Source organism: Mytilus galloprovincialis, chromosome 14, assembly GCF_965363235.1.
Source record: "Mytilus galloprovincialis chromosome 14, xbMytGall1.hap1.1, whole genome shotgun sequence".
Classification (NCBI taxonomy): Eukaryota; Metazoa; Mollusca; class Bivalvia; order Mytilida; family Mytilidae; genus Mytilus; species Mytilus galloprovincialis.
This window is the reverse complement of record NC_134851.1, coordinates 39,781,289-39,853,377: the sequence shown is the minus strand read 5'-3', so window position 1 is coordinate 39,853,377 and position 72,089 is coordinate 39,781,289. Positions and strand designations below refer to the sequence as shown.

At 33.6% G+C, this 72,089-nt stretch overlaps 1 protein-coding gene and 2 long non-coding RNA genes across 3 annotated transcripts; all 3 read right to left on the bottom strand.

Moving 5' to 3' along the window:
* Positions 1-7,436: 7,436 nt before the first annotated feature.
* On the bottom strand, positions 7,437-17,457 carry LOC143059111 (uncharacterized). Its single transcript, XR_012973387.1, has 4 exons — positions 17,356-17,457; positions 16,072-16,179; positions 14,331-14,423; positions 7,437-8,416 (listed from the first exon to the last, which is right to left on the bottom strand). It is a non-coding gene; the product is annotated as an uncharacterized LOC143059111 (long non-coding RNA).
* Positions 17,458-38,390: 20,933 nt separating this feature from the next.
* LOC143059273 (glyoxal reductase-like) lies at positions 38,391-49,488 on the bottom strand. Its single transcript, XM_076232754.1, has 7 exons — positions 49,313-49,488; positions 48,580-48,708; positions 47,171-47,278; positions 43,789-44,007; positions 42,300-42,447; positions 41,525-41,608; positions 38,391-38,471 (listed from the first exon to the last, which is right to left on the bottom strand). The coding sequence occupies exons 1-6, from the start codon at positions 49,465-49,467 to the stop codon at positions 41,543-41,545; spliced, it is 825 nt and encodes a 274-aa protein (XP_076088869.1). The 5' UTR covers positions 49,468-49,488; the 3' UTR covers positions 38,391-38,471; positions 41,525-41,542.
* Positions 49,489-55,140: 5,652 nt separating this feature from the next.
* Positions 55,141-63,012, bottom strand: LOC143059693 (uncharacterized). Its single transcript, XR_012973560.1, has 3 exons — positions 62,825-63,012; positions 55,429-62,606; positions 55,141-55,210 (listed from the first exon to the last, which is right to left on the bottom strand). It is a non-coding gene; the product is annotated as an uncharacterized LOC143059693 (long non-coding RNA).
* Between the last annotated feature and the right edge of the window lie 9,077 nt (positions 63,013-72,089).

The window sequence follows — 72,089 nt, the reverse complement described above, 5'->3', positions numbered from 1 at the left end:
AAAACGACAAACGAAGAAGTGATGGGACTTTATTGACCTTAGCATTTTTTCTGATATCTTATCCGACCTAGTCGTATATTTTCAAACTTGAATGATGAAAAAATCCAACTTGTAGGCGAGTGACTTATTTCAAAAAGACGATTAGTTAACGACTTTAATACACCCACCTAACACACGGCTGTATTATATATCATTCGAAAGCTGTTAATCTGTACTTTCTGTTTTGCCCGGTCGTAAAAAAATCGTACGGTGCAATTTTTGTTAAATCATGGTCAAAGGTCATGAAAAAACATTCTAATTTTTGCGATTACTAAATAAAACGCCATTTTCTAATTCTTGTACCATAAAATTTTCCAAAAGATCATATGAACTTTATGGAACATGATACATAATTTCCAAATCAAACAAAAAATAAGAGATTCGATGCGCAAAATTTCCCGAAAATTGCAATTTATCACAAATCCTAAAAAAAATAAAAATTATCCAAAAAGCAAAATATATCTTGGGGAATCGATATTTGTATGCTAAAAAATAGATAAATGTATATGTTTTAGGTCAAGGAATATTTATTTTGTAATTTTAAGATGCAATTATTAATTAATGTTCATGGAACAGCCTTCTATTGAAGTGTTTGCAGTTGCCCAAAAATCTGCCATCTGCAAATAGCGATCATTTTGTTAATCTATGTTAAAATAGCACATCGCTAATTGTGAATATCGGGGAGAAGAATGATTTTCCATAATAAAAAAAAGGGGTATTTAAAGTAAGAAAAGAATATTTGTGAGGTAATTGAGGTTAAAATATGTTTTTTACGAAGTCAAACTTTTTTACTTTTTGTAATCATGTTTAAATGCAAACATTTCTTTGCGACTAAATCGTAGGCAACATTGCAATAAGTAATCTTGTTTAGAAACACTTGGTCATCTAAAGCGGGATGTAAACGAGCTAAATAAAATGCGGCTGCTTCTTGTTTAGTTTAAAATCGTGTTATAGTAAGTCATATTAAATGTGTTTAGAAGTTTAATCGCTTTAATTATTTGAATAAAAGATGCTTTGAGCATTTTCTACATAAGCTTTAAAAATACCAATGCATGTCATTGTGTATGTAAAACACTATAAGCAGTTGTGAAATAACAAAATGAAAAAGTTAAATACCCTTCCTGACCTCATAAGATCATTCGCTGTTTTAGGAGTGTTCGTTTTCATGGTATGCTGTGTTTTTTGGACTGTTGTTCGTCTCTTGGACTTTAATTTTATTTTGTTCATGGTTTTAATTAACTTTATTTGATTCATGGTTTGAGATGTTGATTGTCCCTTTGGTATTATTTTACTTTAAAGACATTAACTTGCAGTAATGAAAATCGGCCAAAAAATCACCTCAAAGTAAAGTGAAGAAGATTAACGCAATAAGACAAATATCCGCGAAAATAACTTAATTTGCTCACGGTGATATATATATAGAACAAAATCGTTATCATGATACATTTAGCTACACTGATCTATAATTTTGAAACCTTTTACTACTTGAATAGTGACGAAATATATCAAAGGGACATCAAACTCATAATTAAAAACAAACTGACAAAGCCGGGTAAAAAACGAACAAGACAAGCAACAGTATACAAAACACAACATATAAAACTACAGATTGAGTTACACAAACCCCTAAAAAAAAATTGAGTGAACTCAGGGGCTCCCAAAGGGTAGGCAGATCATGTTCCACATGTGACACCCGTCTTAGTTTAAACATATTTATTTATAGTGGATTGGGAAACAAGTTTTGCAACTTAAATTAATCGCTTTCCACTTTGCGGGTGCGAGTGCTGCCTTGTAGCGGCATTAGCCTGCTCTTATTTGAAATCTACAAAGGTGTGTTTAACGTGCAAGAGATATTGCTCTCTTTTAACGCAGGTCAGCCATTTACCGTCCCCTTTCGACGGACTTTCATCGTTTCCTCAAGACCATACTCACAAATGGTGTCAAGGAAGAGCCGAAAATTCAGTCCCTGAAATTTTCATCACGGAACGGGAATCGAACCAGGAACCTTAAGTTTGTGTTAGTAGTCCGATGCACTGACCACTACACCACAGCTCTCTTTTACCTGTCTTGTGGCTCATCTATTGCCTAACTCGGTGCCAAGCCTTATTCGGCTGTTGACATTCACGGCAGAAATGACGGCAATTTGGTTACGTCGATGGAACTTATCAGTCGTTATCTGGCGAAACAGATATCTCATAATTGTCAACCAACTCGTAGTGGCGTCCATGAAATTTTCAAAGTGATGATTTCAACTTTGCATTTGAACTCTGGTTTAAAACATGTTTAAACCACCATTTTTCTTCAAATGTCCTGTACCAAGTCAGGCATATGGCATTTGGTATCGAATAATCTGTTTCTTTGTATGTTGACGTTTGTTTTTGTAGCAGTTCTGTGTTTCTGTTATATCGTTGTGTTCCTCTTATAGTTGATGCGTTTTCCTAGTTTTTGCTTTGTGACCCGGATTTATTTCAGTTACTAGTAACTCGATTGATGACTATTGAATAGCGGTATACTATAGTTGCCTTTATGCCTTTATTTCAGAGGAGTTGAGGCTCAATGAAATCGGTCTCATCCTTTAGTAGTATAGTTATATAGATATGCAGGCGTTGCTATAATGTTGTTACATAGAAATGAAAAGTTTATAATTTGGTAGTAAGGGGTGCTTTTATGGGTTGTTTTATGCTCATCTCTTTTGTCGTAAAACTTGTTCTCAACCAACCCTCATCATCGATTTCAAGATACGTGATAGAGTAAACTATATCTGTTGAGTCTTTTATTTTCAATTTCAATGGAAAATACGAGTCCAACATTGTCACAAATTTTGCACTTTTCAGTGAGATGACATCATCTATATAATGGAAAGTGAAGTTTCAAGATAATGATAGCTTCTGTTCAGTCGTCATCAGAAACTCTTGCATGAAGTCATCCTCGTATGAAAAATGAACTAGTCATTCAAACTATTCAGAAAGTTTAGTTGTAACTAGAATCGTTGCGTATTGATGGATATTTTTTCTTCAAAATTATTCTTATTTGATGAATTAATGCATGTAAACAATGAACAACGCAATTTAAGCAATCAAGTAATCAAGTTTTATAATGTGTTTACTAGTTTTTGAAATTCTTTGAAATTTCAATTTTCATCAATTTATTTTCTATTTATTTTGGTCTAAAGTTTCAATTCACATTAAATAAATAAAATGTCTTTTCACTACATCAATATTTATAATGAAGCTTCGCAACAAACAATTATAAAAGTCGAAATATGTTTATTTCAGTCTGGTAGTTACAATGCAGATTGCAATCTCTTAGTTTCACCCTCTTTATTTCAAGCAATAAGATGATTCGCGCACATATTTTTTTACTCTAAATCTTTCAGATTCTTAAGAATTTGTTTATTAAATCTTATAATGACCACATACAATGTTTAAATAGGAAGAAATGCTTAAAAACTGTTTTTTCGCAGATGGCGGTATTTTGGGCAACTGTATGCGTTGTTATGATTTGCTGTTTAATTAGAAGTAAGCATAATTTTAGGGAATTTTATGATGTCAAAAACTTCTTTGATAGTCATTACAGGGTTTTTCTTAGTTTTAATTGATAAGCATTTGCACCAGAAAGAAAAAATTGGGTTTTCACACATTTTGTTAACTTTTACTCGAATTGCAGGAAACATGTGCTCTCTGTCAAAAACACGCTTTAAATATTAAAAAATGCATTTGAATAATGACTGTTAATCTCTCTGCTAAAAGTTTAAATTGTTTGCATATGTGAATTTAGTATATAAAAGTCATATTATGCAATCAGGCTGAAATCTTAGAAAATATGCACTTATTCGTCCTTGGCCTTTGATCTTGATTTGACGGAAATTGCACCGTACGATTTTTTTACGACCGGGCAAAACAGATAGTACAGATGGGTAGCTTTCACATGATATATAATTTAGCCGTGTGTTAGGTAGGTGCATTAAAAATTTAATTTTATGGTTAAAGTCACTCACCTATTGGTTGATGATTACTTTCTGGCGCGTGCTTGATTCATAATGTTGGTAATAACTAAATGTACACATGCCGGTTTAATTCTCATTTTCAGACCAATACTATTTTTTTTATATATTTGTGTTAACTATTATAGGTTTTAGACTTGGCATATATATTTTTTTAGTTGTATCAGATAATAACAAGTTACGGAATAATCATGTAGGTATATAGTGTAATAATAACCAGCCATGCACCTAGCCCCTGGTGCCTGGTGCCTGGTGCCCGACTTCATGTAGAGATAGGAAAAATGGATGGTGCATGGGCTATTTGACCAGTCATAGGTATATAGCTAGCCACATGCACCACATACTCTTGACAACACTATAATGAGGAACATCATTTCATCGTTACGCAAATATTTTAAGTATTGATATAGTCCACAAGACCGGTGATTGTATTCATAACTGATCAAACTTCATGTCATTGCAATTGTAATTGATAGTCTTAACTTAAAAAAATTTCGATGTAAAATCAATATCATAGTGACATTAAAGAGGTAAAAACAAACACTATGAATTATAAACATATGCATTCTTATTTGTTGTTCCCATTGACTGTCTCAGTATCTAAGATACTCCTTACACTTGTACTGAGATTAAAGTTTATCTCAAATACATGTTTTAACTACAAATAATATCCCTTATACATTTTATATCTAAATCAGATTTTAACGGAGGTTAAATAAACATCAAACACAGAGAACTGCTTTCAGGCGATTGAAACAATTGCAGCTTAATTTTATTCCTTACTACCAATGAAATATATAGCATAATTGTATACTAGTACTATTTATAGTCATTAAGACAGTTGAGTTAAATTTCACAATCATTGCTTTCATCAAGCTCAAATCAATTCACAAGTTTCTATTTTACATTCTTAATTCTAAGTGTAGGTCATCAATATCACTGCAGATAATAGTGAAATATTATAAATATCAAAACCAACAAATCTCATCAACCTCCATTATTTCACAATGATTTGATTTTTTAATTTCCTCGACGATGACCACTAGTCTTCATTCGTGTGACATACAGTTAGTAATTATATTATGGTGTCCTGGTGTGCTGTCGCTAATCCATGAGAGGTGTACGTTGATATTCTGGGGTTTACTTGTTATTATCTACTATTGTATTATTTATTTATGTATTTTTCTGTCCTTAGAGTCTTCGTTCGTTTTTTTGTACTGGATTCCTGTTACATGATGTTGTCATTTTAGTGGTATTTTTAACATTGCCACTAGAGCAAGAGGTTTTGTTATCCATAAAACAAGGTCCAACCCATCATTTTGTATTTAAAATCTCCTCTACCAAGTGCAGAATTTGACAGTTGTTATCAAATATTCCGTTTCTTAGTACGTTTGCGTTTGTTTTTGTTGCAGTTCAGTGTTGCTGTTATTCCGTTGTTTTAGTTGATGTATTTTCCTCGGGTTTGATTTCTGACCCAAATCTGTTTTCGCTTCATCGATTTATAACAGCGGTAGTCTAGTGTAGAATATTATTCCATATATTTATAAATATAAGAGATTTGTCACCGTGGTAAAGCCTGAAGCTTTAAAAATAAACAATCCGAACAATACCCGGAGCACATACGTTTTCAAATTTGGTACGTGATGTTTGATTAAAACTATTTTAAAAGTCAAAGCTCTAAGCTTTTTGACATTAATAAATAGATGAATGCAATATATTAGAATGTGAGCTGTGTTATAAACGTTTTTATGGTATGACAGCCTCAGTAGGACATTATAAGGTATGGAGCTGGCATGTCAGTAAATGCTACTAGTCTTCTGTCAAATTATGTTTTATTTTCATTTTTGCTTAGTTTAATTTGTTATCCATTCTGACATCGAACTCGGATTTCCTTTAAAATGAGTTTTACGGTGCGTATGGCTGTGTGTTTGTTATTCGCTACATGAGCTAGAGGTATAGGAAAGGATTGAGAGCTCACAAAACATGTTTAACCCCCACCACCCTGCATTTTGCGCCTGTCCCAAGTAAGGAGCCTCTGTCCGTTGTTATTCTTCTATGTTAAGTATGATGTCCATTTTCACTTAACTAGTACACATTTTTTTCAAGAGCCGGCTGAAGTCCACTTCCGGGTTCGGAATATCTTGCTGTGTTGAAGAACCATAGGTGTCATTCGGTTGTTTTTTACTCTCTTGTTAGGTTGTTGTCTTTTTGACACATTCCCTTTTTCCATTCTCAATTTTCTGTTTAGGAAAACGCGAGTTAAAAGTCAGATATAAAATATAAAAACAAAGAGATGTGATATGATTGCTAATAAGGCAACTATTCACCGGAGTTCAAATATGAAGTGTATGTAACTAATCATCTGTAACCATAAGTCTTTTAATAATGACAAAACCCCATACTGTAAAAACGTCTATAAAAGGCCCGACATAAAAAGTGTGAAACAACCCAAACAAAAAAACTAACAGCTTAATTATACATAACAAAACAATTTACACAAAGGCAATCATTAGTCGAGACTTGAACAAGCGAAAACCACTAAATCACCGACTTTCGACTTGGGACAGGCACATACAGAATGTTGCAGGGTTAAACATACATGTGAGCGCTCAACCCTTTCCTAAGCGGGGGACAGTGGTATAACAGTACAATACAAGAACAAACTGCAAAAATTAGTTGCTATTAGATTAAATCAAAAGACCGGTATGACACGAACGCAAAAATTATAACAAGACAATAGACACAAAGCACCGAAATGACAGTATTTACAATTACTGGAAGTTTGTTCAAAGCTTATAACAACTCATACTGAAATAAAAGGTGTTCTCCAAGACTAAAGTATCAATCCTTACACGACGGATTTATTAAAAAAAGGAGAACAAAAAACCCAGCCTGACCATTATATACAATGAACGTTTTTGAAAAGTGGTGGTCCGAAGGTCTTCCCCATTCTAATTTAGCTATAGAAATAATAGTAAGGTTCCGAAGATTTGTTCAAGGAACACTAGAGAAAAATGACTTTGAGAATTTTCCGATATTTTTTTGGACTTTTTTTTGTCACCCGACATTCCGTTATACATGTTATCCTAATTAGAAGTTTGAAAAAAATGTTAATGATATCGATATTATCACAGTTGACTCATTATTATTGATTGTCATATTGTAACTGGAAAGGAAATTTTACATTGTGTTTGGAATTTGAATTCGTGGCTGAACCCAATCACGAAAACCACAAAAATTAGAACCCTACGAATAAAAATGACTTTCACAATAATTAACATTTCTCGATACATCTAGTACTGATAAACACAATTCATTCACACTGTCTTCAAACTAACATCAACGTGTCAGTGAGGAAAATAATCATTTAACCCTGCAATCATGATTAATACGATTAATGTACATGACATTTATTTTTTTAAATAATTATATATTACGACACACAATTTTAAGAAAGATTTGTTGTCCCTTTGTCCTTCATCAGATTCAATTTCTTTTTCATCAGATTCAAATTCACGCAGTAATCTTTCAGCATTGTCACGATTACTTTGCGTCGTTTCAATTTTATAAAGTATTAAGAACTGATTCAGGATCTCCAGCTTTATATTTCTATCCTTTTCATTTTTCAATAGCTTAATCCAACACATTGCTTGACTCAAATTTAGTTTAAATTCCTTTTCCATAATTTCACTGAATGGTCTCGTCTCGTTGTTGTCATCTTCTGATTTTGTGGAGCCATGACAAGTCGAATTTACCTCGGACCATGTTTCCTGCTCATTGCCATCTTGTAATATGCATTTTAACGGCTGAATTACTAGGTAAGCCTGTTGTAGCCGTTTTTCACCTGACAGTTTATTTTGAATAACGCAATATCTTAATTTCAATGAGATGATTAGTTGATTGATCTGTTCTGCATCTCTCAGCCATTTATCAAATTTATCCTTATAAGATACTTCATCATATCTTAGCAGTTCATCAACTTTTGTAAAAATTATAAATGTTCTTCGCGTAAGATGTTGCCCAATTCCATTATCTTTAAATAAACTTTTTAGCGTGTCAGTATATCCGGTTGGAATTCTACCAATTCCAATTGTGAGTCCAAATACGACTTTCCGGCACTCTAAATCGATTAAAGAATTGTAGATATCCACAAATTCATTTAAGCTTTCAAAACTTTGTATATCTCTAACATTTACATGTAAATCGCCGAAGACGGAGTTCACCTCCTGATGTAATTCCGGACCGAAATTTTGCAGTTCGGCTTTAAAATCTCGTTTACCAATAAGTGTATTGCTGGTTTCACTTTTACCACTACCAGGGAATCCAATAAGCACCAACACGGCACTTTTACAATCAGCGTTACTTTCATCGTGGCTATAAAGAAAAACAACTACAACTATAATTATTTCATGATATATCAAATCTTTCACAAAATTTGTCTTCTAGCTCCAGATAAAAAAATGTTAATGTGCGTAATATATGAAACTAGAAATACCAACATATCTGATGCCTCTTCTTAAGAATATTTAGATCGTATCTTAATTTCTCTGATATGAATCTGTAACAACTTTTGCGAAAGTGGATCTATGATGAAACTGATCACAAGATTATCAAGAATATTAGGAATATCAAGAGTATCTAGCAATTTTAAAACAAACTGTGAAAGAATGGCTCTTCCCTCTCTTAGATCGAGTACATTGACAGAGGCCTTCCGATAGGATTCGACCTCTCTGATTCTAAAATAATAGACAAACATGGTTTCTTCGTCATTCTAATATATAAATATATAAAAAGGAAAACAGGAATTACCAAATGTATTTGGCATAGGGAAAGACCACTGTAACAATCAATCAAATTGATTCCTTCGCAAAAATAGGCATACACAAATAGATAAACATCACATTTCTGACTTGGTACCGGAACGAAATTTTGTGGGACCTGATGAGCTTTAAGGATGTTTTAAGGTAGGGTAAGGTAAAAATTAAGAAATTAAGAAATTAAAATTGATACTATAAGCTGGTAGAGCATCAATTAAGGATAAAGATAAGCCAAAAGTATTGATAGGTCATGGACCTCCTTTTAAAGATATTTGAGATTTAAAATATGGCGGGAAAAGGCTGACTCGGAATTTTACCTTATTTTGGCATTGGTAATATTTGGGTCTCAAAACAAAATAAAAAAAATCAAGAATCATTTTATCTTAATATTAAAAGGCAAAAAAGAAGCCTGAAAAAACGTGTGTTTTCATTTGACACTTAGTCTTGAAGCATATTGATAACGCCAACGACCCCTTGCTTAGTTGCAGAAGACAGCAACATCAGTTCTTGAATTATGCATACGCCTTGTAAATGCGACAGTAAAACCCATGTTTGAAATAGTTTAAACTTCAAATACAATACCGTTATCACCTCGTTTGTATACTTGAGGCCTTCTGTTTACTGATCGTACTAAAATATAGTAGTATATTCTATAAACTCTTATTTTTACTATGTTGTTAACATTGTCAGAAGACGGTTTTAACAGCATTTCACAAGGACGTGATTAATGATGTTTTTACTTGCATTTCTGTAAAGGTAGTGAATGAATATCAAAATTGAAAACGATACAGAGAAGATCACTCGGAAAAAAGTTTGAACTTAATAAAGTGTTGAGGTTTAACACTGTTCTGCAAATTATATGACACAAGTATCTTGAAATCATAAATTGCAGTTATAAATCACAACAAACCAATGAAAGTTTGAAATAGAATATATATGTGTCAGACTCAGATCGACATCCGGTCTCTAATTGACGTCGTTTTTTTAAATCGACGTAAGAATCTGACGTCACATTATCAAATCGACCTACAATATTTTATACATTTCTCGACGTCCAATGTTACGTCATGTATTGCTAAAACGACGTATGTTTGATTAATGAACTTACACTTATACATGTACATGTTTTGTAGGGTTCAAGATTATTACAACTAAATTTTCAAACATTTATAATACATACTTTTCATATAGATTTTTTTAAACCTGAAGTAGGTAACATAAAATTGAGAATAAACATGCATATTAATATTTATCTTGATGAAAAAGTAAGTCCAATCGACCTACATTGTAGTATATTGTTTCCTATTCCTATTAATAAATGAGATGCATGCAAGTGTAAATCAATGAGAAAAACAACTCAACGACAAAGAAAACCAATAGACATCCAGAGGGCATTAGTCTATCTTCAACAATACAAAAAAATACAAAGAAGTTATGCAAATGGTTGTGAAAGTATTACGATTCGGTCTTTGTTTACACCTGCATTTAAGCATATACTCAAGAAATTGACATTATGTTTTTATGTTGTGCTGTTACACCACTGTTCTAGGTTAGCGGAGGGTTACGTGCCTATACACATGTTTAACCCCGCCACATTCTTAATTTGCCTGTTGTACAATGGGTTACATTGTATGTTGTACAGTGGGTTACATTGTAAGTTGGTCAGACACGCGAATCAATGAATGTGTTTGTAGATAGATGTTTTTGTGTTCTGTTAAATTGTTCCTTTAAAAATTGTTACACGATGATGACTGCTGTACCCATATTTTGACTATTTTATTTATTATGTCTGTTTAGTTCACGAATCATTGTAAATATAACGGAATTTAACATGTTTAATGAGACTGTCATCAAAGTGAGAGGGTTAGCGTTAAAAAACCAGGTTTAATCCACCATTTTCAACATTTGAAAATGCCTGTACCACGTCAGGAATATGACAGTTCTTGTCCATTCGTTTTTTATGTGTTTTGTTATTTGATTTTGCCATGTGATTATGGACTTTCCGATTAGATTTTACTCTAAGTTCAGTATTTTTGTGATCTTACTTTTTATGTCTGTCATATTTGTTTTCTCAATAGTTTCGTTATAAATAAGACCGCTAGTTTTCTAATTTTAAATGTTTATATTATTCCTGTCGTGGTCTTTTATAGCCGACTTTACGGAAGTTTTTTTTTATCATTGTTTTAAGCTGTACAGTTGCCTATAATAAGGCTATAATTGCTTACATTCACTTTACTTGAACTCTGGTGGATAGTATTAGTTGTATCATTGGTAATCATATCACATCTTCTTAATTTTAATTGATAATCAACCTTTTTACATACCAGTAGGTAAAAAATAAAAAAAAAAATAGATAAATAGATTTTATGTGTCACAAATAATATGTTTTAAAGTCTTAAGGTTTCTGCTGATATCGGTTCAGTTCAATTTTGTATCGTGTGTTCAAAACGGACGTCGATTAGATATGACAGGCATAACATTGGCCGTCGATTTGAGGATATTTTATTGTGACGTCAGATTTGGACATCGATTTGAGGAGCGGACGTCGATAAGAGACCGGACGTCAATCTGAGTCTTACACATGTACTCGACTCTACTATTTTTTATTGAACCAGTTTGAATTGGTCTGAATTTTAATAGATTTTACTCGACAAAGATTGACGTCCAATCTCTTATCGACGTCCGCTCCTTGAGTATATGTTTAAAACTGCAGGTGTAAACAAAGACCAAATCGTAATACTTTCACAACCATTTGCCTTACCTCTTTATATTTTGTGTATTGTTAAATATGTTACACTTTCCTTCAAATCTTGTATAAATCAAGCTACAAAAATGAGTATATGTTTAACTGCAGGTGTAAACAAAGACCGAATCGTAATACTTTCACAACCATTTGCCTTACTTCTTTATTTTTTGTGTATTGGTAAATATGTTACACTTTCCCTCAAATCATGTAAAGATTAAGCTACAAAAATATGTTTTTGTCATGCATACGATTTCACCTTGAGAGATGCACACGTCTGATGAAGCTAATTTGTTTAGCGAAATATTGCGTATTTCTATTTAAAATCTAAAAGATCTTTTTAATGTATTAACTTAGCGTGTTTAAGTTAGTCTTAGACATTTATGTATATATATATATATATATATATTTATAGATATATAAGTACGTCTGAGTCAGTGACAACTCTACAACAGATTTATCCATCGGATCACCAGCAATGATAGTGATACATGGCTGTGTACATTATGTATATACATGTATATATAAGAAAATTGTTAAAAGATAATAACGGTTTCAATTCATCAGTTTTACTATTACTTTCACTGCTTTCACAGATCTTCAGGTAATGTGACTTGTATATAAAACAATTGATTGACGTTAACAATTAATAGCATGACGTTAACAAATACAAGAGAGACTACTAATGTCAGTTTAAGTTTTTAAAATTAGATTATTAAAAACAAATTCACTTACAACCAATAAAAATATCAAGGACAATTTAACCCACGAGGAGAAAACAGCTTTACAAAATTTAAAATCAGATAAATCAATAATTATAAAAGAAGCGGATAAAGGTAATGCAGTTGTAATCATGGACCGTGAGTATAACAGAGATGATATTTTAAATATGTTATAAGATAAAATGACTTATGAGGTGACAGATAAAAAATTTGACAGACAAACAAGTTCAATGATTAAAAAATTATTAAAGAAGAAGGATTCAAAGAAACATAAGACGGAACTGTATGAAGAAGAGATAGATTAAATTTGCGTAGACAATAAATGGGAGCTTTTGCCCCTCTTATATTTAGAATTATGCGTAAAGTGATATTACTCATGAACTATACATATTAAGGAACTAGTGTCTTTTGATTTGAGATCCTTAGTCTATGACCTTAAAATTGAGGTCAAGATCAAAGGTTAATTGGACGTTCTATATTTTTACCCTTGTTCCAAATACATATTTAGACATCATTAATAAACTCATCATAGATACCAGGACTAAATTTTATATATACGCCAGACGCGCGTTTCGTCTACAAAAGACTCATCAGTGACGCTCGAATCCAAAAAAGTTAAAAAAAAAAAAAAAGCCAAATAAAGTGCGAAGTTGAAGAGCATTGAGATCCAAAATTCCTAAAAGTGTTGCCAAATACAGCTAAGGTAATCTATGCCTGAGGTAGAAAAGCCTTAGTATTTAAAAAAAATCAGAATTTTGTAAACGGTTAATTTATAGATATAACAATATCAATGATAATTCATGTCAGCACAAAAAGTGCTGACCACTGGGCTTGTGATACCCTCGGGGAAATAAATCTCCACCAGCAGTGGCATCGACCCAGTGGTTGTAAAAAAACTCATCATAGATACCAGGACAAAACTTGATATATATACGCCAGACACGCGTTTCGTTTACAAAAGACTCATCAGTGACGCTCGAATCCAAAAAAGTTTTAAAAAAAAGTCCTAGGAACTGACATATCAACTGAATTTTTAATATTTTCACATCAAAATATGTTGTAAGTGGTGGAAAGACCATCAATAGTTCTCTGAACAATTGTTTTTTATACGCTCGTCAAAATTTTGACGGGACGTATTATGGTATACAAATGTCCTGCGTCCGTCCGTCCGTCCGTCCGTCCGTCCGTCCGTCTGTCCGTCCGTCTGCCCGTCCGTCTGCCCGTCCGTCCGTCTGTCCGTCCGTCTGCCCGTCCGTCTGTCTGTCCGTCTGTCCGTCCGTGTGTACGTCTTTCGGTTTGGTCTTGTTCTCTCACGGGTACAATTCTTGCAAGATTTTTATAAAACTTATACTATAGATTAATATCAGGAATATCTCGGAAAGGCATACTTAAAAACGTTCGGGGTTGAAGTCTTGTAACGTTTAACCCCCAAAAAAACACACAAAAAAAAAAGTTTCTTGAAGTCATGCATTTTTAAGATCTACCACAAAAGTATTTCGTCAAGTACTTTTAGTAAAAATGTGTTATTCTAACATCTTTTGGTGCTGTAAATTTTAAATGATAATATATTGACCTATAGCCTAAATATATGAAATAAATAGAATCTGAAGCGATATGGTGTATCGAATAAATTTTTTATACGTTTACAAGACAAAATCGTCAACTCGAATACGTCTGATCATAATTAGTTGTACTCGACGTCCTTCCCCGTTTCGATGCAATTATTGCCCATTTGGGGTATTGTTACCAAACAAAACATCTCCGGTGGCAGAGATGCAAATTGATGCATTAAAAATATAAATCAAGGCATAGTCATAAAAAAAAATTGAAAGCCCATAGGAACAGATGTAACTAATTCAAATGAACTAATGTTGCCTTGTTTATCTTTTTTGAACAAAGAGCTATAATTGTTTTGTTTGATTTCGACTGGGTTTCAGCCTTTAAACTGTTAAGGAAAAAGATTCACAACTTAACTTTTTGAAGAAGTCAAAGTTTATTCGTCTTACCTTTCTAGAAGTTTTCGTTCTCGTATCAGATTAGTTTTTGATACATCCATTTCCTTGGTCAGTCTAGCAACTGATGTTTCGTGCTGTTTCTTTCTGTACATAAACGATATCAAAACACAGAATATTTATATGTGTTGCATAGAATGTCACAATATTGAATCAACCACTCACTCATATAAGAAGGCAAAACGTTTTTACAGTTTTGTCTTAACAATGATTTAAAGGCCATACTTTTATCTCCGGTTACAATATTCATCATTGGATTTAAAATCGTTGTATGTATAATATGTATATGGTTATTTGTAACTTTCAGTTTATAAGAATAAAGTATTTGACACTTTTTCATTCGGTAATATATTAAACAATCAAATAAATACCATCAACACTGTCAATTTCCTTAATTCAAGAAAATGTACTGTTAGAACTGCAGTTTTATAAAAAAAAAAAAAAGTCAAATGTATATATAAGCTTGTGCCTGAAAAATGAATTGTCGATTGAATTGAGGACTTATATATACGTAATCTTTTGTCCGACAATTCAAAAGTTTTTAATGAATTATTCTTCCGTATATATTAACTGTACTATAAATGAAAAAAAAATGAGCATAAAATGGTCAAACTGATATAACTTTGGAATGTTACCATTATAGAAACATAATTTCTGTCTTAATTTATGAGCCTGTAACTAAGTAGTGGCTAGGTCTTAGGCCATAAAGGTTTCACTTTTAAATACAGCAGTTTCTCAAATCACGCCTCTTTTTGGAGAGATATATCATATTTATAAATATTTTTTTTAAGTACTAGTACTGTTCCCAGATATGATCTCTATGTTTCATCTCAAAAAGACATCGAAGCTCGGTGGTTTTCCCCACGCACTCCGGCTTCCTTTACCAATACAAATTAGCCATGAAATAGCTCAAAAGGTGTGCTTAAAAGTGGCGTTAAATTACACAAAAAAGAAAATCAAATAAAAAATTTAACTTTGGAATGTTACCATTATAAAAACATGATTTCTGTCCTAATGTAGGAGCCTGTAACTGAGTGGTTGTTAGGTATCAAATTTGTCTTTTGTTCATTGCTTTGTACATGTATCAATCCGTTATTTCTTGTTAGACACGGTTCACTTTTTCATTTGGGACACCTCATAGCTGACTACAGGGTATGAGTTTTGATCATTGTTGAAGGGCTACAGTAACCTATATTTTTATAATTCTTTTTCAGTATGTCTCTTGTGGAGAATTGTCTGGTTGGCAATCCAACCACTCCTTCATATTTTTACAGAAGCTATAAACAAGATAAATGTGTTACTTTTTGTATACGAAGGTGTCATGATAAAAGACGTATGAATTCAAAAGAACTGTTGCATTTAAATTTTTTAGCAGACAGTATTGTATGATGGATAGTTTTGATACTTTTCCGGGGAATATTTAATGCAAGTTTAGTTTCAACTGACATTTTTTCGACCACTTACTATCCTTTAATGACTATGGTGCACTTATCACCATGAAGTGCTTCTTTGTTAACACATTTACTGAAATTATGATGTAATTCACCTTTTATGTAGAAAGCTTATAACATTTTATATTTATCAGACAGTCAGTTCGACTAGGACAATAAATGCAAAAAAATTTCACATTTTTTCTGTGATAATCTACTTTTCTGTATATTCAGTTAGCACACGTGAAAAACGTTTTTTTACAGGTTATACCCATTCCATCCAGTCTCATGAATGTATGACTTACAATGCGACTTCTCTGGTGTATTTTTCTTTTATATCTGTTTTCAGCTTGTTTATCTCGTCCAAAAGTTCAATTTCTTTTTTCTCCTTAAGTTGTAATTCTCGATATAATCTAAACATGTTAAATGAAATAAAATTATTTAACATTTTACAGCGATATAATACTATTACTTTAACTATTAATCCCTTATTTTATTTATTGATTAGTTCAGTGTATGACGGGTATTAATATGTCTTTTGATTGAACTAAGCCATTCCAAATGATATTTTACAGTATGTCTTTCTATGATTTCAGATAAGGGTGAGGTTTGGTACCATTAAAACGTTTGAACCCGCTGCAATTTATGCACCTGTCCTAAGTCAAGAATCTGATTTCAGTAGTTTGTTGATGTGGTTGTTAGTGTTTCTTGTTTCTAGTCTTTTATGTAGATCATACGATTGGTTTTCCCGTTTGAATGGTTTTACATTAGTAATTTTTTGGGGCCTTAAAAGTTTATAGCTTGCTGTTCGGTGTGAGCCAAGGTTCCGTGTTGAGGACAGTACTTTGACCTATAATGGTTTACTTAAATTGTGACATGGATAGAGAGTTGTCTCATTGGCACTCATACCACATCTTCTTATACCTTAAAACATATATAGACGAAAAGAACGTTTAAAATAAGACAAAACTCCATGATCATTTAATAAAGAGGAAATCTAATAAAACAGACAAAATATTACGTAAGACCGTCTAAACCACAGGCTTTTGTTATTTATTGATGTGAACGAAATAAATTCGACTAAAACAACACTAAAATCAAATTTTTGGGATAAAAAATCCTTAGTATTTCGAAATAAAAAAAAAAGTTTTGCAAACAGTTAATTTATAATTATGGCGATTTCAATGATAAATTATGTCAATACAGAAAAACTGATTACTCTGCTGGTGAAACCGGCCTCGTGGGAAAACCACACTGAGCAGTAAATGGAGGAAAGTATTTAAGGCATCATATGAAAACCAAGACAAATATATATCGACAGTTGCATTGTCACAAAACCATTTTTTACAATCGGAAACTCTATAGGAATGAAGTTATTGGTTATGTCCGCGCCAGTATAAAAATATTTGTGTTGTTATTATATTTGTACTCTGCTATTCATTTTCAGAATTGTGGGAACCAACTTTGTTCCTCTTCTTGCCGACATACTAGTACTCGTTAATTCATTTGTGGTAGACCTTATATTTTAGTATATCTTTCTGTCATTAAAAATTAACAATTGTTTTAGAGATCATGTTAGTAGAACTTACTTTGATAGGTTATCTACCTGTTCTTGTTTTATTTTCAGTTTTTCTTTTAGTACATTCATCTCATCTGTAAGTCTGACATCTGTTGTTTCTTTCTCTTTCTGTCTATCATAAACGATACAAATACACACATTATGTATCCATGTTGCTTACCTTGAATGAATTACACATGTAAGATAACCGGTTTCCCCATTGTTAAATTTGATGTATATCTGTTTGTGCTTCTTTGTTACATATTTTTGTATTTATAGTGATTAAGATTATAACAAAAGGTTGACTGCTGTACCCCTATGTTTGACATTTTTACCTATTGTGTCTGTTTGTTTTGTTCACGCATCGATGTCAATATAATGGAATTTGATGCGACTTTTATGGTAGTGAGAGGGGTAGCTAGCTATGAAACCAAGTTCAATACACCATTTTGTAAGAAAATGCCTGTATCGAGTCAGGAATATGACAGTTGTCATCCATCGTTTGTTATGCTTTAGCTTTTTATTTTGACATTTGATTAGGGACTTTCCTTTTTGAATTTTCCTCGAAGTTCAGTATTTTTGTGATTTTACTTTGGACATTTCTTTATAATGAGCAATTTATAAAACAATCCAACATTGGTAAGTTCTTAAACTCAAGAAAATGCACGATAAAAACTACAGTTTAAAAATATATAAATATATATACTTAAATATTATATGCGCTAACTGTATCGGATTTATTAATTTTAAAGTATTCAAGAACTTATTTGAAATCAAAATATGAGTAAAAATTAATTACTTTGTGTCATGCAAATTGTTTTACACTTATTTGTCACTTCTAGGCTTTTTATAACGTACTTTGTGACATTGTTATGCTATTTGTAGACATTTACTGTAAATTGCCAAATTTAAGAATTGTATTTGAAAGACAAAAGGTTGAAGAACCTGTTGCATTCCAAACTTTTACTTACAATACAAATTCTCGTTGATTTTTGTCTTTAATCTCTGTTTTCAGCTTGTTAATCTCTTCCAAAAGTATAGTTTCTTTTTTCTGCTTTAGTTTTAATTCTTGAGATAATCTAATAATACAAAATGTGAAGAACATAGACATATTCAAAATGAATGTATACAAAAAAATATCCACAGAAATGTAATAAAAATTCCACAACTGCTTGAAGTTTGACAATTTAAAGAAGCGGAGAAATCACTGTTTGTGGGTTGATTTACCTGCTTTTTGAAGAAATAAGTCTAAGCATTGTGTAAAATGAATAAAATAACCAAAAAGTGCATGTTAACACTTTATAAACTCTTTGCTACATACAAATCACACTTATATACAGAATATTTACCTTTAAGGCATATACAATTTGTTCAAACCATTCTACAATTATTAAGGATATTGTTTACACAGGTAAGAGGTCTCGAACATCGGACAGTTTGTTTCAAACAAAATAAACGAGGTTAGGTTTACAAAATATGTTATATTAAAGGGTCTTCCAAATGCTCAACGAAACCTCTTTCTCGACTATTCCCATCTATATATGTTATTGCAAAACGAGATCAACAAACACAATGTGTTAAAATGGGTTAAAGAGATCAGATCAATGATGCAACGTAGAAACCAACAGTTAAAAAAACTGTTACGATGTTCTACATAAGTGATGGATCAAGGTTTTTCATACAAATTCCACCAAAGTCAAAATTAAAAATCAATAATTTAGATTGTGTACAAAAAGATAATATGTTTATTATTATTATTATTATTATTATTATTATTATTATTATTATTATTATTATTATTATTATTATCATAATTATTATTATTATTATTATTATTATTAAAAAAAAAAGGTTTATTTTCTATTGTCTTAGATTTTGTGCAATAATGCAAACACATTGAGATCTTATTGTTTATGGAATTTAGCTACTACCTTATCCGAAATATATTTTGCAAGAAATTGTCAATCTTGGTAATTATACGACAGATGCAGCAGCTCGATTCATTGTAATTAATGAAGATTCGTAAACCAAACACACTTAGGATTATTTACATCCGACAAACTCAGTTTTCGACGAAGTCACATTTATCTGTTTATCAATTACTATAATACAACCTCGTCGCAATTTTGACATATGATTGCGTTATTCATTTTATAAAGTATACAGAACATCGGACAGTTTGTTTCAAACAAAATAAACGAGGTTAGGTTTACAAAATATGTTATATTAAAGGGTCTTCCAAATGCTCAACGAAACCTCTTTCTCGACTATTCCCATCTATATATGTTATTGCAAAACGAGATCAACAAACACAATGTGTTAAAATGGGTTAAAGAGATCAGATCAATGATGCAACGTAGAAACCAACAGTTAAAAAAACTGTTACGATGTTCTACATAAGTGATGGATCAAGGTTTTTCATACAAATTCCACCAAAGTCAAAATTAAAAATCAATAATTTAGATTGTGTACAAAAAGATAATATGTTTATTATTATTATTATTATTATTATTATTATTATTATTATTATTATTATTATTATCATAATTATTATTATTATTATTATTATTATTATTAAAAAAAAAAGGTTTATTTTCTATTGTCTTAGATTTTGTGCAATAATGCAAACACATTGAGATCTTATTGTTTATGGAATTTAGCTACTACCTTATCCGAAATATATTTTGCAAGAAATTGTCAATCTTGGTAATTATACGACAGATGCAGCAGCTCGATTCATTGTAATTAATGAAGATTCGTAAACCAAACACACTTAGGATTATTTACATCCGACAAACTCAGTTTTCGACGAAGTCACATTTATCTGTTTATCAATTACTATAATACAACCTCGTCGCAATTTTGACATATGATTGCGTTATTCATTTTATAAAGTATACAGATTATTTTATGTCACTAATGTTGAATAAAAGAGGGACGAAAGATACCAAGGGGACAGTCAAACTCACATTGCACTTATTTCTTAATTCTAATTATGGAAAACAAAAACTGTTATTACATATCAATGTTTTAATATGTTAATCTCCAACATATAGACTTGGTCTCGCTAACATGTTTAACCCCGACACATTCTGTATGAAGAGCCTATAAATCAGTGGTTGTCGGTTTTTTTGTGTTACATATTTGTTTTTCGTTAATTATTTTGTACATGAATAAGTCCGTTTGTTTCTCGTTTGAATTGTTTTACATTGTCATTTCGTGGCCTTATATAGCTGACTATGCGCTATGGGCTTCGCTCATTGTTGAAGGCCATACGGTGACCTATAATTGTCAACTTCTGTGTCATTTGGTCTCTTATGGAGACTTGACTGTCTCATTGGCAATCATACCACATCTTCTTATTTTATATAGATAAAAGGAACAAGAGTGCACACGCTGAAATGTCTCGCCTTCTTTACTTATCATTGATATTATGTTGATAGTCCTAAGTATAAAGCTTTATTAAAGACTGTCACATAAACTTAACATTAACCAAGATAACAAAACAAAGACCAATGAACCATGAAAATGAGTTCAAGGTCAGATGAACCATGCCCGGCAGACATGTACAGCTAACAATGCTTCCATACAACAAATATAGTTGACCTATTACTTATAGTTTAAAAAAAATAGACCAAAACACAAAAACTTAACACTGAGCAATGAACCATGAAAATGAGGTCAAGGTCAAATAAAACCTGCGCGACTGACATATAGATCATAAAATATTTCCATACACCAAATATAGTTGACCTATGGCATATAGTATTAGATAAAAAGACCAAAACTCAAAAACGTAACTTTGACCACTGAACCATGAAAATGAGGTCAAGGTCAGATGACATCTGCCCGCTAGACGTGTACACCTTACAATCATTCCATACAACAAATATAGAAGATCTATTGCATAAAGTATGAGAAAAACAGACCAAAACACAAAAATCTAACTATAACCACTGAACCATGAAAATGAGGTCAAGGTCAGATGACATCTGCCAGTTGGACATGTACACCTTACAGTCCTTCCATACACCGAATATACTAGCCCTATTGCTTATAGTATCTGAGATATGGACTTGACCACCAAAACTTAACCTTGTTCACTGATCCATGAAATGAGGTCAAGGTCAAGTGAAAACTGTCTGACGGGCATGAGGACCTTGCAAGGTACGCACATACCAAATATAGTTATCCAATTAGTTATAATAAGAGAGAATTTAACATTACAAAAAATATTAACTTTTTTTTCAAGTGGTCACTGAACCATGAAAATGAGGTCAAGGACATTGGACATGTGACTGACGGAAAGTTCGTAACATGAGGCATCTATATACAAAGTATGAAGCATCCAGGTCTTCTACCTTCTAAAATATAAAGCTTTTAAGAAGTTAGCTAACGCCGCCGCCGTAGCCGCCGCCGCCGCCGGATCACTATCCCTATGTCGAGCTTTCTGCAACAAAAGTTGCAGGCTCGACAAAAATTAGAAAAAAAAACATCTTCTTTGTATAGGATGTTTGATTTATGTTCATCAAGTATTCAAAACTGTTTAAAAATTGTCCAACTCTAGCTATGGAGACTTACTTCGACAGGTTATTTATTTCTTCTTGTTTTCCTTTCAGTTTCTCGTTAAGTGTATCCATCTCTTCTTTAAGAACGTCAACTGTTGTTTTTAGTTCTTTCAATCTATATATAATCGACATCAATGTATTAATAAAACTATAGTTTGTTGGATGTTCAAATCCTATTAATCGATTGTGAATGTGCAAATTGAGGTAGCAAACAAAAAAAGAAGACTTAAGAAATAAGAAAATAAGTTATCGTCAACGTGTTGTTTCAGTGCCTCTATTATTAATTAATCAATTACCAAGATGTTCATATATCTAGATTAATATGTTGCTCCAACTCAAATACCGACAAACAAGGCTACACATTTCTAAAGTGTCGTCTTAACAACGGGTTCAAAGACTAAAGTGTATCTTTTTTGTTTAATATATATGTGTAATTGGTTTATTCTGTTCAAATCATGACTAAGGTCTGTTAAAAAACAAACTTTATTCAGAATAAACTAGCAAATGAAAAATCACTGTTTTTGCTCTGTTGCTGTAAAAAAAAAGCAATTATAAAAAGTTAGAATAATTAAGGTTTTTTTTGCAGTAAATGTGCTATGTCGCAGAAAAATACAACAAAACGTCGGAAAAATGCGTATCGCCATCGCGTTGTAAGCCATAAAATGTCGATATTTTTACGTTCTTCAAAACCAACTATAACAAATTGGTTTGTAACCGGTAAACGAAGTCAGTGACCATATGATTATAGTATCAAAATAGAAATGTATATATCTATACAAAATTTTACTTATTTCTAAAGAATTCAATTAGTTATGATTCAGAAAATAAAGTGAGTTCATATTTTCTTTCGATTTTTTATGAAAGTTCAACAAGCGAGTTGTATACCAAAATCCAATCTTATCTTGACCTTAAGTAATTTCATTTAATGAAAACAATGGGATGACCATGAAGCGCGGAAATTTGGATTGCAACTTGCAATAAATTGGTATATTAGATATTATCAAAACACATACAACGGGAAATTTGATTAAAACGGATTTTTATATTTTCAATCAATTATGTATTAATGGGTTTTTAGACGTGTATACTATCGGGTAGAGTCTTTCTAGAGGAAGACATCCTACAGTTTGTTGACGATTATTATTGCTTTTTGCAGAAACAGGTATTTGTTTATACGTTACTAGTATTCAACAGAAAAGGACTTTTAGATGAAGAATGTTCATTCGAGATTACAAGGGGAAATGTCATCTGATTATAAATGAATAATGAATCATTGATAACATACCCCATTTGAAACTGTTGATCAATTCCGTCAATAACAGCTCTTCTAAATGTGTCCTGATTGAAACCTGGCATTTGTCTTTGGCTAGCCAAAGGTTGCTCACTTTCCTCATTCATGATTTGATATTCTTTTTTCAGACCTATCCATTCCAGAAAGAATAAATTGTCATGTGGTTCTTGTAATAGATTTTCAAACTTCAGCAATCTGTCAGAGGATTCGTTGTGAAGACGTTGAAAGAAAACGCGAGTGCCTTTTAAATTGTGTGTCTCGGTATCACGAAAGTCAAACGCAGTATTTAGTTCAATTTGTTTATAATGCTCAACGATCTGATAAATCTCCTCTGACGTTTTCTCAACAACCTCGATGTAAGAATGACAACCAGATTGTATGAGTAACGAATGATCGCCATCAATAGTTTCTAATGTCTTTTTTATTTCTTCAACTTTCGTTTTCAACTTGTTTATTATCTCATCCACATCCTGACGACAGATATTAGTAATCTTACTAATTTCCATTGTTGTATGTCCATTATGAGAACTTGTTATGCATTCCTTGCATATCAAACAGTCACAATTACTACAATAATAAAGAAACTCTTTCTTATGGGAATCACAAACGGGCACCGGTTTGTAAATATGATTTCCGGCCTTATGAATATCTACAACATTGTGATCCCGACAGACAGGTACCCTATCATGAATATCCTTTTTACATTGAGAACACAAAAACTGTTTGTCCTCATAACAATATAAAGTTGCTGGTTTGTCACAAAGCGCACAACTTTTTGATGGAGTTTGAGCCATGGTGATAAAATATGAAAATTGAATTCCTACCAAGCAAAAGGAAATGTTATCTTGGAATGTTAAAAATTATTTTATCTGTTCAATCGATAAGAATTGAACAGATATTTGAATAATAAGTGTGTTTATCTTTTGACAACAAACGTATTTTATCAAGTATGACATGTATAAACGTAATGCAAATTCATATCTGTAGGAAGATTTAAACCCCTAAAAAAACCAATGAATTAGCAATTCACTCGGAGTTAAAACAATGCACATGGTAAAACAATGTCGTCCTTTCGTGTTATTTTATTAAAGAATTTTCTTGTGGTATAGATCCTAGGTACGTATGTTGTGCATCAGTTTATTTACTTTTCAAGTTTTTTTTTTTGTACTGCTATTGTCGTATGCACCTTTTTTTTAAAATCTAATTTGTACTTGATCAGGCAAATGAGAATATGTCATTATGTTAAACTGTACTGCACTACAGATTACATCTACTTTCAACAAACAGATACTTTTTATGCCTGCAACTATGTTAAATTTATTCGCATGTTCGTTTGAAATATCTAGTTTTATTAGTTATTATGTTTAATAGTCATGTATTTTTACACATTGAAGCTCCTGTTTTATCGGTAAAATGTGTTTATACATTTAATCCGCTAAACCCCAATTATTGACAAATTAATCAATAATGTTTGTTTGGGTTGCTCATAGATTTTTACCTTCAACCCGGATAGATTGAAACTACTAACCAGTTTTTACCTACCAATTATTCGAAAATGCCTCTACCAAGTCAGAAACATGACAGTTGTTATCTCTTCGTTTCGTTGGTAGATATAATTAAGCATTTTGTTTTGTCAGTTTTATCAGCTATATAATACTTCCCTTTTTTAATTTACCATGGACTATGGTATTTTGTTACAACAGTTTTGATCTGTCAGCTCTGAAAAAAGAGGACAACTATTCTTATTCTTATACCTATAGTGTTCATAATCTATACAGATAACTTGTGCTACTTTTCAAGAGGACTTTGCTCATGTGGTTCGCGTGTAAAACTACTTTTATTAGGTTTTTTTTCAGTTCCAGTATTTGACATTGTTCACTTTCTTTATTTCGTTGTTGTCCCTTAGCTTGTTTCCATTTCAAAATATAAACTTCTCTCTAGTATTTTGAAAAAAGAATTAACATGTACCGATGTATTCTCCATAAAACGAAATAGTGAGTATAACTTCTGGGTTCCACCAGTAAAGAGTCAACAAAAAGATACATTTTGTCCTAATGTCATACAAGATTGGAATATTTTGCCAAATTCTGTTAAAAGAATTAAAGAAAATAAAGGAATTCAAAATTCTTGTTAAAGAGTACTTGACCAAAAATCATAATGCGACTTCATCAGACTCCTTTTTATATTAAAGAACTTATTTTTTATTTGAATTATTTTTAATTCTAATTATTTTTAAATGAAGTTTTTATGTCATATCAATTTGTGTGTTATCATTTTTTGTATGTCGAAAGCCGTTTATGTGAAGAGAACCAATTGGAAACAAGCTGTAAATATAACTCAACATGCAGACATCTTATACGTTCAGGTATTTCACATCCAATCTTTTATGGTAATATTCTTTACAAAGCACAAAAATATCAGTATTCACCTCAAAAGCGTACAAAACCTTTAAACAGACTTATAAGAAAGGAATATATAGTTACGATACTGTTTTCAGGTCATTAAAGATTGCATATTTTGGCTTTAATATTGATTCACTTATAAGGTCTTTGCATCTGAACTAAACACATCTATTAATCAAAGCGCGAAAGCGCTGTAAAGTCAGTTAATTACAGGTTGTGTGTATTTCTAGTCCAGTTTTATCATTATCTTCCATAGAACAGAGGTGGTTTGTAGTATTTAAGATTTGGAGTTCTCTTGTACCTAGTTCACCTATATCTATAGTCTACTGTTTACAGTATATTTTCTGTACCTCGCCATGAAATGCATTTTTAAGACATAAGAACTTTTCCTTTTTAATGTAAATAAAACTATTTTTAATTATTGATTATATACACATATTCAATTACTCCTATCCTATGAAAAATAATTCACAAACATCAAGTAACATAATGGTAAATGTACATAGTAACATGTCAACTCTTTTGAAGACAGAACTTTTTTAAAATTCTCCCTCCAAGCAAAATTGTTTTTCAGTATAAACATGATAAAGTTATTTACCGGTATTAATGACCTTGAGACTCTCAAGAGCCTGTGTCGCTCACCTTGGACGGTCTATGTGCATATTAAACACAACGGACACATATAAAATGACAAAATTGTGTTTTTGGTGATGGGGATGTGTTTGTAGATCTTTCTTTACTGAAAATTCTTGGTGCTACAATTATCTCTATCTATAATAAACATGGCCCAGTATTTACAGTTGAAATATTTTTTAAAAATTATCAAAAAATACAAACATTTATGAAAATTGTTAAAAATTGACTGTAAAGGGCAATAACTCTTTAAGGGGTCAACTTAAAATTTTGGTCATATTGACTTATTTGTAGATCTTACTTTGCAGAACATTATTGCTGTTTATAGTTTATCTATCTATAATAATATTTAAGATAATAACCAAACTCTGCAAAATTTCCTTCAAATTACTAATTTGGGGACAGCAATCCATCAATGGGTTGTCAGATTTGTCTGAAAATTCCTGTGCAGATAGATCTTCACTGAAGAGACAATTTCACCCTATGTCAGATTTGCTCTAAATGCTTTCCGTGTCTTTAAACCAGTAAGATCGGAACCTTTACATGAGGAAAAGAGGAAATTCCTCCCTGTTCACTTTACCAATAGAGGAATTGATGCAATCAACATCAGCAACGTTCTACATCACAAGGAGGTAACATCAAAAATTCCTATTTATTTTCAAAATCAGTCTGTTCCTATTGTATCCTACAGTTACACCAAAACCATTACACCCAAAATATTTAACTATAAACAAGCATTACAGAACCTTTATGTAGAACAATACCTAAAAAAACCTCTGACATGTGACTGTTCCCACTCGCCTTACAATTACAGTCCCTCTGGCCATGTTATTACTGGGGATCTAAACATAATTCAACATGAAAATCTCCGAAAGGTGATTTCTCGTGGTCCCAAGTTTAGAGAACCCCTACACATCAATTGGAACCATAACTTCAAAATAATTATGGATTCAATTGAGAAATATGCCAGAGCATGGGCTAAACGAGAAGAAGTTCAACTGGACACATTGTCTGAATGGGTCAAAACAATCAGGTCTCCGATAAAACGTCGCATTCATAAGTTGAAAAACTGTGTGAATGATCGACCCAAGTCCATTTTTAGTGACAAAGAGGCTGTAAAATGTCTACCATCTCTTCAAGATAAGTATGTTGTTGTTCCTGCGGACAAAGCTTCAAATAATATTGTCTTTGTATGTAAATCGTATTACTACGAGTGTCTTATAAAAGAATTAGGAATAAATGAGCACTCTGGTAATCCCACATACAAAAACATATCATTTGACAAGGATGAGATTTTAGCGAATAATAAGTCCTTCATGGCTTCTATGAACATTACATTGAACAACAAATCGGAAGACTTACCTTGTTTGTATTGGATACCTAAACTTCACAAAATTCCGTACAAGCAACGGTACATTGCTGGCTCATCTGCTTGTTCTACTAAAGAATTGTCCATTAAATTGACTAAAATTCTGTCCGCAGTTAAAATACGGATTTTTTTTGTGTTATTAAATTTGCTGTTACAAAATGTTAAAAAATATTATAAATTAAGGAATGTATCTCCCTCATGCAAAGCTCTAATTCCTTTCACGGATTTGGCTATACTTTTTTGGACCTTTTGGATTATAGCTCTACATTTTTTATAAAAGCTTTGGATTTTACATATTTTGGCCACGAGCATCACTGAAGAGACATTATTTGTCGAAATGCGCATCTGGTGCAGAAAAATTGGTACCGTTAATGTTATTACTACCACTGGGTCGATGCCTCTGCTGGTGGACTGTTAGTCTCCGAGGGTATCACCAGCCCAGTAGCCAGTACTGCGGTACTGGCATGAAAATACGAATTTTTTTGTGTTATTAAATTTGCTGTTACAAAATGTTAAAAAATATTATAAATTAAGGAATGTATCTCCCTCATGCAAAGCTCTAATTCCTTTCACGGATTTGGCTATACTTTTTTGGACCTTTTGGATTATAGCTCTACATCTTTTATAAAAGCTTTGGATTTTACATATTTTGGCCACGAGCATCACTGAAGAGACATTATTTGTCGAAATGCGCATCTGGTGCAGAAAAATTGGTACCGTTAATGTTATTACTACCACTGGGTCGATGCCTCTGCTGGTAGACTGTTAGTCCCCGAGGGTATCACCAGCCCAGTAGCCAGTACTGCGGTACTGGCATGAAAATACGGATTTTTTTGTGTTATTAAATTTGCTGTTACAAAATGTTAAAAAATATTATAAATTAAGGAATGTATCTCCCTCATGCAAAGCTCTAATTCCTTTCACGGATTTGGCTATACTTTTTTGGACCTTTTGGATTATAGCTCTACATCTTTTATAAAAGCTTTGGATTTTACATATTTTGGCCACGAGCATCACTGAAGAGACATTATTTGTCGAAATGCGCATCTGGTGCAGAAAAATTGGTACCGTTAATGTTATTACTACCACTGGGTCGATGCCTCTGCTGGTGGACTGTTAGTCCCCGAGGGTATCACCAGCCCAGTAGCCAGTACTGCGGTACTGGCATGAAAATACGGATTTTTTTGTGTTATTAAATTTGCTGTTACAAAATGTTAAAAAATATTATAAATTAAGGAATGTATCTCCCTCATGCAAAGCTCTAATTCCTTTCACGGATTTGGGTATACTTTTTTGGACCTTTTGGATTATAGCTCTACATCTTTTATAAAAGCTTTGGATTTTACATATTTTGGCCACGAGCATCACTGAAGAGACATTATTTGTCGAAATGCGCATCTGGTGCAGAAAAATTGGTACCGTTAATGTTATTAAAGAGGGACTTCAGATATACTGTGAAACTGTTTACTCACGCAGTGGTATTAATCATATGTGAATTCTTAAAAACTCTAAAGAACTTCTGGATAATTTTAAATCTCGATCTTTTTCTGAAATTAGTTCTATTAAAACTTTTGATTTTTCAACCTTGTGTACAACCATTCCCCATGTGAAATTGAAAAACCGTCTAAACGAAATAATCCACAATGCTTTTCATCATAAAAATGGTAGCATACGCTATAAATGTATCACGTTGGGATACCATAAGGCATATTTTGTTAATAAGGAACAAAAGGGTAAAACATACTACACAGAGGAACAAGTGATCAGTATGCTAGAGTTTCTTATTGACAATATATTTGTTGAATTTGGAGGTAGACTTTTTTTAACAAATTGTCGGCATTCCTATGGGAACCAATTGTGCGCCTCTCCTTGCCGATCTCTTCTTATTTTCATATGAATCGGAGTTCCTTCAGACACTTGTTAAAAACAAGAAGATCAAAGAAGCCAGGTCATTTAATTTCACTTTCAGATATACTGATGATGTTCTTTCCATTAACAATCCGAACTTTTCTGATTGGGTTCCATTAATATACCCACCAGAACTAGAAATTAAAGAGACCACAGACACGGCTTCCTCCGCCTCATTTTTAGACTCATACCTCGAATTTGACATACACAGTCATCTCAGTACCAGAATCTATGACAATTAAACGAGACGATTTCAATTTTGAAATTATCAATTTCCCCCACCTTAGTAGTAATATACCAACTTCACCTGCATATGGAATATACATTTCCCAACTTATTAGGTATTCAAGAGCTTGCAGCTCCTATTCAGACTTTGTAAAACGTCACCAGTGTCTGAGCAGAAAGTTGATGAACCAGGGGTATTTCAAAGAACGTCTCGTCCTTTTTCTAAAAAAAGTTCATCGGAAGATACCCAGAACTTGTTGATAAATATTCCGTATCAACTTCACAAATTATACAAGATGGTCTTGAAGTATAGATTTTGCGTACTGACGTTGGTTATCATCTTAATAACGCGTTAATAACGCGTAATAGTATTATTTTATTAGTCTTTATTAATATTACTTGTAAATTTTTGAGATATTCTTTTGAATTGACTCTGTGGTTATATAAAAACATCATGCTTTGAACGATAAAATTATTTCATTTACTTAAATTACTCTTACTTATGGATTTTGACATACTATGAATGACAAAATTATTTCATTCAATAAAATACTTTACATTTCTGTTGAGTCTGTTTTTTATTTTATACATTTGACGTGATACTATACGTATGTATCCCGTCATACTTTGAACCACACCTTATTTATTTATTATTATTACATTTACTGTTGAGTCTGTTGTTTGTATTATCAACTTTACGTGACTATGCATGTATGTATACCTTCATACTTTGAACGACCAAATTATTTTTATGTCTACCTGTGCGAATTTCAAACTTCAAACGCGCAATTTTACACCAGTAATGAAAACCATCTATTCTTTACGGGTAGACTTTATATAGATAAACTAAGTGGTATAAGAAAAGCATAATGAGTATAATAAATTTGATGTATGCCTTTTTGTGCTTCTTCGTTACATTTGTTGTTTTTATAGTGATGCAAATATGTTTATTTTGTTCATACTTTTAACGACAAAATTATTTTTATGTCTACCTGTACGAATTTCAAACGCGCATTTTTACACCAGCAATGAAAACCTTCTTTCTTTTACGGGTAGACTTTTTATATACATAAATTAATTGGTACAAGAAGAGCAAAATGAGTATGTTAAATTTGATGAATGCCTTTTTGTGATTCTTCGTTACATTTGTTGTTTTTATAATGATATTAAGATGATTACACAATATTGACTGCTGTACCCCTATTTTTGACATTTTTACTCTTTGAGTATGTTTGTTTTGTTCATACATCGTTGACAATGTAATGGAATTTGATGCGACTGTCATACAATTGAGAGGTTTAGCTAGCTATAAAACCAGGTTCAATCCACCATTTTCTACATTAGAAAATGCCTGTGTACCAAGTCAGGAATATGACAGTTGTTATCCATTCGTCTGATGTGTTTGGACTTTTGATTTTGGATTTTCCTTTTTGAATTTTTTGAGTTCGGTATTTTTGTGTTTTTACTTTTTGGTTTCAGAGTTATAAGCCAAAATCTACATTTGACCTGTATGTTCTATTTTTGGCCATAGTGGCCATCCGGATCAAACCACACATTTTTTAAATTAGATACCGCAATGATGATTTTGGCTAAGTTTGGTTAAATTTGGCACAGTAGTTTCAGATAAGATTTTTTGTTAAAGTTTATGGACGACGAAACCAAGTGATGAGTCAGGTCAGGTGAGCTAAAAAGGAGTTTTAAATCAAGGTAACAATGACATCTGATGGCCATAATAGCTGTCTCATTCATGTCATTAGCATTTTAACCACTTCCCATATTTGCTTTTAAGACAATAGAAGAAAATTATTCAATGCAAAAACAAAACTTACTTGTAAATATGAAATTCTCTTTACAGTATGAGTTTTTCTCATTGTTGGAGATTGTACAGTAGTACAGTCCTATAACTGCTTATACCCATTTCTTATTCCCTTTAGTTTGATAAACTCACAGAATATCATATATTTACATTGTGCCACATCTCCTTATTTTTATATGCATTACAATAACATGAACAATTGTAATTCAAATCTATATATCAAAGCAAAATGAATTTCACTACTTTCATTCGTGCATCCTTTGGTAAAATACAAGTTCTAAAATGACACAATATATGCTTATTTATATAAAATAAAATTTAGTTTTCGACTCTTAACAGGTATAAAAAATGCACAGCTGTGTCATGATTTGTGAAATCTGTGCTGAAAACATAGGCATTGGTGGTGTTTGAGTAATTCCATCTGTGAAGCTCAACATTAGCTCGTCAGTTGGTGGTGGACAGTTATAAATCTTTCCTGCAGGATGAATGTCTGTTCAGGAAAACCAATTTCACAAATCAAAACTTTTGTCTAGATTTCTCCTACAATATTCATCCAGTTTAGTTCTTTTGGTTTAACGGGACACTGTCCTGATTTTTAATTTTGTAAACCATTCAGTCTCTTGCTTACAAATGGTGCATGAAAATAGGACGGGAATGGCAGTAGACAAATCTCTTTAAAGTGGGTTTGTGCCCTGAAAAAAGTTTTATAACATTAGCTTTTTTGAAACTTGTGAAAGACTTGTGCAACACACATATCAAAATAACTATAACATAGGTGGAGAGCATCATTCATGCCAATGTTTTGTTCCTGTTTACATTGTCATTGATATTTTTCAAGAAAGCCCGAGGCATAGCTCATGAATTCTTGTCATTACAACCTAAATTAACATAATTACTGCGCACCCCAAGGGTGACTGGGGTATAGAAATATAGTCACTTGGTCTTCTTCCGACCGGCAGTAAAACGCTTGCCGAAGTGGGGCGTCCGTTTGGCTGTGCGGGATGTATCAAGTTCGCAGTCACGTCCGGTCAGAAGGGGACGTTAAATCCGATGCCTCGTGTAAAGAGAGTGCCACGCTCTTTGCACATTAAGAACCCTTGCAACAACTCTTTTGAGGGGTCCGTAGGTGGCCTGTTGTAAGGCAAAATTTCTGTCCCTATCCAAGATACCCTCATTTTCCAGTGGCAGTCCAAATTTCCCCGACCATCATCCCAGATGGCCTCTATCGTATCAACCTACCTATTGTATTTATTGTGAACTTGTTCTCGTCCTGAATATGCATGAAATATTTGCCACTGGACGTTAAGCAACCAACAATCAATCAATCAATCATAATTACTGCTAAAATAATTATCAGTATAATATATCTCATGTAGAAAAACCATACAATTGTAGTATTAACCAAAAAATGTCAAACAGATGATATTTTTAAATCGTAATCCCAAAAGTTATGACGTCTTGAATTCACCCCCCTTTTTATTCTAAAATGATAATTGCGGTTGCAAACAGACTTTGTTTTACTTGCATGGCGATTATATAAATAACAGTATATATTTCTAAAAGAAAATAAAGTTTTACCATGAATAGTTTCCTGAACGTAGTCGTTTTCAGTAAAATGTGCCTTGCAAACAACAGCTGATTGATATGGGTTCTACGATTGCATCGCACGTGACAATCTACGTTTGAGCCATGGCGTTGATCCAACTTTTCCTTCTTATTAAGTCATTTAGAAATGCAAGTCCTCCTCTTAAATGACACTAAGGTACACACCAACAAGGACTAGGCACCGTTAATTGTGTGGTTGTTTTGCAGTGCAAAAACGGAAGTTAAGGAACGAACTGACTGGTCTCACTAATAAGAGACAAGAAGAATTTTAGAGACAAACAGCGACAAGAAGATTAATTTAGTGACGAAGCGACAATAACTAACAAGGGACAAGCGAATCGTAATTCTCTCACGAGGCTATTCTCATTTGATGTGATAGGGTGAAGCTACACCTATCAAATATGTCCCTATGAAAAAGAAGAATTTCACTGTTAGAAAGGAAATGATATTGCATGGTTTTGATTCAATAAATTCTTTAAAAGGAAATTGGATTTTTTTTTGTTTTGATGGCCAATTTTTAGCGTGTGCATAAAACATATTTTTTGTAAATCTAATAAAAACTAGACAATCCCTTTCTTCTTAATAAAAACATATTTTTTTCTATCAATGTACAGTAATATAAAAAATGTTTTATAACCGCCCCTATAATAAAAAATAATGCATGTTTTTTTTTAATATCTATTGCGAATAAGTTGTTGCAATGACATTTTTTTTTTATTTTATGTATAGTCGCTATATAGTCTTCTTGACGCTTCCTTCTCGCTAAATTAATTATATTGTCGCTTCTTATCGCTATTTTAATTTTATTGTCGCTTCTTATCACTTTTTGACGCTTTTTGTCTTTAATTAGTGGAACCCTCAGGAACGATAATTTCATATTTTACATTACTGAGACCGAAATAACTATAACGTCATACGTGGCTTCACGTACTGAAATACTTTAAATTGTATATTATGCAATATAATTCACGGTCAGTCGACTTTTAATTGTAATATCATGTTATATCAACGAGTGATATAATTTTAAAATATCTTTAGATCGCAAATAGTACTCGAAATTGAACGGACCTCTTTCCACACGGAATTCGAATAATGATAGTTTGTAATCAGATTGACTGCTTATAATGCAAAAGACACATTGATAAACAGATTTTTAAAACGAACATTATTTCCCAATGTAAATGAAAGGAACAAAAACCATTTCATACCACAAAAAGTAGAGGAGAAATTTAAACATTTCCGGATCTATTTCTTGCAAAATGACCCCCAGCAAAGATTTGCGTAAGGAAAGATGAACCTCATGACTTGAAAGTCAGGCCTTAAAGCACTGCCTTTAAAAAAACAGTTGTTGGCATGGCACGGGTTATGTTCTCATATATTTTATGATAGTATGATACTAAACCCCTAACGGGAGGGATTGTGTCTGATATTCATATGAAGAAGAAATAATCTTTTAATCAGTTTGATTGAGGTGCCAGAGCTGACATGCCAGTTAACTGTTTATGTATTATTGTCATTTTGTTTATTTTCTTTTGTTACATCTTCTGAAATCAGGCTCGGACTTCTCTTGAACTGAATTTTAACGTGCGTATTGTTATGCGTTTACATTTCTATATTGGCTTGAGGTATAGGGGAGGGTTGAGATCTCATAAACATGTTTAGCCCGCCGCAATTTTGCGCCTGTCCCAAGTCAGGAGCCTCTAGCCTTTGAAAGTCTTGTATGATTTTTTAATTTTAGTTTCTTGTGTATAATTTGGAGTTTAGTATGACGTCCACAGTGGCGTAGCTGGGTCATTTTAACGTGTACGCCCGAACCTTGGCGAGGGATAGAGGGGTGCAAACCGCTCAAAGTTAAAGCTCCTGTTGGTGGCGGTTTCGAAAGGGATGAAGCCCCCGAAAGCTATTGATAATGAGATACCGTTATGATTCCAGTCAGAAACAAATCATTGATAGCAACATACTTTTGAATCTATAAATGGTTTATTTGTTTTGGTTAAATTTTGTAATATATATGTTAACTTATTCATTGTTTTAAGCTGGAAGTTAGTTTAATGGTCATTGGTTTTAGAGAAAATTTATCTTTCCTTCAAGAGATTTAAAAAAAAAACTAAAATATTCTTTTGATATTATTTTCTTGATCTGGAATATTTCACGACAATCTATCTAGGAAGGTTTATAAATTGAGAATGTAAAACAATTATTTGCTTAAAGAAGAGTCCGGCTATCTGTCTACCAGAAAAGATCAGAAAAATAGACAAAAACAAAGCGGCTTTCAAAATTTTAGCTTTAGACATTAGTCATAGAAAAAGCTTCTTCGGCATTTTCATAAAATTCGATGAAGGTTCGACAAGTAGTTAATGTAATTGAGAAAAAGCAATGTGTAAGCCCAAACTGCGACCACTTATTAATTGCAGAAATAAATACATTTTGTCCTTAAAATGCGGGAAAATTAAAGTTATAATTGCATTATTATATTGTTCATGTTGTTCTGAATATACTCTTTTGATCATAAACAGTTTCTGTTCAACTTTTGTAAAATTTCACGCAGGGTCATTCAAAAGACTTTATCCACATAATCATTCGGAACCTGTAAAATATTGATGCCGCTTTGTCTCGCTTTTGGGATATAAATCACAGGCTCGACAAAAATACAAACATATCGAATCTGAGCAGATAGTGAATTGCTTAAAATATAAGAAAAGTACGTAGAATTCATAGTAGATTTAGTATTTTACAAAAATTCGAACAAATATATTAAATGATCTTATTCTATTTGAGTAAATTTAATCCCATTTTATTCAAAATCACAATCCATTGAAAAATGAAGCACACGGTTGATGTGCTTTTGACCAGTTTTTCTTATTCTATGTCGATTTTTTGTTTTATTTTCAAAATTCAAGTGTACGCCCAGGCGTTTTGACGTAAACGTAGCTACGCGCATGGTCCATTATCACTGAACTAGTATATATATTTTTAAGGGGCCAACTGATGGACGCCTCCGGGTGCGGGAATTTCTCGCTACATTGAAGACCCATTGGTGGCCTTCGGCTGTTGTCTGTTCTATGGTCGGGTGTTGTCGCTTTGACACATTCCCCATTTCCTTTCCCAATTTTATTTCGAGCTTTCATGGGTTATCCCTGTTAAAATATCAGCAAATTTTGTCAATGCACTTAATGATACTACACAAAAAAAGGTCAATATATATAACCATGTATGTAATTATAAATGTAATTTTATACACATAAGTAGTATATATAAAATGACAAATTTATTTTTACCTATAAATATTATTAAAACGTTTTTTTTTAAAAGTGATTTATACGTATTCATATTATATATATATATAAAATGACTGAATAAATAGTCAACGATAAATCTTACGGGGCGATGGATCATATAAACATGATGCAGTACACTACATAATATAATATATAACAAGTCTAAAAGAATACAACATCACCAAAAACACAATAAAACGAACAATATGTTAGATATTTCGGATAACAGATATCCTTCTTCGGTAATTGCACGATGAAAAATGAATCATGTCAATTCAAATTGAGACTCTATCAAAATCTTGATTTATACAATTTAAGCGAACGCTGGAACAGTTTTAAAATTTTCAAACACACCGCAAAGACTACAAAAATATGCCAAAAATAAAAAAAAGTTATTTACGATGTGAACTGGCACAACTCTAAATTCCTAAAGGTGTTGACAGTTGAGATGTTAAACAACTGCGTGGAAATACTGTCCCAATAAACAGTCCTGACCGATCTAAACTGGTATGATATTTAAAATATGACAACGGTAGGGCAGTTGCATCAGAGACTGCGTATTTAAACGTCTAAAAAAATTGTAATTTGATGATAAGAAAATTGAGTAATAAATGTTTACTAAGGTTAAGTAATAGAACGTGGCTGCGTACTTACACATCCTTGCCAACTGTAATCAAAACTAATATAATTCAAAAATTCCTGAAAAGTGTAAGGGTCCAGTACGGAAGCCGTAGTAACTGGCCACAAGTGATGACAGGAAATTAGTGATGGTAGGAAAAATGAGTGACTCTTCTATGTTTTTTCATTAATGCCCTCTGGGGAAACTGTCCTCAGCTTTCTTATCCAAAAACTTTCCCGAGCAAGTCTGTCGGCCTTTGACCAATCCTCGTTGTGATCTATGATAGTGATGGTAAGTTTTTTAAGATCAGCTTGGGCGTGCCCATGTGATCTTAAATGACGACTTACGGGGAGGTCGGGCTTGCATGTGTAGTCGCTACGATGACCATTCATGCGTTTGTTGAATGGCTGTTCTGTCTCGCCAACATACTGCATGCCACATCGACACTGAAGAATGTATATATATACAACTCGTCTAAACATCAACCCAACAATGTTAGATCTGTAAATTTGCTTTATATAACACATATAACTGTTATAGCTTTTATTTGAATATACAGCGTCTCGTAAGTCTTTATAGTCTGGGTATTGATCCTTTTTTATGATGTTGTTATACATTTTAAATCTTATGTTATCACATAGCTAAGTGGATGATAAAGCAGATTGGTACCACGAGAAAAAATTGTCAACCGCGGCTTTAAGGGGTACCAACCTGCTCTATCACCCTCTCAACGATGCATTATTTGATTTATTATACTGAATGTCTTATCATTATTGTATTTTATTTAAAAGTATTTTTATGACGTCATGTACATAACATCGTTACGGGTATTAGCAAAATCAACAGAAGTGAAGCAAGATGTTTTTGTATTTTTATTTTGACAATCAAATAATACAAACTAAGCCAAAACGTACAACTCAAGGAGTGTCTTCAATAACTTGAAGCAAATTCAATTCATTTTCCTTTAAATTATCGATTTTTGATTGGTCAACTCGAGAGGGTGACATTAAAAAAATTGCCACCCGCTCAGCCATTTGTAATAAAGATATATGTAACACTCAGAAACGTGTCCATTACCCCAAACGTGTCCCCATGACACTTTAGGAACATTTTGGACATATATGTGAAATTAATAACTCAACTGCATTTCTAAGAATTACTGCTTAAACATTGCAAAAATATGATTTTACAGTATATATATTGGAACATACAAAATAGTTCCTTAGCTTCTCAAAGCAATATAAAAAGAAATTAGATCACAAGAATATACAATCTTTTTATACAGTTTGTTGATCTTTGTCCACATACATCAATTGAGAGATTAATCTTTGGTGGTATTGAGAAGAGTCTTTTGGGGTGGTAACCCGTCTACTGCACTCCAGTTCTTCAATGTTCCATGTATATGTTATACAAATGTATTGTTGAAAACAATTCTGAAAAAAATATAATTATCAAAAATGACTAGAGAGTATATAAAACATGAACGATTGGTGTAAAAATCTTAACAATTATATAGCCTTCTTATTTTTTACCCTGCCAAATTTTGCTCACATGAATCTCATTTTCAAATTTTGTCTTTGTAGCAAAAAGAGCTATAAAGAGAATGACATGAAATAAGTTATTCTTTAAGACCTATTGGTGACCTTCTGCTGTTGTCTGTTCTATGATCAGGCTGTTGTCTCTTTGACACCTTCCCCATTTCCATTCTCAATTTTATTTAAAAATAGGACTGGATAACACAAGGTAAAACTAAATTTGTAAAATCATCCCATAAATTTGATATACATGATATAAACTCTGCTGTTATAAATACTTTTTTTTTGCTTTTCTATATGTTCAACAAGAATCATTGTTGAACTATTTATAGAAAAATGTAAAGATGTATTTTTTGGATTTAAAGAAATTCTGCATACAAAGAATGCTGTCAACATTTATAGCATGATTTTTGTCCTTTTTACAGAACCCTGATACAAAATTTATGCAATAATATCAACTCAGTGGTATTTTAAAACTCTTGTTGTTATTTAAATGTTCACTTGCCAAAAAGTTGTCTTTTAGTTCATGGTATTTATTTACCTATAGTAAGGGTTTTTTTCTGCAAAAAGACTACAGCAAGCTTGTCCTGATGTCATCTTAATAATTTAAAGAGACAACCAGATGCTCCGTAGGGCGCAGCTTTATACGACCGCAGAGGTTGAATCCTGAACGGTTGGGGCAAGTATTGACACAACATTCAAGCTGGATTCAGCTCTAAATTTGGATTGTGATTAAATAGTTGACACAGCTCAGGTTTCGGACACAAAATGAATGTGGTCTAATGAACTTAAAATATTTGTTTTGCCTTTGAGCAATTCACTATGCTGTTGAATATTAATCCTCTCAAAAAAATGTTTGAAGAAATTTTTTTTTTATTTATGAAATCTGAAAAATTTAATTCCCCCCCTTTTTTTTACATCCCCTTTCCCTTTTTCCAAAACTGATCTCAATTCAAATTTTTAATGGAGTTTGCAACAATAACTACTCATTTAAATACATCATAAAATATTAAAATGTAACAAAAGGTGCTTGTTATCACTGAATGGTAAAGATTGTTTAATTTATCAGTTGGTAGTAAAAGTGAATATACATTGTATATTGTATAAAACAATGATTTAAGTTGATTCAACTACTATTCTGGACAAAGAAAGATAACTCCAATCAATTGAAAATTTCTTGCTATTGCACAATATTGTGCAATTAGAAATTTTTTGCTATTGCGCAATACTGTGCAATTGAAAATATTTGCTATTGCACAATACTGTGCAATTGAAGATTTCTTGCTATTGTGCAATACTGTGCAATTCAAATTTTTTGCTATTGCGCAATACTGTACAATTGAAGATTTCTTGCTATTGCTGAATACTGTGCAATTGAAAATTTCTTGCTATTGCACAATACTTAACATAATAATTTTGGATCCTGATTTGAACCAACTTGAAAACTGGCCCCATAATCAAAAATCTAAGTACATGTTTAGATTCAGTATATCAAAAAAGCCCAAGAATTCAACTTAGTTTAATTTTGGACCCTTTGGACTTTAATGTAGACCAATTTGAAAACGGGACCAAAAATTAGATTCGGCATCAAACAACCCCAATTATTCAATTTTTGATGAAATCAAACAAAGTTCAATTTTGGACCCTTTGGGCCCCATATTCCTAAACTGTTGGGACCAAAACCCCCAAAATTAAACCCAACCTTCCTTTAGTGGTCATAAACCTTGTGTTTAAATTTCATAAGATTTCTATTTACTTATACTAAAGTTATGGTGCGAAAACCAAGAATAATGCTTACTTGGGCCCCTTTTTGGCCCCTAATTCCTAAACTGTTCAGACCTCAACTCCCAAAATCAATCCAAACCTTCCTTTTGTGGTCATAAACCTTGTGTTTAAATTTCATTGATTTCTATTTACTTATACTAAAGTTATAGTGCGAAAACCAAGAAAATGCTTATTTTGGGCCTTTTTGGCCCCTAATTCCTAAAATGTTGGGACCAAAACTCCCAAAATCAATCCCAACCTTCCTTTTGTGGTCATAAACCTTGTGTTAAAATTTCATAGATTTCTATTCACTTTTACTAAAGTTACAGTGCGAAAACTAAAAGTATTTGGACGACGACGATGAGGCAGACGACGACACCAACGTGATACCAATATACGACTAAAAAAATTTCAATTTTTGCGGTCATATAAAAACCAGAAAATTAGAATCATATTCAAAACAGTGTGGTCCTGGCCATTGATTGACGACCTAAATTATCCCATTGACTGGGACAGATTAGGTGAACGTTTATCGGTAACAATCACTGCTCACTATGTACGTGTTAAAGACACTGAATCTGTGGGTTCACCAAAGGTTCTCAACACCTAAATAAAAAAATTCGAAAAACGAATCCGGAATAATACGATGTGTTGATTTATATCAATAATATAATTCAAAACATAAAGGTTATTCCTGAATAATTTTTCGAATTATTTTATTATTAAAGGCGTTAAGAACCTTTGGTGACCCCACAGTTTAAATTCTATAATAAGCAAGAAGTGAGCAATGGTCGTTACAGACAAACGTTCACCTAATCTGTCCCAGTCAATGGGATAATTTAGGTCGTCAATCAATGGCCAGGACCACACTGTTTTGAATATGATTCTATCTAAATGAAATATATCATCCTGATTTAGAGTAATATTTTGCAATTTGATTGGCTGATATTATCCTTTAAAAAAGTTTCAATGAAATTTTTTTATTAACATGATTAAGTCAATTCAAATTATCTCCAGGAAAAATTCCTTACACAGTGTGCAATTGTCTTGTACCAAATTAATTGGGTCAATAAAATTCATATCAGGTTTGACTTCGCCTTACCAAATCTGAATGTATTGACCTGATAGACTCCTGTATAAGGACAATAGAACACAGTGCAACTAATATTAGCTTAAAATAAACCTACCAAGTTTCAGAATAAAATTCATCCATGCCATTCTGAGTTGATTGCATCCCAAGCACACCTTATCTCTTCAACATTATTTTGATCCTACAACATAAAACAAGGATATAGTGACTTTTATTGCCAAAATTTATATACTTGATGGATAATTGTTTCATTGGTTGATTGATTGATGATTGATTTACACCACATCAGCACAAAAAGGCTACATTTAGGACAATGTTAAATAATCTATCCTACCACACACCCCTTTAGATTATTTTCATATTCCACAACAACATCATTTGATCCATTATTGCTCAATCAAAAATTACTAACTCTTATAAAGATTTATCCTAATACTTTGTAATTAAAAAAAAATACTTTTCATTAGACATCTGATAATTATACTGTTGCACAGTGATGGGTTGGTAATTATGCTATGTCCATATTCTATGGGCTTTATATATTCCTTCAGTCCATCAATCAATGATCAAAAACTGCCAAAGCTACTATTTTTTGTCTTTTCTAATTAAAAGTGGGTTATCACAAATGGAACGAAATTTTATCAATTCCTTAATTCAAATTCCTCCTTTTTTTAATTTGTCTTGAACATTGGGAATCTTTTCTTAATACTTTTTTAAAAAGAAAATGGACAACTTATAAAAATAATAATTTCAGAAGCATTATAGGAATTTGAAACTCATTACAAGAATTAACAAAAATGTCAAATTCTTGAAACTAAAGATGATTTTGGCATTAACATGCACACTTATTTTTACATAAACATAATCCTTACAAGATAGTCCATGTCATCTTCACTCAACGTCCAATCAAAAACTTGCATATTTTCTTTGATTCTGTTTGGTTTGGAAGACTTTGGTATTGTAATATATCCATGCTGAACACTCCAACGTATTAAAATCTGTGCAGTTGTCTTATTGTACCTATAAAGAAATTATGAATTACTGAGGATTCATTTATTTTCGTGGGTATCAATGTTCATGGATTGCTGAAAATTTTCGTGGATATTTGATTTCATTCTTTTGTCAATCTCTCTACATACAAATCCTATTGAAGATATGTTATTCGTTGAACATTTGAATTTGTGGTTCACCTGTACTCACGAAACCCACAAAAATTGGTATTCGACGTATAATATTGAATCTACAGTAGTAAAAGATTGACAAAATTTTCATGATTATTATATTTCTGTTAATAATTTAATCATTATTTAAGCAAAATGAAACAAGTGAAACTGCAAGCTACTGGCCAAATATTTTGGTAAACAGGAAGTTTTGAAAGCCATTTGTGTAACAAGTACCAATGTCCTTAACATTATTTTCTGAGAAGGTTTAGTTGAAGGAAACTTCACACACAGATAACCAATAGAAAATTTGAAATCAATATGAACTATTGATAATATTTGCCTTGGAATTTTTTTTAAATTTAAATCTATTTAAAAGAAGTTGATAGAAATGATTTCAAATTTACTTACTTAGTGTTAAAAAAAAGGAGCTATTCAAATTCAAATTCTTTATAAACTTTGAGAATTACGGATCATTAGTATAATCAAATACATTTATATGTACAGTGTATACATATGGCATATTACAAACAATATCAACAATATACCTAATTAACAATAGGTGACGTCAGAAGTTTCATCAATGCAAAATATCTTTTATAACAATATGGAAGATTGTATGGAAGATTGTATGGAATCTGTTTTCAAATTGTATATTGACAGCTAAAATAAATCCAATACAAAACAAGAATGTGTCCACAGTACACGGATGCCCCACTCGCACTATCATTTTCTATGTTTAGTGGACCGTGAAATTGGAATAAATTCTCTAATTTGGCATTAAAATTAGAATGATCTTATCAAGGGAACATGTATACTAAGTTTCAAGTTGATTGGACTTCTGCTTTATCAAAAACTACCTTGACCAAAAACTTTAACCTGAAATTTGCAATATCATTTTCTATATTCAGTGAACCGTAAAATTGGGGTCAAAACTCTAATTTGGCATTTAAATTAGAAAGATCATATCATAGGGCACATGTATACTAAGTTTCAAGTTGATTGGACTTCAACTTCATCAAAAACTACCTTGACCAAAAACTTTAACCTGAAGTGGGACAGACGGACGAACGAACGGACGAACAGACGGACGGACGAACGGACGAACGGACGCACAGACCAGAAAACATAATGCCCCTCTACTATCGTAGGTGGGGCTATCGTAGATGGGGCATAAAAATTAGGATGATGGATAGCTTACCTTTTAGCAAGATCACAGATATGTTGGTTCTTCAACATTTTGCTTTTCACTAAAGGGGAATAACCCATGACAATTATGTTATACTTTTTACAATAATCAATTATCTCCCTTGGCTGAAGCCATGGATGCAGTTCAATCTGATTCACAGATGGAGTTGGTAATCCTGCATTTCTTAGACCTTCTAAGTGGTGAATGTTGAAATTGGAAACCCCAACAGATCTGCAAAATAGAAACACAATAATCATTTTAAAATTCACTGGTGATGGAAGAGTTTTTGTTGACATGGGTAAATAACACAGTTAAAAATTGCTCCCCTAAATTTAATCTCACATGCAATTTACATGAACATTTGTATGTGAGAATCACCTCAAATGAGCTTATACATGAAACTCCCATAAAATATTCACTTGAATTTCTCTTGAATTGAGATTCACATTGATCTCACATGACTTTTACATGAACATTTCCCCAAAAAAAAAGGTATTTTACATGATTTTGATAAATTTGAAAATTTAAAAGTAACTTATTTGAATAACTTTATTCGAAAAATTCATGTGAGTTTCATGTATAAGCTCATTTGAGGTGAAATTTTTATGTGAATTTCATGTGAGATTCTGTGAGTGAAATTAGCCAGTGTATAGTGGTTGGTATTGTCTTTAGATGAAAATGCTATGATGTCTGCTTGATGTCCTTTTTTTTTGTATGGTTAGGTTAATATTCTATTGATAAATATCCCATATTCAATCAAAGTGCTTTTAAGCACTGAAAGGTAAAGATTGCTTCAATCTATCAGTGGGATGTATAATCAAATATTGCATTGGTTGTACAGGTAGTAGATTTAACAGCAATTCTAGACAAAGGAAGATAACTCCAAATTTTTCAAGATGTTAACAATGACATAATTCTATTTTTTAGAACATATTAGATTCCTGCACTATGCAAAAGTTATGTAATTATTTTGACAAGTGAAATCTTATTTTATGTCTTGAATATCTGAGCATATATATTACATCAATAAGTTTCTGCAAATGTACATGCTCATGAATAGGATCAATGTATAGAATGTTATGATCAATACATTATATTTTGTGTATCAATAAAGGTAGTGACTAACATTTGAACATTAAGATATCAGGTCAGTACCATAAGGTTTTGATTGCATTTCATGCAATCTTTACCTAAAAACAATTTTATTCACTTGCAGGTTGCTCATGATAAAATCGACAGTAATGGATGTCAGCTGTTCAGACTTCTATAGAGTGAGCAAAGTCAGGATAAATTTACAATTACAAGTTCATGTACAATATTTCTGGTAGAAATTATTAGAATAACAAAAAAAATTTAATTTGTTGCAGAGGTGATGAAACCTATATATATCTGAGATTGAATGATCAACTAATTAACAATCATCTACTTGGCATTGCACAAGGTCATGTTTTTCTCTGGCTGTTTATGACGTCTTTACACTAAATCCATTGGATGTTGGATGCGTACGGATTGATAGTTTAGTCTTAGATGCATGATTTTTTTATTAGTTGTTAATGGCTTTTGAACTTGCTGTCAGATAACTGTGATTACTCTCAGATCTGTTCATTGTGTCTTTTTGTGTCGGGATGTATAAGTACCGGGCAATGTCCACTGGTATTTTTGTCCATCTGATGAGTTAAGCCTTTTTCAACTGATTTTTATAGTTCGTTCTTATGTTGTACTGTTATACCACTGTCCCAGGTTAGGGGGATGGTTGGGATCCCACTAACATGTTTTACCCCGCCACATTATTTATGTATGTGCCTGTCCCAAGTCAGGAGCCTGTAATTCAGTGGTTGTCGTTTGTTTATGTGTTACATATTTGTTTTTCGTTCATTTTTTTTACATAAATAAGGCCGTTAGTTTTCTCGTTTGAATTGTTTTACAATGTCTTATCGGGGCCTTTTATAGCTGACTATGCGGTATGGGCTTGGCTCATTGTTGAAGGCCGTACGGTGACCTATAGTTGTTAATGTCTGTGTCATTTTGGTCTTTTGTGGATAGTTGTCTCATTGGCAATCATACCACATCTTCTTTTTTATATCAAAGGTGTTAATAGGGGCATTAACCATTTGTTAACACGTCTTTTAAAGAAAACAGTTCCATAAAAAAATGCTCCAAATGTACTTAGAGTTGTGGAATTAGATCTTATGAAATGAAAAAGCAGGCCAAATATGAAATTATTATCATTTCTCATTGGCAATCATACCACATCTTCTTTTTTATATCAAAGGTGTTAATAGGGGCATTAACTAACCATTTGTTAACACGTCTCTTAAAGAAAACAGTTGCATAAAAAAATGCTCCAAATGTAAATGAAAAAGCAGGCCAAATATGAAATTTTTTTATCATTTTCTTTTTCATAAAAAAAATTTAAGAAGATAAAATTAACACTTCAGCATTGTTTATCATCATCAAAAGTTTGACTTTCATCAATCTAATCTTACATGAGAAAAAAAATAGTTAAAAGTCAAACACTTTAGGTTTTTAAAGAATAAATGTGTAAAATCATGTCAGAAGTTGTATAAAATTGAGAATGGAAATGAGGAATGTGCCAAAAAGACAACAACCCCACAAAAGAGCAGACAACAGCCAAGGCCAACAATGGGTCTTAATTGCAGCTGGCCCCTTAAAATATTGTGTACCAGATCAGTGAAAATGGACGTCACTTTAAACACCAAAATATACAAATGAAATAAAAATTAAAAAACATACAAGACTAACAACGGCCAGAGTTTATATTTTATAATGGGTTTGTTGATATTCAATTTATTCCCTAGGTTATGTTGTCTGTATCTATGTAGTAAAACCTACATGGGGATCTTTCAATGTCTTGATTTAGACGACAGGTATCATGTTTTGTTGGATACTTATACTTGTGGATAACGCCATCCATGAAAACAGTGAAAATTGGTACTCTATAAATAAAAGTAATCCGACACTAGTTTACTATAAAGATGTATTCACATGATAAAAGATGATATATTAACAAGATTCAAAATATATCCAAAGCATGATTTTTTACATTTCAAATTTTCCAAGTGACAAATATTCTAACGATGGTTAGTCTCTACCTAAAATCATAATAGATATAAGAAGATGTGGTATGAGTGCCAATTTCAATCAAGAGTAAAACCATATTACTGTGGATTTAATTGTTTTGTGAGTATCAAGTTCGAGCATAAAGACCTATTGTATTTTTTGTGAAAACTACTAATTTCATGGTGTTGCTCAAGATTGCATACAAGCTTATAAGATTTTGCATTTCTTTTAAATATTTGATCTCTGGTACATCTATATTCACAGAATCCAAAGAAAATTGGTACCCGAGTAAGTATTTCAAACAACAGATCACCTGACCAAACCTTGTTTCTTCAGTTCTAACATTGCTTTATAAGTCTCTACATTCCTCCCCTCTCTTGGGCCATGAATCAGAAACAGGTCTATAAAATCTGTATCTAATCTGAAAGTACAAATCTCATAAATATTAAAAATCACAAAGTAAGCTCTCTACATTTTCCCCCTCCATTGGGCCAAGAATCAGAAACAGGTCTATATAATCTGTATCTAATCTGAAAAAACAAATCCACAAAATATTGAATATCACAAATTAAACTCTAAAAATACATGCCAAAATTAAGATGATGAAAAGACATTTTGCGTCGGTAAACATTTAGTAAATATGGCAAAATATAATTCTGACTGACAATAGGTGATGTCTTTTTATTAGTGAAGTCTCTAGTAAAAATATAATGGGTTATGTCCCTTTGAGTGGGTATATAAAACCCATTAATTTTCTATTTTAAATTTAACTGTAATAATTGATTGCCTTTGCATGGGTACCACATGTGGGGTAGGATCTACTTACCCTTCTGGAGCACCTAAGATCACCCCAGTTTTTGGTGGGGTTCATGTTACTCAGTCTTTAGTTTTCCATGTTTTGTTTTGTCTGCTAGTCTTTTTCTTTTTAAGCCATGGCATTGTCAGTTTATTTTCTATTTATGAGTTTGAATGTCCCATGGTGGTAGCTTTAGCCCCTCTTTTGCATTGATGATTTACACTTAATACTGAACTAAATAATGCAGCATGTATATCTTCTCAAATACTTTTATAAATAATTTAATCAAGAGTTACACCACATTACTGTGGATTCATTTATTTTGTGGGTATCAATTTTTGTGTAGATATATTAACCTTGATTTCACGGTTTTGCTCAAGATTGAATACAAGCTTATTAGAAATTTGCATTTTTTTTAAACCTTGAACCTGCGGTTCATCTATATCCACAGTTTCCAAGAAAATTGGTACCTGATTTATAATAAAAATTTACAGTATACAGAAAGTTGTATTGTTTTTCCTATTTTATATATAAAACTTCTGATAGATTAGCAGAACTCTACTAAATGCCAAGATTGCTTAGATTAACAAAACAATGTTATAAATTATTGTATTGTGTATTTCATAATAATACAAATAAGGAAAAGTAATATAAATATTGGTAATGAGACAACATTCATTAACGACATACCAAACATCTTGACTATAAAATTAATTTGGCTGACTTAATTTTCATAAAATTTTTGATAAAAATATAAAAAAAATCAAAAAACTTGAGCCACACACTTCATTGGAAAAAAATATTGGATATGATAGCAGTACTAAATTTGATCATTGAGAAGCTTAATATTGACTTGATCAAAACATACAGCTGATTATTACAAAGTTGTCTCTTTGTAGTGTTATGTACCACCTTCAAGTCTTTACCGAACTAAACTTCTCTGTAAACCTTGAATACAGGCATCATGTCCATTCTGCCATTGCTTTGTTACTATAAATAGATCTTTCCTATCTTTCCCACTCATAGCTATGCCTTTACCAACATCTTCCTCGTTCCTGTAATAAAAAAAAGTATTTTCCCCTATTTCAAACTCAATGAATGCATATTTGAAAATACTAACACTCTTATAATATATACAAGTAGGCATCCTCAACATGAATGCATTGCAAGGTATATATTTTCAAGCAGTAATTGGCTCATTCTACCAAAACTTGTTATGGTCTCTAGGTATTGTTTTGAAAAGGTACGCAAAATCATTTAATCACAAAATGTATTTCCTTATGAAAAAGCTTTGTCCCTTATAACATGTATAATATGTCATGCTAATATGAATCAAAAGAATCAAAAGCCAAACACAGGGTATATCTCAAGATTTATTTTTTTACTTTAAAAAACAAGAATGTGTCCATAGTACATGGATATCCCACTTGCACTATAACTTTCTATGTTCACTGGACCTTGAAATTGAGGTAAGAACTCTAATTTGGCATAAGTTTCAAGTTGATTGGACTTCATAAAAAAATACTGTGACCAAAAACTTTAACCTGATGCTGTAAAGACAGAGGAACAGATGAATTAAACAGATGCATAGACCGAAAAAACATAATGCTCCTAAGGCATAACAAGTGGGGCATACACATATTCTTTTGTATGTTTTACCCATATCTCTGAGCAGTATCAATCATTCTGTATCCCTGTTCAATGGCATATGAAACTGCTTGTGAACACTCATTTGTCCATGCTGTTCCCAGACCAAACAGAGGCATTTCAATCTCATCATTTAAATTGATTACAGAGTCAATATTGGTTGCCATGGTTACCACTGCTTCCAAACTGAATGTCTAAAATGAAAGTCAGAAAATTAAAGTGGAGATAATTATTCTGACCGGTAACAATTTTCTTTCTTCTTTTCACTGTGCATTGTTCTACCATGACTACCTTTTGTTTACTTTATTCTTGTTTTTGTGATACCATGGATACTTACATGCAATACTATAATATGCTACATTGTAAAATTAAAATTGAGAATGGAAATGGGGAATGTGCCAAAGAGACAACAACCTGACCATAGTAAAAACACAACAGCAGAAGGTCACCAACAGGTCTTCAATGTAGCGAGAAATTCCCGCACCTGGAGGCATCCTTCAACTGGCCCCTAAACAAATATATACTAGTTCAGTGATAATGAACGCCATACTAATTTCCAAATTGTACACAAGAAACTTAAATTAAAACAAGAGGCTCACAAGAGCCTGAATCGCTCACCTGGTAAACAATGCCTTATTGAACATATTGAACCATGCCAGGCAAACATGTACAGCTAACAATTCTTCAATATTACAAATATATATGACTTACTGTTTATAAATAAAGAAAATGACATTTTTACCCCATGTCAGATTTGCTCTAAATGCTTTCGTTTTTGAGATATAAGCCAAAAACTGCATTTGACCCCTATGTTCTATTTAAAGTAAGGACGGCCATGTTTTTTGACGGATCAAAAATCGAAGAACACACTTTGTGCAGGATAATCTAAGGAACTATCATGCTAAGTTTCATCCAAATCCATTCAGCAGTTTCAGAGGAGAAGATTTTTTAAAGTTAGCAAATATGATGAACAAATTGTGAAAAATTGTCATTAAAGGACATTTACCCCTTAAGGGGTCAATTGACAATTTTGGTCATATTAACCTATTTGTAGATCTTACTTTGTTGATCATTTTTGCTGTTTACAGTTTATCTTCATCTATAATAATATTCAAGATAATGACCAAAAACTGCAAAATTTCCTTAAAATTACCAATTAAGTGGCAGCAACCCAACAATGGTTTGTTTGATTCATCTGAAAATTTCAGGGCTGATAGATCTTGACCTAATGAACATTTTTACCCCATGTCAGATTTGCTCTAAATGCTTCCGTTTTTGAGATATAAGCCAAAAACTGCATTTGACCCCTATGTTCTATTTTAAGTAACGGCGGCCATGTTTTTTGACGGATCAAAAATCGAAGCACACAATATGTGCAGGATAATCTAAGGAACAATCATTTTAAGTTTCATTCAAATCCATTCAGTAGTTTCAGAGGAGAAGATGTTTGAAAAATTGTTAACGACGACAGACGACGACGACGACGGACGCCAAGTGATGAGAAAAGCTCACATGGCCTTTTAGGCCAGGTCAGCTAATAATACAAGACTAACAAAGGCCAGAGGCACATTCTGCCTTTTTAAGTTGTCACCAATTTTAAGTATAATGGATATTATTTGATCATTTTGAAACTAGTTTGGTTTAAAATAAAATTGAGTCAGTATCATAATTACATAATAGGAATATTGTGTTAAAGCAATGACAATAATAATGGAAAAAAGTATCGCCTCAGCTGAAGACATACTGAAAATCTCTGCATACTGAAAATGCTGAAACCAGGATATTTTGTATATATCCATCCTGGAAAAATGATTAATGCCTCAAAATGTGCAATGAACAAAAATGATAATCATCATAAAATTCCTAAGTATTTATAATGTTGTCTTTAGCATGTTTAGATTTTGTTATTTAATGAATTTAAAATTGCTTGTATGTCATGTATGTTGGAGTCCAAACAGTGTGCTTGTCATTTTAAATCTATTTAAACTTTCATAGACCATGATCATGATTATGACCAATTAATTACTATCTTGTTGGTTTTGTACAACGTACATGACTATTATAGGTTTTAACATGTGCATAATGCTTTGTTTAGCTGTTTTGCATGATTTTTCAATTTTGTAAATAGCTCACATGATCTTATGTTGTCATGTTGTACTATGCAAAACTAAAATCATAAGACAAAAACCTTGAATACACTGGCTTTACTTTGTTGCTGGGTTATAAGTAATGTATTCCTCACATTTTCGTGCATTCACGTTTAGAAGTTAACCATGTTAAAACATCAAATAAGAAAAAGTTTAACACATTCTTCAGAATACTTACTGTTGTGTGTTGTTTCTCTGTACTATTCAGCTGTTATACATCCATTAACCTTTATTAAGTGCCTTTCCCATTTCTGCATGAACAAAATTTATGAAGTAAAATGAATCAACCAAATTCTTTGTAATTAAACATGTTTCTAGCAAAATGTTAAATAATCATGGTGATAATATTCTTGTGATATATATAACCTAAATTACTGTCCCCCGTCAATTATTAATTGGAATGAGTGTCGTAATATCATCCACGACTCACTCCATACTTAGTATGAAATGGATAAAACGGGAAAAAGCTGACAAAAAATCTTTGGACTCTTTTTTTAATTCAGTAATGAAGATAGTTGATATACGTATTCAACATTTTAAAGAACATTTTACTATTAACAATAACCACAATAAACCTATTTCTCGTATCAAACATAAACTAAAAGAACTAGCCAAGGAATTTGTTTTTGTCCTGGCCCATAAAGCTGCTAATAATATTATTATTGTATGACGTAAATTTTACATTGAGGTTCTGAAAAAGGAAATCACCAATTCACCAACATTCCTGTTGAACTGACTCCATTTTCAGAAAACGAAATCTGTAACAAACATAAACTTTTAGCCACCGCTTTACAAGCAGAGCCAAATACAATGAAAGTCCCAACTATGTATTGGCTTCCGAAGCTACACAAAACCCCTTACAAATATAGATGTATTTCGTCTTCAAGCCATTGTTCAACTACTAAATTGTCTATTCTTCTTACCAGCACACTTGGTAAGATATTTTGGCTCTCAATAATGACGACTTCAGTATGTATATTGTTGAACTTACTTTAAATAAAGCTAATACTAACAATGACCACTGCCCTTTTCTCGATCTTGATATCTATATCACTAATGGAAAGCTGAATACTAAAATTTATGATAAAAGGGATGATTTTTCATTTCCTATCGTTAATTATCCGTTTTTAGATGGTGACGTTCCCTTGTCACCATCTTACGGTGTTAATATATCTCAACTTGTACGATTCGCTCGTGTATGTAACAATGTTTTAGATTTTAACGAGAGAAATTTATGTATTACTGAAAAATTATTACACCAGGGTTTTCGATATCACAAACTAGTCAAAACATTTACTAAATTTTATCATCGGTATAAAGACATCATTCGTAAATATAGCTCAACATGCAGACTTCTTATACGTTCAGGTATTTCACATCCAATTTTTTATGGAAATATTCTTTATAAAGCACAAAGGTGTCAGTATTCACCTCAGAAACTTACAAAACCTTTAAATAGACTTATTAAGAAGGGATATAATTACGATACTGTTATCAAGTCGTTAAAGATTGCATATTTTGGCGTTAATATTGAGTCACTGATAAGGTCTTTGCATCGGAACTAAACACATTTATTCTAAAAACAGTTGTTGGCATGACACGGGTTATGTTCTTCTCATATATGTTATGATGGTATGATACTAAACCCCTAACGGGAAGGATTGTGCCTGATGTTCATATGATGAAATCATAATCTTTCAGTCAGTTTAATTGAAGTCTGGAGCTGGCATGTCAGTTAACTGCTAGTAGTCTGTTGTTATTTATGTATTATTGTCATTTTGTTTATTTTCTTTGGTTACATCTTCTGACATCAGACTCGGACTTCTCTTGAACTGAATTTTAATGTGCGTATTGTTATGCGTTTACTTTTCTACATTGGTTAGAGGTATAGGGGGAGGGTTGAGATCTCACAAACATGTTTAATCCCGCCGCATTTTTGCGCCTGTCCCAAGTCAGGAGACTCTGGCCTTTGTTAGTCTTGTATTATTTTAATTTTAGTTTCTTGTGTACAATTTGGAAATTAGTATGGCGTTCATTATCACTGGACTAGTATATATTTGTTTAGGGGCCAGCTGAAGGACGCCTCCGGGTGCAGGAATTTCTCGCTACATTGAAGACCTGTTGCACCTGACCCTCTGCTGTTGTTTTTTATTTGGTCGGGTTGTTGTCTCTTTGACACATTCCCCATTTCCATTCTCAATTTTATATATATACAGTCTTAGGTTCCTCACTGAATAAGGGTCATAATGGGGGAACCTTCATGACGAATAACAGTCATGACAGTAAAATTCTTGACAAATGACATTACAGTAATTTTTTGGTGCATGATGATAAAATGTACACTTTCTTTTAGATGATAAAAAAAAGTCCACTAATTATGACGAATCACGTTAAACAGTCAAGGATATAACTCTAAAGGGTTAATGTTATTAGAGAAAAATAACATATGCTTGTTCATGTTGTTATTGGGGACAAAAAAAATCAAAGACCTGTGGCAGCAAAGGGCATTACACCCTCCTGTATTTACAACTGATATTCCTCTTCTTCCATTTAAAGTAGCACAATACCATATTATTTTTATATTTGTGAGTTTTGTGAGTTGAACTTAGAATAGAATTTAACATTGTTGACATTGCTGACAGACATTATTGAACTACCTAACATGCCTAATGATGTTAGAGCTGGATTGGAAATTTACCGCCAGCTTTGACCAGGTCTATCAGTTAAGCTAAAATATATACTTGGATGAAGGTTAAGAAACCAGATACCACATCTAGGAAACCTGAGCCAGCCCTTAAGAGCAAAAACAAGCCACTATCTACCAGGAAATGCAATGCTATCTGTTAGGCCCAGTGGATGGCCACAGAAACAGCCGCTGTACCCGCTGCAGAACAATAACAAATCACAGAGGAGAGTGTGCCGTGGACCACAACACTCAGACCAAAGCTTAGTAGAGACACGATAGTTGGTCAACTACTTACACCAACTAAGTACAAAGGGGAACTAGTTGGAGCTGTCATAAACAGGGATATTATGTCATCAGTCCTTACAACCCCATCAAGGCACCTCAAGGCACATCATCGCCTCTTATACTATACCTCCACAGCAGACATAGGCAAGCGCAGTAGGACTGTTGGATCAACATAGACACAGTGATTTTGCTAGCGCTCGTCACTTTCGTATTTTACGAAAGGGTTTTCTCATTGACGAAAGTATTTCAAATCAATTTCGTCACTTTAATTTTGAATGTGTAAAAAAAAATTCGCAATAAAAACTATAAATCTACCTGTCTTCATGTTTTAGACAAGTTTATGACCTCCAGGTAATTAACATTTTCAACAGGTGTTACAAGTTGTGATTACAACTAATCCGCTTATCACCATCAGATGGATCACTTATCCGTAATTTATTGATTAACCCCATAATTGAATAACCATCATAATTATTTCCCCAGGAAAATCAGTCAGTCGGCATTTAAACAACCAGGAATATAATTTTGTCATTTAATCAAAAATGTAACAACCCGGACAGTTCGCATTTGAATTTCAATATTTCCCAAACGATCACAATCTGAAGTTAGTTTGTCATAGATTCGTCATTCGAAGGCATTTTTATGCTGAGCCTGACTCAGCTAGTATAACCAAGGGACTGTATCGCAATCTCGGCAAATTATAAAGAATGACAACTTGTGGGTGAAGATTGTAGATTATAATTCCACCAGAAATGATACAGGAGTTTTACAGAGCGTGTATTGTTTGGTAAACTGAAAGAAATAAAAATACAATATTTTACAATATGCACGAAAGAAATATATGAATGTTCAAAGCAACATGAATATCAAGTCAAAAACGAAAGTAGAATTTGCAGTTCAATTCATAGAAATAACAATTACAGTTCGTATTTGTTGAATATACGTTGAATTCAAGTTAACGGAATTAACGGTATATATATTTAACAGTTTATAATTGATTTGAAACGTACTTGACGGTGATTTGTCACAATATCCACAGATGCAGTTTTGTCGTGGCATCCATTTGTAATAGACAGGCGAGGAAGAGATAGTAAGCAGTAGTGAAAATACGGACAAGTCTAGATTATTTCCGGAAAATACGGATGTCTAAAAATTCAATCCAAGAGACTATACAGTTAATATAATTGCGAATGTGATCCAGAATACTCCCCGTCTGAAATCTACCTGATATCACTATTCCATAAGATATAACACATATGAATGTCACTATATAAATCCAAAATATACCATAAGATATAACACATATGAATGTCACTATATAAATCCAAAATATACCATAAGATATAACACATATGAATGTCACTATATAAATCCAAAAGATATACATATAGTTACGCAGGGTTGTTCTCTATGAGAAGAATCATGTCCACGATAGGGCGTGTGTAGATTGCGGCTTTTCCATTAACGATTACTCGCACTTCTGCTTTTCGGACATGTTCGTCTGAACTTTTAAATGAGTTCACTATAATTCCAACGGGCCATTGGGTACGGCAAATGTTTTTGTCCTTTAGAAGAATGACGTCTCCTTCGATGAGATCACGGCGATCTTCGGTCCATTTTCGTCGTTGTTGTAGTAACGGCAGGTATTCCTTCCTCCAACGGGACCAGAAAACACTGGCAAGAGCCTGTACTCGTCTCCATTCGGCAAGACATAGATCTCGTTTATCGAATTCTCCAAGATGATCGGAGGTGAATATGTAGTCGGTTTTCTGTGTCAATAACATAGCCGGAGTTAATATCAACGGATTCTCTGGATCTGTTGATACCGGTACCAGAGGTCTAGAGTTCACTATTGCTGAAACTTCTGCCATTAGTGTGTTGAGCACGTCATGTGTTAGGCTTCTTCCGGCTGCGTTAAGAAGCATAGAATCAAGAATTCTCCTGGTGATACCAATCATTCTTTCCCAGGCTCCACCCATGTGGGACGAATGCGGCGGATTGAAGATCCAAGTTGTACCAGAATTGTACAGAAAGTTCTTGAAGGGTCCATCTTCAACGTTGATTGAGTCAATCTTTAAATCGTCGATTGCGCCGATAAAGTTCGTTCCACGGTCAGATCGGAAAATCTTAACTTGGCCTCTTATAGCGGCGAATCTCCTGACAGCGTTTATGAAGGCTGAAGAACTCATTTCCTCGATTAATTCGATGTGAATAGCTCTTGTCACTAAGCATGTGAATAAAATTGCCCAACGTTTTGAGTTGGCGTATCCACCACGTGTTTTACGTGAAACAATTGTCCAGGGTCCAAAGGTGTCTATTCCAACGTTAGTAAACGGAGGTGAAGGTTCAAGACGGTCCTCTGGCAAATCAGACATGATTTGATACTCGGTTTTTCCTCTGAGTTTGCGGCATGTCACACATTTGTGAATAATAGATGAGATCAAGCGTTTTGCTCCTACGATCCAATATCCTGCGGATCGAATCGCTCCATCTGTGAAATGGCGACCTTGATGTTTTATCTTGTTGTGGTAGTGTCGAACTAATAATGTCGCTATATGATGGCGTCCAGGGACGATCAATGGTTTCTTTTCACGGAGGTCTAAGTCAGATTTGGCAATACGGCCTCCTACTCGTAATAGTCCTCGTTCGTCCAAAAACGGATTGAGGTTAGCTATCGGGCTCCGCTTATTAATTTGTGTCTGACGTTTTATACAATCTATTTCATCTCCATAAATTTCATGTTGTGCAGATATTAAGATGAAATTTTCGGCGTTCGAAAAACTATCCAGAGTAGTTACTGATGATGCCTGTTTTGACCCGTGTAAACGGGAAAAACGTTCCAAGAAGGCTATCGCTCGGACAAGTCCTGTCCAGTTGGAGAATCGATTAAATCTATCAGTTCCGATACCTTTATGCCCAGGTGTGGAAAATGTTTTTGCAACGTTAACAGTAGCACGGATTTCTCCATCTTCTTCTGGATCTATAAGTTGGTATATGTCCTCAGAATTCTTCTGTTCTGAGGAAAGAAGTTGTTTTGGTCCCAATAACCATTCACTGCTGTGAATTTCATGGGCTGGTACGGACCTTGTTCCCGAGTCTGCGGGATTACGGTTAGTTGGTACATAATTCCATTGACTTGGAGAGCTAAATTTCCTTATTTTCTCTACTCGATTGGCGACATAGATAAAGAACCTTCTTGTCTCGTTACTGATGTAGCCTAGGACTACTTTACTGTCTGTGTAGAATTTTACGGTGTCTATATGTAAATCTAAATTATCCATGATGGTCTGTGTTATCTCGACTGCTAATACTGCAGCAGATAGTTCAAGGCGTGGAATAGTATGACCACTTGTTGGTGCAACTTTAGCTTTCCCAAGAATGAAACCTGTGTTTAGTTCGCCACTACTGTCGGTGGTGCGTAGATATGCAACAGCTGCTATGGCTTTTTCTGATGCATCAGAGAATACATGTAACTCCTTTGTGGCGGTTTTGCTGAGATACGGCACGTAAGTACGTGGAATGCGCAATGTTTCGATAGCAATTAGAGTGTCTCTCCAAGATTTCCACTCATCTGCTGTCTCATCAGAGAGAGGTTGGTCCCAATCGACGGTTTCTGATACTATTTTCCGTAATAGGAGTTTCCCTTGTATAATCACCGGAGCCAAAAATCCTAGAGGATCGTAGAGACTGTTTATCGTTGATAAAATTCCTCTCCGAGTGATCGGTTTGTTTTCTGATGATAATTGAAATAAGAAGTTATCAGTGTTTACGTCCCAGCTGAGACCAAGACTACGTTGTAGGGGTTTGCTGTCGCATTCTAAGTCTAGATCTTTAAGATTTGAAGCCAAATCACTGACATGAAATGCAGACATAACTTCCGCACAATTAGAGGCAAACTTGTGAAGGCGTAAGTTTCCATATTTTGCTAGTGCTTGCTGTGTGTCCTTCATGAGCTTAACAGCTTCCTCTTTAGTAGGACATGACGTTAGACCGTCGTCGACATAGAAGTCTCTTGTAACAAAGCTAGTCACGTGACTGCCAAACTCTTGTTCTGATGCTTGCGCTGCTTTTCTGAGTCCAAGCGTAGCAACGGCAGGTGACGGACTATTTCCGAAAACATGAACTCTCATGCGGTATTCGACAAGGTTCTTCTGTAGGTCATTGTCTTTATGCCATAAAAATCTCAGATTATTTCGGTGGTCTTTTCTGACAACAAAGCAGTGAAACATATGTTGAACGTCTGCAGTAACTGCGACCATTTCTTTCCTGAAACGCAGCAATACTCCCAAGAGATCATTGGTCAAGTCTGGACCTGTAAGCAGGACGCTGTTAAGTGAAACTCCGTTACATTTGGCGGAAGAATCAAACACACCTCTTATCTGATCGGGTTTCTTCGGATGATAAACACCAAACAATGGCAAATACCAGCACTCCTCATGTTCGTGCAATGGTGGAGCGAGCTCTGCATGATTATTATCTAAGATTTTACTCATAAATGTAAGAAAATGTTCCCGCTTCACTGGGTTTCTATTCAGACTGGCGTCTAACATGTTAGCACGGTGAAGAGCCTGTGGTCTGTTGCTTGGCAATGGCTGTCTTGGCACTCGGAACGGTAACGGTGCTACCCAACTTCCTTCCGAGTCTCTCACAAATTCGTTGTCCATCTGCTTCATGAACATTTTGTCCTCATATGACTGTCCAGGCTTATCATCGTCCTTTGTTTTTTCAAAGAGTGGCGATTGTAAATCTTTCGTTACAGGGTCTGTGTAATTTTCCCGGATGTCAAACTTGCTTGTGCATGGTTGAAAGGTTGAAGGTTGTCCTGTAGGTAAAATGTTGGTTATTTTAACATTTAATTCAAAGGGTACGTGCTGCTTGTTAATGCAGGTTTCTCCTATCACTACCCAACCAAGTTTCAATTGTTGTGCATATGGAGTTCTTGGTGGTCCTATGCGCTGGTCAAGGACGTGGTGTGCCTCTATAAGGTCTCTGCCAATTAGGAGAAGAATTTGGCAATTTTCGTCTAATGGTGGAATGCTTCCTCTGAGTTCTTTTAGATGAGGGTGATGCATTGTGACTTCCGGAGTAGGAATTTCGTCCCTATTATTTGGAATATGATCACATTCAATCAGTACAGGAAGGTCAAACTTGTCATTACAGTTGATTGATTCCATGATGAAACCTCTTCCTCTTTTCCCGGAGGTGACTACTTTGCCGGAGCATGTTGATAAAGTATAGTTCTCCGGTTTATCTTTGACGTCGAAAAGATTAAAGAATTCGGGCGATGCTAGTGACCGGTTGCTTTGGTCATCAATGATGGCGTACATGCGAATAACTTTGTCCTGGTTATCTTTGTGATAAACATTCACAGGCAGTATTTTAGCACAAGATTTCCCGCTATATGTATCTTTGCAGATCTCAGTACAGGTAGAGTTAACTGAGGTTGCCTTAGTTTCAGCCGATTCTAAAGGCTCCCCGCCGTAGGCTTGCTTAGGCGAGCTAGACTGAGAACTTGCAGGTTGCTGTGGTCTAGTGATGTGAAGTGCGGTAGTGTGTTGTTTACTTCCACATTCTTTACAACTTATGCGTGCGTTGCATTCCCGGCTTCTGTGTTTGGTAGAATCACAACACTTGTAACAGACATTGTTTTCTTTCAAAAGACCTTTGCGTTCCTCTATTGATTTGGCTCGGAACGCTCGACATTCATTTAAGGAATGCTTTGTATTGTGCAGAATACAAAGACCTTGTTTGCTGGCGTCTCCGGATTGTTGCTCAACCGCTGTTTTATGAGTACCAACTTTAGTCTTGGGGTAAGACGTGAACCTTGGCGCAGCACCTTTTGTATTTGGTGTGACTTTTGACCCAAAGATTAATCCAGGATCGTTTTTAATTCTACTGATTTCACTGATGAATGCAGATAACTCTGTAAAAGGAGGAAAGGCAACGCCGTGATTAGATTTGTATCTAGACGCCCTTGTAATCCACTTTTCCTGAAGTCCATATGGTAGTTTTTCAATGACAGGGTTTATTCCGGTCGGTGAATCAAAATAAGCTAGCAGACATCCCAGCTTGGGATTTTCCTTGTGGTATTCTATTTCTGATAGAATGTCAGACAGTTCATAAAGACGTGCGTTGTCCTTATTCGTCAAGGTTGGGAATTTGTCAAGTTTACTCCTGAGAGAGGCTTCCAACATTTCTGGAGCACCATACCGCTCGTCAAGCCTCTTCCATAATCTTTGTATACCTATTGTAGGATTATTGGCGTTCGACGCTCTTATACTTATGGCATGTTTAGCAGACTCAGGACCGAGCCACTTGATCAATAAATCAATCTGTTCCGAGTCAGATACTTGTAACTCGTCTGTCACGTTTTTAAAGCTTGCTTTCCATGTATGGAAGGATTCTGCCCGATCGTTAAAGCTTGTTAATCGGGAGAAAAGCAGGTCCTTGCGCAAGAGAAATCTAGTAATCTCCGATGTTGGGTTGATTTGTTGCTGGTGTGCAACAGGGATCTCTTCTATTACGCCTTGTTTTTGGTGTGAAACAGGGATCTCTTCTATAACGTCTTGTTTTGTGCGTAAGACAGGGATCGCTTCTTTAACACCCTGTTTTTGGTGTTCAGCAGGGATCTCATCTGAAAAGCCTAGTTTTTGTATGCCGGTTACTAATCCCAGATCTGGGATAGAGGTAACTTCCGGTGACTTAGTATCGGAAGGCAAGACAGCAGATGTCTGTGACAGTAAGTTCAGTGCCACGGATGGCACGAACGCTGGTGCTTCGTGACTCAGCTCGATCTTAACAGGAATTTGTTTTTTCTTTTGAGGTCCTGTTACTTCCTTTACAACAGTTGATACAGGAAGTTTATTGACGAAATCTTGCACACGCTGGAGCGGGTCTTCCTTTTCATCAGGAAGATCGCTAAATGCTTGGCTGCCGTCGTATTCTAGGACACGAGCCTCGGCTTCTGCGGCTGCAGCTTCTCTTTGTGCTTCTAGAATGTTCATAGCAGCTTTAATTTCGGCCTTTTCCCGTGTTGCACGTGCAGCCTCCTGTTCCATTAAAGTTTTCCTGCGTATGGCCTCGCGTTTCATTTCAGCTCTCTGGTGTGCAGCCTCAGCATTTCTACGTATAGCCTCTTGCTCCGCCTCGGCTTTTCTGCTTGTGGCTTCTTGATCTGCTCTGATGGCTTCTTGTTCTGCTCTGATGGCTTCTTGTTCTGCCTCGGCCTTTATTTCATTTTGCTTGAAAAGAGTCTGTTCTTCTATCATTGCCTCCTGCTTTAGGAGCAAGGCCTGTTTTTCAGCAAAGGCTATCTGAGTTCTGGCAGCCTCTGCTTTAGCACGCTTCTTCCGTGCAAGACTTGAAATGTCAGAGACGTGGGAGCTCCCACTGTGTGAGGATTTCTTGCCTCTAGATGTCTTTGTTTTTGTAGATTTAGCCTTTGTAAGAGCGAGGCGATGCTCGTGTAGTTTTTCCATAACTAGCTCCACTTTGGACAGACGTAAATCCAAAGAGAGTTTACATGCATCAATTTCTTTTTGACTCTCCAATGTTCGGGTCCTTTTCAGAAAGTCTAGGTATTCATCTGTGAGCCTACGATAATTATTACAGGCTTTAACAAGTTTGTCCTGGACTGTTAGGAGTTGCTGGAGATCGTTAGGAGGCGTTGTTACTTCCAATAACTGGGATTCAATGTCTGCCCAGAAAGCCTCTAGTTCCTGACAGAACTTGTCACGTTTTTCAGTGAAAGCTCCTTGTCCTTTTTCCGTGAGGTCACGTACTCGCCTAGCCTCGGGAGTTTCATCTGACTGTGATGTATTAGACGGATTTTCTAATAGTTCAAGGACATCTCCTTCCTGGGGCTGAATCTCTTCTTGTTGTTCAACATGACTGGGATCCATATTGACTCAACTTTGTTAGGTTGCTGTCGAGTTCACACAAGAGTTTACACTGTCAGTGTAAAGGTATGTACGTATGTACGTTGCTACGTTGTCGTTCCTTGTCTGGATATGTAAAGACAGGTTGTCGTCAATTTACTATGCTGAGCCTGACTCAGCTAGTATAACCAAGGGACTGTATCGCAATCTCGGCAAATTATAAAGAATGACAACTTGTGGGTGAAGATTGTAGATTATAATTCCACCAGAAATGATACAGGAGTTTTACAGAGCGTGTATTGTTTGGTAAACTGAAAGAAATAAAAATACAATATTTTACAATATGCACGAAAGAAATATATGAATGTTCAAAGCAACATGAATATCAAGTCAAAAACGAAAGTAGAATTTGCAGTTCAATTCATAGAAATAACAATTACAGTTCGTATTTGTTGAATATACGTTGAATTCAAGTTAACGGAATTAACGGTATATATATTTAACAGTTTATAATTGATTTGAAACGTACTTGACGGTGATTTGTCACAATATCCACAGATGCAGTTTTGTCGTGGCATCCATTTGTAATAGACAGGCGAGGAAGAGATAGTAAGCAGTAGTGAAAATACGGACAAGTCTAGATTATTTCCGGAAAATACGGATGTCTAAAAATTCAATCCAAGAGACTATACAGTTAATATAATTGCGAATGTGATCCAGAATAATTTTCGTCATATTTGATTCAAATTTTCATCAAAAACTTTCGACAATTTCCATTTAAAATAAAGAACTTTAATGTGTTTATTCCAAAAGTTCACGAGAAATGTTAGTCTCGATCATCCAGCCGCTTTATTTTTCAAAGTAGAGCGTCTGGATGACAAGTGATATAAAAATGGTAATTTATGACCTTCGGAATAGTATCGGCTTTTTTAGCCTGTTGTCAAAGATAATGTCCAAGACGAATAACCAAGAAGTTGGTTATTGACTTCGGAAGAAATGACATTACGATAATATTATTGAAAAGCCCGAGTGAACCGATTGTTGTTTAAAGCTATTTATATATTTTTGTGACGACATACAATTCATGGAAAACACCATACAGCATGGCTTACATGGGCATGGACGCGAAGGAAAAACCAGCACATCCAACCTTGGTAAGATCATAAAGATGTCATAACAACACACACTGTAACATAAATTGCATATGCAACCTGATACACCGAGTAGTTATATTCTTTCATGCATGTCCGTGCAACGATAACGAGTTTATAATTATACAATTAAGTTGACTGGGACAACTCGAACAGTCGTACGTATACGTTATAAATACATTTTGGGTTGATGTGTAGTATCGTTAACTTTATAAATACAGGGGCGGATGCAGGAATTTTCGAAAGGGGGGTGCTAACCCAGGGCAAAGGGGGGTGCAAAACATATGTCCCGATACAAATGCATTGATCGGCAAAAATAAAGGGGGTGCGCACCCCCGGAACCCCCCCCCCCCCTGGATCCGCCACTGAAATACTTGATGTAAAACTTCTATTACGCCGACATAGCACCTTCATCCAAGATAAGTTTGTTGTATATATCTAAATAAGGGAGCCTGCATCTTGATATGTGTAAAAAAAAAAAAGGGGGGGGGGGGGGGGGGGGGAGGTGGAGAGATACACAATGTTGTACACATTCAAAGAAGATGCCATTTTTTACATAGTACACTAAAAGGTCAAAATGATTTATACATTCGATTTTCTGCAAAACAAAAGACAGTGGAACAATATTTTCAGCATCAATGAAAAGAGGTGTCAATGACTGCGACAGCAACCAGTGAACGGAATGACATAAATTACCAAATGTAGACATCATCATGATTAAGAGATTATCATCTAGACTAAAACAAAAAGTGAAGATAAAATTGCCAAAAGCTCAACATTTCACAAATTAAGAGATGTGGTATGAATACCAATGAGAACTATCCACCCAAGTTCAAATGAATTGGATGTGAGCAGCCTTCAACAACGAGAAACATCCATGCATGGTTTGGATAGAGAATACAAACAGGGAATGTGTCAAAGAGACACTGGGTAACCCGACCAAACAACAGTAAACAGCCCAATGCCACCAATGGGTCGGGTCTTCAACAAAGCAAGATAATCTTGCACCCTGTCAGAAGTGGGATTTAACTTGCAACAGGACAATAATTTATAAAATATATTTCTATGATGGGTTTTTTAAACAATTTGTTTTTCATATATATGCTATGCTGGTGACTAAAAATTGATATGATTTTAATATTTACTTTCTTTTGTAGACAAACCAAAAATGATTTATGGACACAGATTTTATGTGTAAAATGTGACGAATTAAAACAAAAATGTAATATTAAGGATTTTGATTGTATCATAAACATGCTTCAATTTTATTAGAACAAGATTCAAACTGAAAGATTTTTTTTTAATTACTGATGCATCAATCAGTATAAATAGATCACAGAACCAAAAATGTTGGGATTATTTTGACAGCCGCCACAAAGCGAGAGAAAAAAATACACAGACGTATATTGATTAAATGAAACAAATATCAAGAAACACATTGTTATCAGATATGTTAGGGAAATTAGATTTGTATTAACAAACTAAAAAACGTATGAACAATTAAACAGTTAGTTTTTATTGTTGAATTGCATCTCATTTTCATGTCGGGCCATCTTATAGTTGACTACATTGTATATGGTAGGAAGTTTCTTAATATTGAAGGCCATGCAGTGATCACATTTGCGTATAATATCCATGTCATTTGAACTCTGCTGTGTTGTTGCCTCGTTACAACATGTAGCAATCATACCAATTTCCTTACTTTTATAATAAAGGTTCACAGGAGAAGTTATTGTTCTTGCAAAGCTGTCCTTTATTGCATGCTAATACATGATGGAATTTATAAGAGTTGGAGAATTAAAATACTCTTTTGAGTTTTTATGTTTTTCACAAGTTACTATGCAGTATGGGATAAATCCCATTCCATCTTTTCCAAGTGCATGATTCAAACATGCATTCAAAGAGTATTGAGTTTCATGACTGACGGTTAGTTTCTATCTTTCTCCATGGACACGGGCTACATTGTCAAAGTGGTTTTGTGTAAAGGTTGGTTCCTAAAAATTTTCTTCCCAAAAGGATTAGGCGATTATTGGTGTAACAGCTAAGAAACATTCAGACTTCTGTCGTTTGCAGTTTTAAGATCAGTTAATTTTGTAAATGAAAATTGAGTTGGCTCATTGTGTGATCTCGCTAAACTGCCAGTTATACTTGTTAAGGAACTTTTCTACATATGCAATCTTAGTATTTGTATGAGATGTTTTTCTTTACATAGACGTAATTTGATGTGTGCTTTTTTGTAAGGTAAGTGCATCAGATATATAAAAAAAATAAGACGGCATAAATTATTACAGGAATTTATAGAAATGAGAATAATGAGACAAAACAAGGAAAATTGGATAAAAAATTTAAAGAATAGAGACTAACGGTGACACAATATACTGATGGTTGGTTGATTAACGTCCAGTGACAAACATTTCATGCATGTTTAGGACGATGTGATACAATACAAAGAATAGAAAATAGTGGTATTTTATAGTATGAAGATAAGAGAATAAAGTGGACAGGTGTGCAATAATATAAGAATAATTTGATCTTGGGTTGCTTTTTCATCGTCTTGTGGTAAATAATAGTAATGTTCAGGACGAATAGAAATTAACAATAATTATAAAAAGGACGTCCTAATTTATAGCCTGTTTGGGATACAGGTTGGAGAAATTATGACTCACTAAAAAATATTGTATAGAAGCAGAAATATAGATTTAAGCCGTATAACGGTCCACCTACGGACACCTACTTAAGCGTGCAGAGAGCGTGGTATCCTCTATACACGTGGCTGGTTCAGAACCTGTTATTAGGGAGGGGAACTACGGTCACTCATGCTACAGAGTTTCCCTACATAATCAACCACATTTTTCCTACGAAAAAAATGGGGTGTATGGAGGATCCGCCTATGACGAGTGCTATAATATTTACACAGGGCCGTAACTAGGCCTCAGAATAAAACGAGGCAGGCGTTTGGGTACCGCCGTTTGGGGTACCCAGGTAATGGGGGAATCACGCACGGGTGACACAACCGGCCGATAACTAGAGAAGTAGTTAATGATCAAGTCTTGGATAAAAACCATGACAAAAAAAAAGAGAGAAACTTATATAAAGTACTTTTGATCAACGAAAAAAATATCCGAAATCTGAATATAAAGTACACGGCCAATTAAAGCTTACTTTTGACTCTAGTTTATACATCACTCAGTTTCAGACAACGGAACTCTGAGAACAGAAATACGTGTGAAATTGTTTTTTAAAATTTCCCATCAGCAAGTTGGCCAACATAGAGTGCGCTACAAGAATGTCATATACATTTACTACTACACTGTTTACTGTTGTTTTTTTTTTTTAAATTATATTGGGGATAACGGAAGTGCTATTTATAGATATGTTCTATATTTAATTATTTGTTACGCCCCCTATAAATTTTTGACCAGTCCGGTTAATCACCCCAGACGCTATATTTAAATATGCGTCTGGGTAATCGAGACTAGGGGCGTGTTTTATTGGTCTCTTCTGTACATCACCAGAATGTCTTCTGGTGAAGAGTTCAAAAAAATGAATCTGGACCTCTTCTGGAGATATTCTACGGAATATCAATAAAATAAAAAATTAAATTGCTGTCGAATACAGCAGGTTCTTGATATGTTGGATGAATTGAATTAAGTTTACGATTTTTTTTTAGAAAATTAAGATACGTCCAGTAGACCATGTAGAGTAGAAGGACTGTAAAATTGTACTCTGTTCGTTACAATTTTCTTTATGCTTTTCTTCAATTCAATGTTGCTAAACAAATCAGGCTTATCCCCCACTATTTGATTTTTAAGAATAATCTTATCCTGCACAAGAATTCGTTAATATCTGTCTTGAAAATGACTCGGATCAATTTACAAAAAGGACATCTTAGTCTATCTATTTATTTTTTAAAGTAACCGAACTGGATTATTTTTGTATAAAGCAAAGCTTTCAGAAAGTTCTCAAAATCATTTTTTTCTGGTGGTACCGATCCTTGAAGAAAATCTTATCCGGTCCTAACTATTATTTCGATGGTCAAAACCTTCGGACTACCACTTTTCAAATGCTTTCATTATATATCGATCCAATGGCATATGTTAGTATGCAACGTAAACCAGACGTTTCCTATACTTTTCTTTTTAATAAATTTTATCAGTTGGTTGTGTACTGATTGATACTTCAGTCTTGGAGAACAAGATTTATTTTAGAACTAGTTGCAACAAGCTTTGAACAAACTTCCAGTAATTGCAAATACTCTTAGTTTGATGTTTTGAGTCTATGGTCTTATGTTAGTTGGCCAGTTTCTTTTGAGTATCTCGTACCGACCTTTTCAGTTAATCAAATTGCAACTGATTTGCAGAGGTTGTTCTTATATTGTACTTCTACACTACTGTTTTAGCTTCGAGGAGGATCGAGCTCTCACAAACTAGTTGTTGTACTGTTAAATCACTGTCCCTGGTTACGAAATGGTTGCGATCCCGCTACTATGTTTAATCCCGCCACATTCTGTATGTATGTGCCTGTCCCAAGTCAGTAGCCTGTAAGTCAGTGACTTACAGGCTACTGACTTGGGACAGGAACTCGGTGGTTGCTGTTTGTTGCTGTGTTACTTCTTTGTTTTTTGTTCACTTTATTTTATACATTAATTAGGCCGTTAGTTTTCTCCTTTGAATTGTTTTACATTTGTGATTTCGGGGGCTTTTATAGCTCACTATGTTGTATTGGCTTTGCTTATTGTTAAAAGCCGTATGGTCAGGTGACCTATGGCTGTTAATTTTTGTATTATTTGGTCTCTTGTGAAGAGTTGTCTCATTGGCAATCATACCACATCTTCGTTTTTATATGATCAACTTCTGCCATATTGGTTGCCTGGTAAAAGCAAAACAAAAATAGGCATGATTAGCGACAAATTAAAATGAATAATGATGTCCTCTTTCCTTTTTCATTCCTCATCTATTGATTTAAACTGACTACTAGCCCAATCATGAGTATTGAAATTAGCGTTAATCACTTATGAAAATATAATAAAAAAAATGTAAAAAATTAAAAGTTCAATAAAATTGTAAAGTTTAATAAATAAAAGAAAAATTGAAATGAACTAGCAACATCAATCAAGCATACGCCGGAAAGTAATCTTCAAAATGTTGATGGTTTTCTGTACCTAAAGAAGAATCAAAATTCCGTCTCTAGAATTTCAAATAGTTGTCCCTTAACTGTTACTGTCCGTGTAGTTCTTATATTCATCCAGCTTATCGTCCTACAGATATGTCCTACAAAGGCTGTCATACCATTAAAACGTTTATAACAAAGCTCACATTCTAGTATATCTTCATTCATTAATTTATGAATGTCATTTAGACTAAACGACGCCATGTTTGTTTTGTGCTTCTGCTGTCTAAACCACCTATTTAAAAAGAAGAGGTGGAAGAGAGCCAGAAGATCTTCCCAATGCAAAAAAATAGAAATGGACCTCTTCTGGCTCACTACCGAAGAACAAAAAAACACGCCCTAGAGAAATGTTAAACAGGTGCTTCCTGTGTTGTGTTCTACGCATGCGTGAACGTATTCCTTTGACTATTTATAGACATAAAAAAAGTAAACGTAAAATACGAAATCATTTAGAATCAATTAAACGAGAGAGACAAATATATATCTCTTTACTAAAGAAATTTAAATCGAAAAATGATAATTTCATGATGAATCCGGACTCGTTTTGAATTTATTATCCACGTGTCACTTCCCGTTTTCGTTTCATTTAAAAACCGAAAGTAGTAAAAGTGATCTATTGTTGCTTTGTTTACAACCTCCTTTCAGTCATTATAATCGTTTCAAAAAGGATTTTATACATTTCCAACTTGATAGAAATGATTTCCAAATATCGACTTAGACGTTTTATAAGGATAATGATTATGCAGTGAAATAATCATTGCAAATTAATTTCTGCTGTGATTCCTTGTTTAAAAAAAATAGAATCCAACTTTTGTTGATCAGGAATGACTCTTGGAACAAACTGAAGAGAAATTGTGAACTAAATTTCTGGATTCCATGTCAGAATCTTTCATAATGGCCAATACAGTCAAATCATACAATAACTGCCAATCATGCTGGTGCCTCAATCCCTTAAAATCTGACTAAGTCAAAAGATGAAGCTAGTAATATACATCATTGGTCCATTGCTTTTACACAAAATAAGGTTGATTTTAATAGCGCGCAAAAGTGACTAAAGTCCTCAAAATCCTAGCTTAAACCCTGCATAGACATGATAGATAAAGGATTTGACATCAACTACCCTGACCTACCATTGCCTACTAACCACACCGCTGCATACATCGCCCTTCAACATTGACATAGAATCTTAAGAGGCAATGGTAGCAGCCATCCTGGCACAACGGCCTAATACTCCGCACCAGCCACAAAACTGCCGACTGCAGCCTGAGTAAGATGAAAGTGAAAGGCAGTGTCTGTGCAATAGTTAAATTGCTGTTCTAGGCTGTGCTTACCCACATCCAGTTTTATAATAAAATGCAGTCGGATCAGGAATGAAACGTGAAATATATACAGAATTTGTTGCAATTAGTGAATAAATTGATTAAAACTACTAAGAATTTTTATAAATATACACATATATATATAGGTAAGTGAACAGTTTTTTCTCAGTTAGTAAATATTCTTAAAATGGAAGAGAGTGATATTATAACTGTGGGGAAGACATTTCAGACTTATCGTGAATAGGAAAAATTTGTACAGAACTATCAGGCGTTAAATTTCATACAATTGTATAAAGAAATTTGGAGTCTATACTATAGCAGCCGCAGAGAAAAGAAGAACCGGGAGCACAAAAATTAAAGTCTTTTATAATTGGTTTAAATTGATATTATTACTTGCTTCTTTAATTTTTATAAACTCAAGATTTAATTTAAGTAGTTTTATATATTTTAAAATTTCAGTTTCTGTTTTACATTTTACTAAAAGATTATTTTAAAATATCATATGGGTATATTTTTAAATGATTAAAATGTTATTCTTTAAATTTTCATTTAAATTTTATAATAGTATTAATTTCTATCATGTTTTTCTTTTACAGGGACTGTACAGTTTCATTTTCCATCATTGTGCATTAAATTTTGCAATGTTTATTATGTATCATTATTTGATAAATACAATTTGAAAATATTATTTTTCATATTCTTCACTCGTTCTACACGAAATCCCCATATTATCGATAATTTCCCTATATATGATAAATTTCACGTTTCATTCCAGATCCGAATGCATTTTGATAGAAAACCGGATGTGGGTACGCGCAGCCTAGAATGGCAATTTGACTATTCATACCTGCAAGCGGGTACGCGCAGACACTGCCAAAGTGAAAAGGCATACAGATTCAAATCTGTAAATATGTACATAATGTACATTAGTCCGCAATATCCATGATATCCAGAAGGATAGCCAGTAGGCATGGTAGGTAAACATGTAAAACCATAGATGTTATACCCATAGATGAAGCTAAACCCTGACTCCAAAGGTTCTATGAGCGTTGTAATGGCTTTCACACTTATCTGATAATGACATGAACCAGTTGTTCATTGAGATGCAGGTTGACAATCAAGACAATAGAAAACTTACAATTAAATGGTATTTAGCAATTAGACATGCTAAAAATCAGAAAGAAACAGAATCAAAATATATATTTTATATTGACCAATGACTTGATTATAAAAAATAATATTCGTTTAGATTAAACAATATTACAAATTACTTCTACTACTTCTACTATATAATGACCGCCTTCAACACGTTGAAGTTTACGTCACTTGTACTGCGCATTGCTTTGTGAAGATATTTATACAGTGAAATATAACAAATTGTGATAGTAAACAAAAAACAAAAATTTTTTACATAGTGGTAGTGCATATTTTTAATTTATTATTTTTAAATATTAAGATAAAACTATTTACACATGATGAATTTATGGGCTGTAGGTGTAGTTTGAGACGGCTACTTTGAACGACTCTATAGAGTCGCTCATCACAATACTCAGGGGAAGGCTGTTCCTGATTTTAATTGTGCGTGGGAAAAATGATTGTTGTCATATATATGTGTTCGGCAGGATGGAATTTGGTATGAGAGTGTGTGCATGTTCCTGGACTGTCTGAGCGGTTGAATTAATCTGTCTGTTTTTGTGATAGCAATGAGGTGATATGAAATTTTATAGAACATGACCAGGCGTGCATCGGTTCTTCTGTGTGCCAGGTCTCTCCATTTTAAATGATCTAGCATGTCACTAACGCTTGAGGTGTTTCTGTGTCGGTTAGTGACATATCTAGCAGCCCTTCTTTGTACTTTTTCTATCTTGTTAATATCCTCAGTAAAGTAGGGGTCCCAAACTGAACAGGCATATTCTAGTGATGGTCTGTCTAAAGATTTATATGCCTGTTCCTTTACTGAGGTGGAACTGATGTTAAGATTCCTTCGAAGAAAACCTAGTGTGCTGTTGGCTTTATTACAGATGTTGTTTATGTGACTGTGCCATTTCAAGTCTGATTGAATTGTCACACCTAGGTATTTTGCCTTATCGACATGTTCAAGAATGTGGCCATGTAAAGTGTAATTATATACGAATGGATTTTTATTTCGGCTGAT

What these genes read in the sequence shown, in the direction of transcription:
- LOC143059273 (XM_076232754.1), bottom strand. Translation starts at nt 49,467, where the DNA reads ATGGCAACCAATATTGACTCTGTAATCAATTTAAATGATGAGATTGAA. An exon ending in GATACTGCTCAGAGATATGG is followed by an intron (nt 48,709 to 49,312) that starts GTAAAACATACA and finishes TTTTTATTACAG; the next exon opens with GAACGAGGAAGATGTTGGTA. An exon ending in TTACAGAGAAGTTTAGTTCG is followed by an intron (nt 47,279 to 48,579) that starts GTAAAGACTTGA and finishes TTGTACTTTCAG; the next exon opens with ATTAGATACAGATTTTATAG.